The 72,089-nt window shown below is 37.3% G+C and overlaps 1 protein-coding gene and 4 non-coding genes across 5 annotated transcripts in view; 3 read left to right on the top strand and 2 right to left on the bottom strand.

Moving 5' to 3' along the window:
* Nucleotides 1–1,897: 1,897 nt before the first annotated feature.
* Nucleotides 1,898–1,969, bottom strand: TRNAQ-UUG (transfer RNA glutamine (anticodon UUG)). Its single transcript has one exon. It is a non-coding gene; the product is annotated as a tRNA-Gln (tRNA).
* A 1,758-nt stretch (nucleotides 1,970–3,727) lies between these two features.
* SCAND3 (SCAN domain containing 3) lies at nucleotides 3,728–20,813 on the top strand. The gene is made up of 4 exons (XM_058554965.1): nucleotides 3,728–5,426; nucleotides 14,275–14,422; nucleotides 16,344–17,830; nucleotides 18,664–20,813. Exons 1-4 carry the CDS (start codon nucleotides 5,007–5,009, stop codon nucleotides 20,578–20,580), a joined length of 3,972 nt encoding a protein of 1,323 aa, XP_058410948.1. The 5' UTR covers nucleotides 3,728–5,006; the 3' UTR covers nucleotides 20,581–20,813.
* Nucleotides 20,814–36,665: 15,852 nt separating this feature from the next.
* TRNAT-UGU (transfer RNA threonine (anticodon UGU)) lies at nucleotides 36,666–36,739 on the top strand. The gene has a single exon. It is a non-coding gene; the product is annotated as a tRNA-Thr (tRNA).
* A 15,645-nt stretch (nucleotides 36,740–52,384) lies between these two features.
* TRNAR-UCG (transfer RNA arginine (anticodon UCG)) lies at nucleotides 52,385–52,457 on the top strand. Its single transcript has one exon. It is a non-coding gene; the product is annotated as a tRNA-Arg (tRNA).
* A 19,552-nt stretch (nucleotides 52,458–72,009) lies between these two features.
* The window catches only part of TRNAI-UAU (transfer RNA isoleucine (anticodon UAU)), a 94-nt gene continuing 14 nt past the window's right edge, over nucleotides 72,010–72,089 (bottom strand). The window contains exons 1-2 of the tRNA in view: nucleotides 72,066–72,089; nucleotides 72,010–72,045 (exon numbers count right to left, since the gene is read on the bottom strand). The exon at nucleotides 72,066–72,089 is cut by the window's right edge and continues 14 nt beyond it. This is a non-coding gene — a tRNA (tRNA-Ile). The remainder of the gene's footprint in view (nucleotides 72,046–72,065) is intronic.

A 72,089-nucleotide genomic window follows, 5' to 3' on the forward strand; every position in this document is an offset into this window, starting at 1 on the left:
GCCAGGTCTTTTTCGTTACCTTAATTTAGAGCTTTGTAATAAAGTCTAGTTACCAGATTTGAGCTAGGACAAGTGGGTCTTTGATGCTGGATATGATCGTAGTGATCACATCATTAAATTCTTTTTCAATATTTGAGAAGTGGTCTCCCCTTTTGTTACTGTCATTTTATCAAGTTCCAGGAGCATAGTTGGAAATCTGGGGTCTATTTGAGGAGTGGACTGTGTCTGCGTTAGGATGTCAGTGCTGTGGTTGGCTGAGAGAACCACAGACTGGGGGTGGTGGTGGTTGGAAGAAGGACTGCAGTTATAAATTTCCCACACTGAGAAGGCTATAGGCTATTTCAGAAGAGAGAGTATACTTTGGGGGAGACCTCATCATTCTAGCATCAACAAGGTGAAAAGAAGGCAGGACCACACCTGCTAAAGCAACACCCCAAGCAGAAAATGTTATTTCCCTCTGCAATTAGCATCATTACAGACCATACAACCGGAGGTACAATCAATTGTCCACAATGGGAACCAAAATAATCTGTTTTCATGAGCTTAGTAACCTTAATTTGTTACAGATTCTCTGTGTAACCAATGGTTATTCACAATATGAGCTAATGAAATATTTATAGTTTAATGAATTACTGGAATTGGTGAGAGTAGGACTTGATTTGCTTTTTGTTGCATATGAGAAAATTAAAATGTCCAAATAATGAGGAATCGGAAAACACTGTAGATCCCTGGATTTAAAGTTTGCCTCTTATGACAGAGAAGAGATTACTTTGTACAAAACATAGATACCTGTGTTTTCCTAATTTAGTTCCTGGCTTCCTGAAGGAAATACTTCCTCCTTCCAGCTCACGTTTCTCGCGTCATTCTAATGGCAAAATGAATCTCTATCCGAAACTTACTGGACTTGCCAGGTTTGATCAGCTTTATCTCGAACTCGTTCCCTGTGTGCACGCTGAGAGTAATTTCTTGTACCTGAGCCTCGGCTCCGAGGAACTGTTTCCCGGGTACTTCGGATGCAGGTGTTCGGCAGTTTCTGGGGAGGAAGAGGTCAGAGGTTCTCTCCATTCCCCGGGATCCCAGGGGCGGGAGAGACCGGACGCCGGGAGAATGGCGAAGGCAGGCGACGTTCCACCCGCTCTGCCTTCCTCTCTCACACACGTTTAGACTCCTCCCTGGGCCCCTCTGCTGCGTGTAGCCCTTTCTGTGCCCTTTAGTCACAACAAATGCGGGCGATTCGTGATGCACTGAGAGCGCCGGCTCCCGGCGCAGTGGAGCCCGCGACCCGTGGGGAGGTGACTTTTCTCGCCGGCTGGAGAGCGGGCGCCTTGGACCGCAGGAACCGCGCGCTCCGCAGCTGCTGACTTTCGAGGAGTTTCCAGGCTGGATTTGCAGTATGGGTGAGAACGAGACCGAGGATTGAGGAAGACAAAGAGTGAATCGCCTCGGTGAAATGGGGATGTTGAGAAGTGATCCGGGACGTGAGGTTCCCAGCGAGGAAACTGGGCGAGGTTCCCAGCGCCCGGGGCTCCGGGCTCGGCAACTCGGCGCATGTGGTTTAGGCTCAGGGGCGGCGAGGAGGCCTTTGTACTTGGAGATTTGGGGGAGGTGGTGTCTCCATCACAGGAATTGGGCGCTGCTGGAGCTTTTCCGCCCCGGCCCCTGAGAAGTTCCCGAGGTCGCTGGGAGCGGCGATCATTTCTAGTCAGTACCCTTGCAGGTGAAGTTTGTGCGTTTTGAAAGCTGAATTTAAAGAAATCCGTTATTTCCCAGACCAAAGTATTCGGTTCTTATGTGTGAATAGAGTAGGAGAATCAAATACTGCTGCATACGACCACAAATGTGTAAGCAGAGGAAACGTTCAGATGCCATTCCAGGAACTATAAAAGGTTATTCTGAAAGGTCCCACCGAGATTCGAACTCGGATTGCTGGATTCAAAGTCCAGAGTGCTAACCATTACACCATGGGACCTACCGAAAAGACACGCAACCCTCCATAACCGTGATTAAAATATCTCCTCGATAATAACTTCGCAGTAGCTCTAACCTAGAAGCGTTAGGTCAGGTTTCAGTGAGACCGCGCCGGTAATGAAATCTGATGCTTTGTTGTTACTGGAGAAGAGGCAATGAGCAAAATACAATTCAGGGCGATTGGGGCACTCGCTCTTGAGCTTCTGCAGGGAGCGTAAATTAGCTTTCAGAAGATAGCAGAGGCAGATCCAGATTTTGTGAGGTCTGACGTTTACACAATTTAGGGAGTCCTCTTTAAGAAAAGGAATAGACATTATCAACACAAAATTAGATACAGCCACTCTAAGGAGTGTATGACGTATTCGAAGATAAGTTGGAGTAGAAAGAGGAGCAGTCTTAACTAATTTCCATTATAATATACTTTTGCAAGCTTTACAAAAACATGTGTTTCATACAGGGCGACACCTTCCAGGGCCTTAGAAAGAGCTCATGTAAGTGAGGGGTCTTGATGCATTTAATGAGACTCATGATAAATACCCCTCTGAAGAGCAGTTTGGTAATATCTATCAAAATAATCTCTAACTCAGTAATTATTCTTTAAAAAGCCATCCTACAGAAATACAAACATCTAAAGATGCTTATCGTAATACTTTGCAATATCAGAAACTTGAAAATGTACCCACTCACTTAATTGAAATAATATACAGCTACTAAAAAGAACAGCATAGATGTAGGTACCCACGTGTTGGCTTGGCAGTTTCTGGAGAGGATTTAGTTTAAGTTTAAAACAAACAAAACCCAGCAATTTGCTGAATTGTAATATATAGCCTGATCTAATTTTTATAAATCATAATTTGTGAGTTTATATATTCATTTTTAAATAGGTTTAAGGACTATATACCAAACTCTTGGCATGAATTTTTCTGAGAAATAGAATTGGGGATGAAGGAGTTTTTCACTTTTTGCCGTGTTCACTTTTGTGACATATTTTTTTGTTTACAGATGTATATCACTTTAGTAATTAAAAGGGCAAATCTACAAAAAATTCATGTCCTTCAGTAGAGGACTTAGAAGTCATGTTTACTCCATGTTTGACTATCTACTGTGCTCAGCATGGCCGTGATCACGCATGCAGAAAATGAAAGAGGTAGAAGACAGAATCTCTGACTGCAAAAGATTAACATTCGTTAGGGGAAAACCACAAAAGATAAGTGCAACATGTTAATAGCGGCTAGGAAAATGAGTGGGGAAGCTCCATCTGCGTCCTTTGAGGATATGATAACTCTGGCACATAGATAAAAATTTTATATACAATTTCACTGGGTTTAGGGACTCAATCAAGGCCATTTACAGACCTCAAGGGTAAGAATTTTTAATTTAGAGATTTCCCAAAGAAATGTTCTGATTCTTCAAAGCCTCTTGAATCAGAAACACCAAAATGTGAGTAATCAATAGGGACCAAAGTAGTAAGAAAGAGAACGGGGAAAGGGAGCCATTCAGCAATTCAACAAATATTCCTCGGCATCTATTATTTACTGAGCGCTCTTAACAAGACCGTGGTGGCAGGCTGGCTGGGGAGGAGAACGAGGAATCAAGGCTGGCACTTGCGATGATTCCTATGCTTCCAGACCTCTGGCAGAATCCGGTGGCCGAAGCCTTTTCCTCTTGCAACGGCATTTTCTCTTTGGTGAACCGCATCCGCTCTCGCACTGCCAGCTCCGTGCACCTTCAAATACCTTGCCTAGTAGAGCACATGCCTGAATGAACCAGGTGGGAATTTTCTGGTTGCTCCACTACGGTGACTCGCTAGGCTCTGAAGACACATCCAGATTTTGATTGTTAGTTTTCTGGGGCCAGTTTCCCACAACGGTTTACAGCACGGCTCACAGAGCCAAAAGTAGCATAAATAGCTACTGCTGTCATTAGGGGACAGCTCACTTTTCATGGGTCTTGCTTTTCCCATCCATAAAACGGAAAGATGGGACTAGATCTTACAGTACTTTCTCAAGTCTGACTTACGGTGACTGGGAAAGGAGACATCGGCCCCAAACTAATTAGAAACGGCGGGGTGGAGTCTACAAATTCGCTCACTTGGTATTCGCCGCAGGGATGCTCTTCCACGTTTGTTTTAAGACGCCATGGTGAGGACCGTCGTCCGAGTGCCAGCGACGGTTTATCACCGTGACAAGAAAACCCAGAGCGGCCTCTCTACTAGCGCTACTCACACCGTGAAACTGTTCACCAGAGGACAGATAACTAGGTCTCGAGAGTTAAGTCTCTGTGCAGTTTGCAGAGTACTTGCCTCCCCATGTTCACAAATCCGAGTAACTACAACCACAGAGCTGATCGCACCACCTGGAATCCTAGAGCGAACCGGAAGTGAGCGCAGCTCCCTCGGCCTGGCGGGAACGCGCCGGGGTCTGCGGCGGGGGTGCCGGGGAGCTGCGGCCTCGGCCCGGGAGTGTTGATGTCGGCTCTCTTGTCCGGCTTGCCGCCGGAGGGTCTGAGCTTGTCGTAGGTGGAAGCTGCGGCTGAGAGAAGGGAGCGTCTGTGAGGCAACAGTCGGGCTTCCTCCGCAGACACCTCGTGGTTGGGGAGGAGCTCCTCTCCCTTTCTGCCCCGGCCTGGGCTACCAGGAGCTCCGGTTGCGGAGCGACCTTCTCTCTGGTCTCCTTGCCCCGCCTCGTATACCCAGGCTTTATTTAGGGCCAGAGTGTCCTTGATAACCTCAGTTTTCTGTCTCGCAAGTAACCTGCTGCTCAATTTGTGACCCTGCCGCTTTCTTGAGTGGTTTTGTGCTCACTATTTCCGGTCTTGTCAGAGGATGGCTACACTTGCAATGGAATTGCTCGAGGAACTGCCCTGTGTTGTCACGTAAACAAATCCGTTTTAGCTGCATCTGTGATTTTTCTGTTAACACTATTTTCTTATATCGAAAACTTTTCTGACCAAGGATTGCGTGGGGACCTCAAGTAAAATCACCCATCTGCCTAGACCCCAATTGGAGAGAGCGTTCCTCTGAGCTGTCCAAGCTCAGGATGGCGGTAGCCTCCAGGGCCCTCCCAGCCTTAGTTGGCCAGGCTTCAGAGGAACAAGGGGAGATTATCAAAGTAAAGGTTAAAGAAGAAGACCATATTTGGGATCAGGAATCCTGCCTACAGAAGAATTTGTCTCATACCAGGGAACTCTCTCGACGGCGCTTCAGGCAGTTCTGCTATCAGGAGACACCTGGACCCAGGGAGGCTCTGAGCCAACTGCGAGAACTCTGCAGTCAGTGGCTGAGCCCCGAGATTCACACCAAGGAGCAGATCCTGGAGCTGTTGGTGCTGGAGCAGTTCCTGACCATCCTTCCTGAGGAGCTCCAGGCTTGGGTGCGGGAGCATAATCCTGAGAGTGGAGAGGAGGTGGTGACTGTGCTGGAAGATTTGGAGAGAGAGCTTGATGAACCTAGACAGCAGGTGAGAAATTGCAGGTGCCATCTTCTGTGGAGAATTTGAGTGCGTGGGTCCAAGGTGGAGAAAGTTAATCCCACCTCACACTGGTGGCTGCAAATTCTGGTTTGAGGGTATTAGTATTTGATCATTGGGTGTAGATGAATAGATGCATGCTTATGGGATAACGGTTTTTCTGTAAGTGATAGCTGATCCAAATAGGTAGATGATTTAACCAAATGGGAAATCTTGATCTATTGCTTACCTGTAGAAAATATATTTTATTTAGTCACTGTGAGATTAAAGTAGCTATCTCTTCTTATGATGCTCACTACTTTTACCATATATGAAAATAAATCATTATAAGAATATAAGGAATACCTTCTAGGGGAGACAAATAGAAAAGTAGCCTAATTTAATGGAAATATTAGGAAATGGTGAATCATAAGATCTGTGTTCTATGATAGGCTCTGTCACTAATTAGCTGTATACCTTGGACATAACACATCTTCTCTGAACTTTAATGTCTTCGTCTGTATAATGAAGAGATTAATTGCATCTTTTTCTAGATACTTTTCACTACTTGGAGTTGTTAGTATGTGAGGTATATTGAGCCCAATATTCTTTCTTTTACCATTACACTAGAGGTTATTTTTTAAAAAGTATTCTTGCTTTCTATCACAGTAATTGTAGAACATTATGAATCTTGCCAAACACTCTTACATTTCTATAAGGATACTATCAGTACATTTATCTGAACTCTTTTTGAATATAAACGTTTTATGTCTACAGTCTGATCTGTTAAAATAGGTTTTTCTGGAATGCAAAATCTTTCATATGAGATTGGTGAATGGGGAAATGAGTCAGTATTATGCTGAAATTGGACTGGCTCATGCATGAGTTTTCCTAGCAAGGTGGTATTTTGGGCCACCAAGTAAGAGCAGCTGAATGCAAAATATCTGATTATAGCTGAACGCAGCAAGTTGTGAAGACATACACTACTGTACATAATGTCCATTCACTTCCACATCCTTTCTCTTGGCTCTCTTGGCCACAGTCTCTGTTTTGGAAGTGCTTATTTGCATGGTTCCCTCCCATCTTTGTGCATTTTTTGCTAAACTTTTTTGTATTCCAGAAAATGAACAAGCAAAGGGGTTTGCAGTGCCACAGAAGCATGCTGGTGATAAAATTCCTGCTAGTGAGCATAAAAGAAGAATAGCTTTAACAATTGAAGAAAGCTCGAAATTATAAAATGTTTTGAAAGAAATGAAAGAACCTGTGACATTGGTCATGCAACCAGCATTAAAGAATCAACTTTCTGCACAATTAGAGACAATGCTGAGAAAATAAAAGAAAGTTATCTAGCTGGAACAACTGCCAGTGCTACAAAATCTGTTAGAACAAGGCATAAGAAAGTGGAAGAAATGGAACATTTGTTAAGTGTGTGGATTGAATATCAAACAAAGAAGCTATCAAGGGCAACCTTTCTCAAAATTAAAGAGAATGGCTTAGCAATATATGAAGACCTTAAGAAAAAAGCTGAAAATCCTGTAGAAGTGCCTTCATTTAGTGCAAGTAGTGGCTGGCTTAGTGACTTCAAGAACCACTGTGCTTTCCACAATGTTAAGCTTTCTGATGAAGCTGTGAGTGCAGATAAAGAAGCTGCAAAGACATTTCCCCCAGTGTTATGAAATTTGGTTGATGAAGAAGGCCATACCCTGGATCAGATTTTTTATTTTGATGAAACGAGTCTCTGTTGGAAGCAAATGCCCTCAAAGGCCTATATCTCCAAAGGAGGAAATTCAAGCTCCAGGGTTTAGATCAACTGACTGTGATACTAGGTGCAAATTCCAGTGGAGATTTAAAGCTAAAGCCTGTTGTTATTTATCACTCTGCAAACACACAAGCTTTGAAAGGAATTGTAAAGACTAGCCTTGGTGTCTACTATAGGCCTAGCAAGAGAGGCTAGATGACAGGGCAGATATTTACTGATCTTCTAGGTGATGTTTTTGTAGATGATTTTAAAAAATATTGGAAGAGGAAAATTTGTCTTTCAAAATTCTTAAAATTCTCAGTAATGCACGAAGCCATCCTCCAACAGTTGCTGAGCTTTCTTCAAATATTAAAGTTCTCTTTTTACCTCCTTACATAATTTCTTTACTCCAGCCCCTTGATCAGGGTGTGATTGCAGCCTTTAAAGCTTATGGTTTAAGGAGAACATTCAAGATGTGTGTTGCATCTACAGGGGTGACAATGCACACACAGTTTTTGAATTCTGGAATCGATTCAACATTAAACTTGCAATTAATATTATTGTAGAGGCCTAGAATGATGTCACAAAAGCCTGCTTGCATGGGATGTGGCGTATATTCTCCCTGATTTAATGCATGATTCTAAAGGCTTTCAGCCTTCAGAAGAGCACCCCCAAATCATAGCAAGCTGTGTTACTCTTGCAAAGGAGGTTGGATTTGGAGAAATTGAGAGTGAAGGTATTGAGGAGATGCTGCAGTCTCAGGCAGAAGATCTGTCTACACCAGATCTACAACTTGTAGCTAAGGCACAAATGGAAGGTGTAGAAGAAGAAGATGAGGCGGTTCAACAGGCTGTCCCACAAGAGCTTTTCACTTCTCAGTTGTCTTCTGTTTTAAGTATGATAGAGAAGCAGTTGCTGTGGATAGAAGATAATGACTACAAGACAGAACGCAGCAGGATTGCGCTTCGTGGTATAAGGTCCTATTTGGAGGCATGTAAGCAGTTTCTTTATGAAAGAAGTAAAATGTTTAAGTGGCAAAAACTGGATATCTTTTTGTAAGTGAATGTCAAAGAAATAAAAAGAAGATGATGAGCCAGAACCATCATTACATTTCTTGTAATATCACTACTTTTCTTGGGAAGTGTGCAAATCCTTCTCCACCTCAGCTGATGATGCTGTCCCTCTACCCTTGCCTTACCCTTTCCTTTCACCTCTTTCTAACAAGATAGCATCACCTTTCTAAGGTAAAATCCTATACTTAATGTAATATTTCTTTATTTAATATGTCTTTTTGACTATACTTGTATTTTTAATAGAATTTCTATATTTTATTAGTGCTCTGGTGACAAAGTTGTATAGATTTTAAATAATCCACCCTGTAATTTTATTTTCTCCATAAATCCTGTTATTTTTTGTGCAGTTTTGCAGGAAGCATGTTTTTTCATGAGTTCGTATATTATGTTATAGCATAGATGCCTGTACAGGCAATCTCTTACTTCTAGGTAGCACACCTTTTCCTTTTGTTTTGGATAAACAGTATTGTTTTTTTCCCTTAAGATGTGCCTGTTATTTTAGAATTTTCCTCTTCCAGCTTTGCTGGAAATTCTCAGAATTAACCAGGTTCATAAATGCCCACCAGGGAATGAGCTAAGTTTTTGGAAGTTAGATGCAGAACATGGGTAATTAATGCTAAGAACGTATATGGCAGAGCATAGTTTGATTGGGTTTCCATGCTAGGTTCTTATATATTCATGGACTGGATTGTTTTCTTTGTCCTCAAGAATATTTGGCAAGGCAAACTATTGAAATGTTTGGTTTGAGTGCAATATGACTTCTACAAGGCTATTTGCAAGAGAACAGGCTTGGCAGGAATGTGAAGTAGCCAGGCTACTTCCACTGTAAATGGCACACTCAGAGGGGAAATTGGGTGCCACACTCAAAGCCTCCAGTTGAAGAGTCCAGTCCTGTTATTTGTATTCTTTTCACTGTAAGGTATACTAAATAAATATAAATCAGAATTCTGTTGTCAAGGAGATAACACTTTTTTTTTAAGTAACTTTCATTCTTGCTCAGTTTTAGAATTAACCATGGACATGTGATTAATCCTAGAGGCTGATATTCTCTTAAGACAACTTTAGGAAGTTATTGGTTATTGAATACTTTTTTTCATTAATGAATCTATTTTTATTAGATTTCTCAATGGTGGAGATTCAGAATAGAATCTGCCTAACACATCCTTACATCCAAGTTACCAGTTGCTTATATGACTGACAAAGATCCATATGTACGAATGAGTAGGCAGACACACTATTTCAGTGGAAAAAGTTATAGTAAGTTGATAACACAAATACACTGAATGAAATGCCAGACAGGAACATTCAGGGTTAATGCTAACAAGGTGTGCCAAACAGTGAGCTGTTAGCCACTTTCCTGAATTATTACATTTCTCTATTGTCTGCTGACTATCATTTCTAGGCTTAGCACAGTCAGCTATTAGACTGTAACATAGTCCAGGAAAACATACATATTGGATGGTATGACAACTGAATTTGCAGATTCATATTTCACAGAGATTTAGTAAATTAACTTGCACAAAAGATGAAAGAAGGAATACATTAGAGCTTTAAATAGGTTCTTACTTACTGCTAGTGTCCCAAGAAAGTGAAACCTAAACAAACACCAGTGGAACAGTGTCATGTGGATAATTTGGAGGTAAACATGTTTTTATATTAAAGGCAGTGTTTATTCTAAGTCAATGGTAATAAATTTTCTTCTGAATATTCCTGCCAGATAAACCGATTTGTGACCATTAATATCCTCTCCTATTCAACCTTTTCCTTATTTAACCATATCATTGGTAAAATATGAGTCTGTCTTAGTCCGTTCGGGCAGCTGTAACAAAATATTACAGATTGGGTGGCTTATAAACAAACAGAAGCAATGGTTCTGGAGGCTGGAAGTCCAAGATCAGAATGCCAGTATGATTGGGTGAGGGCCCTCTTCCAGGTTGCATATTTCTCATTGTATCCTCACATGGTGGAAGGGGGCTAAGGAGCTCTGTGCAGTCTCTTTTATAAGAGGACTAATCCCATTCAGGAGGTCTCCACCTTCATGACCTAATCACCTCCCAAAGGCCCTACCTCCTAAAACCATCACATTGGGTGTTACAATTTCAACATGTGAATTTGAGGGGGACACAAACTTTCAGACCATAGCAGAGTCCGAGATATATCACCTGCCAATGATAAGTAACAAAGAAGTAAGCAAACAAAATCTAGGGAAGCTGAAGAACACAGCCAACCAGCTAATGTTCATTGAAGTGAATTCTAAGGGGATTACCATATTAGGTAATAATTTAATGAGCTGTTATTATATTATAGGTTCATCTGTAGACAGTGAAGATATTTGTGCTGCCCAAAACTTAAAGACAATAGAAAATAAATTTCTACCCACTGTCTTAGGAAAAACAAAACTAATTGCTTAGTTATGGGAAAAAAAAGAGTTGAAAGACGTGAACTTCTTTCATGTGTGTAAATAAGCATAAAAGCATCTCTAGGAAAAACTTGAGTAAAGAAGAGGGGAATAGTCTTAGTAGGTACTAGCATACCATAAAGCCTCTTTAGGTAGAATTATGGTACTGGTACATGAATAGATGGATCAATGAAACAATAGAAAGTATAAAAGTAGACTTGAGCACATATGAAAATTGAGTGTACAATCCATGTGCCATCTCAAATCACTGCAGGGAAAAATGGACTTTTAAATAAATGTTGTTGGGACAAAGTGATAGCCATTTTGAAAAGAAACACATTAAATTATTACCTCACATCGTATATCAGAATCAGAATGAATTTTAAATGTGTCAGAAATCAATATATAAAATTTTAAACATTCAGGAACTAGGAGAAAACATGAATGACTTCTTTATAATCTATGTAGAATTACTCAAAATCCAGAAATAAAATAAATTTTTCTACATGAAACATTTTTAAAATGCAGGACAAAAAACCCACAAGCAAATCAAAATAATAAATTAGTGAAAATATTTGCAAAATATATCATGGATAAAAGCTAACCTCCTGCACAGAAGTGCAATAAAAACGATCAAGAGACATGAGCAGTTTTTCACAAACAGGTAGCTTTTAATTATATGAAAAGATGCTCAACTTCAATTACAATAAGAGCAAATCAAAACTGCACTGAGGGGGCCCACCCATGGTGGCGTAGTGGTTAAGTTTGTGCGTTCTGCTTTGACAGTGGCCCGGGGTTCGCTGGTTCGGATCCTGGGTGTGGACCTACTCACTGCTCATCAAGCCATGCTAAGGTGGTGTCCCACATAGAAGAACTAGAAGGATATACAACTAGGATATACAACTGTGTACTGGGGCTTTGGGGAGAAAAAAAAAAAGAGGAAAATTGGCAACAGATGTTAACTCAGGGCCAATCTTCCTCAAAAAAAACTACTACACTGAGGTACCATTTGTCACCTATCAGACTGGCAAAAATTCAAAAGCTTGGCAACACAGTCTGTTCTGGGAAAACAGATCCTCTCCTACATTGCTGGTAGAAGCACAAAATGGTACCATCACTACTCGGGGGATTTTGGCACCATATAACACCTATTTATGCATTTACCTTTGACCCAGCAATACTGCTGGGAATTTACTTTGAAAATACATGTCTACAAATAAGAAACAACACAGACATAGTTTTTCATTGCAGCATTATTTGTAAAAGCAAAATATTGTAAACAACTTAAATGCCCATCCATGTAAGAGTGATTGAATACACCATGGTGCATCCATATAATGTAATACTATGTAGACATAAAAAAGAATGAGGAAGATATCTATGAGCTGATATGAAATGATTTCCAGACAATATTTTTATATTAAGTGAAAACAGGAAGATGTGAACTACTATATTTAGTATGAAAAAAATAAGTATACACATGTCTGCATTCAATTTGTATATATGTTATGTATACACACATATATAAGTATATATACACACATATACACACAAACGTGTGTATATATATAATGTTTTTACTTATTTTTGCAAAAATAAACACGGTAAAACATCAACAACAAAAAAATGGTTTCTTATGAGTGGGTGAGAGTGGAATGCAGGCTATATGAATTTGAGCAAGACTTCTCTGAATATATATTTTGATTTTTTTGATATCATGTGAGTGTTTTAAGTATTTTTTAAAAAATTAAATTCAAAATGATTAAACAAACAGAAAAAAGTGAACTCAACTGTATATTAAATTAATAACCTAATAACAGATGACTTGAACACAATATTCTGACTATACTCTTAGTGGGATACTGTCTATGGACATATAAAGCTGCAAAGATATATTGAATTTTACTTAGTAGGTATGTTGTTGGAAGTGTTCTACAACACAAAGCATTGTAATTATGAAACTATTTTGTGTTTATTGTAGGTTAGAGCAAATGAATAAATATATATACATTGTTTTGAACTTTTTTTTTCACTGTGGAATAAGGGAAGTATTTATGTGGAATATGGAAAGATAAGGAAAATCCGATGGTGTTGAAATTGAATTGAATTCATAATATTTTATAAAATGTATTTACCAGCTCTATCCATGAAAGGGCCTAGAGAGGAGGATGCCTCATTAACAATGAGCCTACCTACTGCTCAATCTTTGTTACTAAACACTGTTGCCCTCTAAAATGAATCAAGACTTCTTGGAAAAACAGTTCAAACTAGATCTGGGACAGGGAAAATACAATGTGGTCCTTGTATTGTTTGTTGTTCTAGAAAGCATGGATGTGCTAAAAAAAAAAAACTAGTGGGGTCACGTTGAAACACTGAAGGAGCCAGATCAAAGGAGCTCCCACTGGCCAAATTTGAGACAGTTTGGGCATCAAAATGAATAAGGATGGAATGGATTATAACATTAGTCTATAGTGATACTTAAAAAGAGAGACAGACAGACGATAAAGGTGGAGGGACGTAAAGCTCTTTACAGAAAATTGCTAGCTAATAAATGTAGAATAAATTATAAAAGTAGGAAGTTACCATTTTGCAACCCCCAGTATAAAAATTGATTCAAGCAAAAATCATCAATGAATGCTAAAACCATTGGGGAATAGGATATTTACGTAGTTTAAATTATTATCCCAAAGCTGACATTAATTACAGTGGGAAAAATGTATTTTTCAAATGGATAGATCTGGTGGTCACTACCTTAACTATGTGATCAAATTTAGCATTATCAACAATGAAATAACTTGATAGTTATTTGTGATGTGACACAGTAAGTACACATCACTTATATAGTATTCTTCCAGAAATGTTTAACCAGAATCTATTTGTGAAGAAACAATCAGACAAATCTCTAATGTAGGATATTCTATAAGACAACTGACTCTGATTTTTCAAAATTTAATGTCATAAAAAAGGCAAGAAACTATTTTCGATTAAAAGAAGCAAAAGAGGTATAATAATCAAAAACAATGTATAAATATTGATTGGATCATGGACTTAAAAACAAATGCATTTTGGGGACAATTGGGGAAATTTAATTATAAACCATATGCTAGATGATTAGTGTAAGGAAAAGATAGTGTTTTGTTTTTCACCTAACACAGTTATCCAACTTGATTGGCTTTGTTTTTCCATCCACAGCACACTGGGCTAATGTTTTCCACATTTGGTCTAAAACAAGTGTCAGATTCCTTCCTGGGTTAAATAGTTCATAAGACCCTATTATATAATTTGCATACCTCCTACCCAATATATTTACTTTTAATTGCTCATACTGAAACCCATTTACAATTTTCTTTCAATTATCACAATTTAGGAAAGATTCCTTTAATGTGTTTCCATTGTTGTTCCCCACAACAGAAACCACAGGGATGCATATCAACTCTTGTCCAATGGAGACAGTTTCTGTTGCATGGCTCTGGCTTTATTAGTCCCAGTATTTTTTTATTTCTTTTATTCTATCTTGCACTCCTCTTGAGAATGCAGTGGAGACTTTTTTTCTTCTTACATTCTATTTCAGTAGAAGAATGTTTTGAGGTTTAGCTATGGTTTGTACAGTGATCACTTATATTAATTTCCAATGTACCTATTTGTCCCCAGGTTCCACAGGGCACATACGGGCAGGAAGTTCCTATGGAAGAAATGACTCCTCTGGATACTGCAAAGGAGTCCTTAGGTACCCAGCTCCAGTCCATGGACGACAGAATGGAATGTGAATCTCCAGAGCCACACCCACTTCAAGATAATGGTGAGGATAATTTAGTCTCTGGAAAGAGGATGAGGTTTGGGACAGGAAAGGGTCTAGTCATTGAAAAGTTATCAACCTCATTCCATTGCAGCTTCTACTGAATATAGCTGAATAAAAAGTCAGCCAGTGCAGTGTAATGTTATTAAAGGAGTTGAATTAAGCTGTCAGTTAATAACATAAAAAATAGTCAAAAACAGATTTTCCATGGATATTTTGCAATGAAATTAAGAGCCTGTGGATAAACCAGAGATGCCTCTGTATATAAATGTTGAGCACTTGTCAAAGTAGCCGTAGGTCCCATTTCCAGACCCTCTGCCCCCAATTTTTGTCACATATGACTGTTTAAGACTTGGTAATACTGCTTAGAAATTCTGCTGAAGAAAATGGAATTTCTAAGTCTATGTCCATTAGAGTTCTGAGGACTGTTAATAGTATAATGTGTAGTGGAGACAGGAGCACATGCTGGCCTCGTTCTGGAGCAGCTGTCTTTCCCAGAAGGCTTAAGTATAATTGATATAATGTTTATTTTTTCTCGTATAACCCTAGCAACTCCCTATTCCCTGCTTATCCTAGAGCTACTAATATTTATTCTACTAACTTTTGGACCTCATATTCTCCTCATTCTCATTTACATTGCCCGAATTTCCTTCCCTCCCCAAAATTCATCCTTGTTTACCTTCCTTTTCTGCTCATGGCTCTCTAACATGGCATAAAGTGTATTGGTGTGGAAAGAAATAATAACCATGTAATGGTCTTTTAAGTCACATTTTGAGATAGCTCTTACCATGAGTGTTGTCATCTTCATTATAAAGTTAGTCAACAAATTTTTATCCAATACTTTTCTGTGTAGTAATGTGTTAGATAATGGAAAAAATAAGTGATCCCTGCTTCTTTAGAAACTTAAAATCTTGTTAATCTACGTATGAAACAGTTAAAGAAGAAAGTGCTACAGTGCTAGTTTGTGTTATGAATAAATTATGTTTTTGAAGAAAGGAGAACTCACTGTGAGCTTAAATTAAATGATCAAGGAAGTCTTATGGAACAATTGAGAGTTAAGTGAGACCAAAAACACACAGTAACATTGTTAATGTGAACCTCGTTTCGGAAATATAAACATTTGAGAAGGATTTAAATTTACCAGTTCAATATTTGATATGCAAATTGGTAGTAGAAACAATGTTGACTTGAGAGAAAGTATTTTTTCCAAGCAGCTATAAAACGGTCTAGAGGTAATATGCTAATTCCAAATTATTCTTTTTGATTTTTTTCAAATGGTTTCCTTAAGACTAGTCACGTTTGAATTATTCTAAATGTTTCTATTGTGAATATTCTAAACATTTATTTTAATATGCTATATTAAGTCAGAGATTTTTCACTACTTTAGGCTCATCTGCTACTCTTTCTTTATTAAAATTAGTAATAAGGATATTTATTGGGCTTATAGTTTCACAAGCCCTGAAAGGGAGCTGATATAAATATATGATGTTGAAACTTAAGCCCCAAATGTTACTATAACAGCTAACCTGACTGAATAAAACAAAATGTGGTATAGTCTGGGGCTTTTTAAAAAAATCTATTACTGTATTGCTGAGGCTTCTCTAGCCAAAAAAATTTTCTTGTGTAGTTAATGAATAAATAAACAATAATAACATCAACCTACTTCCTGTTTTACATAAAATAGTGCTTTACTTTAAGGCTTACCCCGGATACTACTATATCAGAACTTTTTGTTCCTGGCTAGAGCTCCTCATTTACTTCTCTTTATTCCTCCGAGACTGGACCCCTAACCAAAATTCTATCCCCCTCTTGTGTGTCCATAGCCTCTACTTCTACCCCAAGCTCTACTGGCTACTTGGACAATATATGTATTTTAAATTATATTCCCAAATATTCTAATTGACTTTTTTTCTTTATATTTTAGGGTCATTTTTATGGCTTTCCATGATGTCTCAAAGCATGGGTGATGATAACCTCAGTAGCTTAGATACTAATGAAGCAGAAATTGAACCAGAAAACATGAGAGAAAAGTTCTTCAGAAGCTTAGCAGTGTTACTGGAAAACAAAAGTAATAATACTAAGATATTTTCTAAAGCAAAGTACTGTCAATTAATAAGGGAAGTGAAAGAGGCTAAAGCTAAGGCAAAAAAGGAATCAGTTGACTACCGTCGCTTGGCTAGATTTGATGTGATCCTTGTACAAGGAAATGAGAAGCTGATTGAGGCTATAAATGGGGAAACAGATAAAATACGGTATTATTTACACAGTGAGGACTTATTTGACATTCTGCATGATACACATCTCAGCATTGGACATGGCGGACGTACCCGCATGGAAAAAGAGTTACAAGCAAAATACAAGAACATCACAAAAGAAGTTATAATGCTATACTTGACACTCTGCAAACCATGCCAGCAGAAAAATTCAAAACTCAAGAAAGTTCTAACATCAAAGCCAATTAAGGAAGTTAATTCAAGATGCCAAGTGGATCTTATAGACATGCAATTGAATCCTGATGGGGAGTATAAATATATTATGCATTATCAAGACCTTCGTACAAAGTTGAGTTTTTTGCGGTCATTAAAATCTAGAAGGCCTAAAGAAGTTGCACATGCTCTTCTAGATATTTTTACAATTATTGGGGCACCCAGTGTCCTACAATCTGACAATGGGAGGGAATTTTCAAGCCAGATTGTCAGCGAACTCAGTAATATTTGGCCAGAATTGAAAATTGTCCATGGGAAGCCTCAACCCTGCCAAAGCCAAAGTTCTGTGAATCAAATTAATGAGGATATCCAAAATAGGATTATCTCCTGGATGCAAACTAACAATTCATCACACTGGGCTGAATTTTTGTGGTTCATTCAAATGATCCAAAATCAACCCTATCACAGAGGCATGCAACAGACTCCATATGAAGGCACATTTAGCTCTGAAGCTAAGCTTCATTGTCAGTTAACTGAAGAACTTGTTGCCAGCCTGAACACAGAAAATGAATTAGAACAGGCTGACAAAGAATTAGAAAATACTCTAAGAGCCCAGTTTGAAGAAAATATTGAGACTGGAACAGATAGTAGTGATATTGAAGAGAATCTTTCTGTCACTCCTAAGGTGGCCCATAAAACCCCTCCTGAAAGCAGACTAAAATTTTTATCCTGTGTAGTTTGTGAAAAAGAATGCACTGGTGCTCATAGTTGTATATCATGTGATAGAAATGTCCATGCCCTCTGTGGAGTGCGCTCTCAGCATGAGACTGAGGGCTATCGTCACAGAAGAACGTGTAGTCTTTGCTATGAGACCACTACAATGAAAAGGAAACATGATGGGATTCAAACAAGTTTGACTGTTCAACCTTCCAAAATGTTAAAGCCATTAGAGCCACCGTTTTCATCAGACAAAGTAGGAGACTGGGTAAGAATTTGAGTATCTGCTATAGACCAAAGCATGGGAATGACCTCATTACACTTTACTGTGATGATAATGAGTGAGCATTTTTTTGATGTGGTATACTAAAGCACAATTATGGCCATCTTGGATATATTTTCTCCAAAGAAAGTCCTATTATTTTTAATGCCCACCCCTGTCCCTGCTGCATTTCTTATTTCAAGTTGGAAGTTATAACCTTGAATGCTTCCTTTTTTGTTCTTCTGGGGAGATGAACAGTATCTCTTTTACTCCTTTCTGATGTCAGGCATTTCTTGAGAGAATGAGAAACCTACAATCCAGGGGATAAATGGTGGGTATGATGGTATGTTTCTACAGAAGGATGAATTCGGGAACAGATGAATTTAATGTTACTTTGTTTTAATTGTACGTGAGTTTCGGTCTGGAGGTAAGCTAAGACAGGGCATCTTAGGTCAAGTGAAGAAATATTTAGGAAGGACAGGGGATGATAAGTTTGGTTGGGAGATATTGGTTTGTGTTTGGAAAGAGCAATTTTTGGATTTAAATGGAAAGCATGAGATAAGGCCAAAGAGATTTCAAATCAGTAAGTTTTATAAAGTAGAGTTATAAAGTAGAGTTATATAGCTCAAGGTGGGTCACATGTGGTGGGAGCTTTGTCAGCTGTAACCCAAAAGTATATAAAACTCTGAGAAAATGTAAGCATTTATTACTCTTTATAGCTTAATTTTAAAATCATTTTTAATTTTTAATCAAGCCTAGTTTTTAATTTATCGTTTAACATTATTAGATAAAGGAGGAAAGTAAAATTTGTATTATTTATTTTTAATCCTAATTTGCAGATGGCAAAACAAGCTTCACTGGACTTTTTTGTCAAGAAAAGACACACCTTTTCGGAATACGGCAGTAGTGGTAAAAAAAATGGTAACAATGGAAGTCATCTCAAAGAAGTGAAAACCAAAAGAGTTCATACTAGTTTTACTCGAAAGTATGATCCCTCATATATTGAGTTTGGTTTTGTAGCTGTAATTGATGGTGAAGTGCTAAAACCACAATGTATTATTTGTGGAGATGTACTGGCTAATGAAGCAATGAAACCGTCAAAACTTAAGCGGCATTTATATTCAAAACATAAAGAAATAAGTTCACAACCAAAAGAATTCTTTGAAAGAAAGAGTAGTGAATTAAAAAGCCAACCAAAGCAAGTGTTCAATGTTTCTCACATAAACATTAGTGCTTTGCGGGCTTCTTATAAAGTAGCACTTCCGGTTGCTAAGTCTAAAACACCGTACACAATTGCCGAGACACTAGTGAAAGACTGCATCAAAGAAGTTTGCTTGGAAATGTTGGGTGAATCTGCAGCAAAGAAGGTAGCTCAAGTACCACTTTCCAATGACACCATAGCTCGACGTATTCAGGAACTGGCTAATGATATGGAAGACCAACTCATAGAACAAATAAAACTAGCAAAGTATTTTTCATTACAACTTGATGAATGCAGAGATATTGCTAACATGATAATTCTTTTAGTATATGTGAGATTTGAACATGATGATGATATAAAGGAAGAATTCTTTTTTTCAGCCTCTTTACCGACAAACACAACTAGCTCAGAACTATATGAAGCAATAAAGAATTATGTTGTCAACAAATGCGGTTTAGAATTTAAGTTTTGTGTAGGAATATGTTCTGATGGTGCAGCTTCAATGACAGGAAAACATTCAGAAGTGGTTACCCAGATTAAGGAACTTGCGCCAGAATGTAAAATAACACATTGCTTCATTCATCGAGAAAGTCTTGCTATGAGAAAAATATCAGCTGAACTAAATAGTGTGCTTACTGACATAGTAAAAATTGTGAATTATGTAAAATCTAATGCATTAAATTCAAGATTGTTCTCTTTATTATGTGATAATATGGAAACTGATCATAAGCAACTGTTATTGCATGCTGAGATCCGGTGGTTATCACGGGGAAAAGTTCTATCAAGGATGTTTGAAATACGAAATGAACTCTTAGTATTTCTGCAAAGCAAGAAACCAGTTTGGTCCCAACTTTTCAAAGATGTGAATTGGATAGCCAGACTTGCTTATTTATCTGATATCTTCAGTATTTTTAATGATCTTAACGTTTCCATGCAAGGAAAGAATGCAACATGTTTTTCAATGGCAGATAAGATTGAAGGACAAAAACAAAAGTTAGCAGCTTGGAAAAATAGAGTTTCTACAGATTGTTATGACATGTTCCATAATTTAACAACAATTATCAATGAAGTAGGTAATGATCTTGATATTACACATCTGCGAAAAGTTATCAACGAACACCTTACAAATTTGTTAGATTGTTTTGAATTGTATTTTCCATCAAAAGAAGATCCACGCATAGGAAATTCATGGATCCAAAATCCATTTCTTTCATCAAAAGATAATTTAAATTTAACTATAACTCTACAGGATAAGTTGTTGAAGCTGGCTACTGATGAAGGATTGAAAATGAATTTTGAAAATACTGCATCACTTGCTTCATTTTGGGTAAAAGTTAAAAATGAATATCCTGAGCTTGTTGAGATTGCTTTAAAAACTCTCCTTCTATTCCCCTCAACATACCTCTGTGAGACTGGGTTCTCTACTTTAAGCGTTATTAAAACAAAACATAGAAACAGTTTAAATATACATTATCCGCTGAGAGTAGCATTGTCATCAATCCAACCTAGATTAGACAAATTAACAAGCAAGAAACAAGCTCATTTATCACATTAAAAACTTTAAATGTTGATATATAAGGTGTTCGCTCAGAGTATGCATATAGGCATTATGGAAATATGAAAAATTGTGATTAAAATAGCAATTCTCTATATAAATTGCCTATATGTATACTTTCAGTTAAGAAAGTGTACAGTTTTTATAATTCTTTTTTCCTGTTATATTTGTTATATTTATTAAGATGTAATTTTAAAACTGTTGGTACTAATATTAAAAAATTTGGCCTTGTATTTTGTATGTCTTTTTATTATTGTATTTCATTAGGATATTATGATTGTAGGATGACTTCAGAATGGGGAATGATTTCTTTGAAATGGCAGACTAGATCAGTGAAGGGAAGTGAATTCAAGGGGTGGAATTAGAATTTGAATGCATGGGAGAAGGTCAGTAAATTAAGATTGTTAAACTGATCCTGGTTAGGTTGGAAGGTGATATAAAGTTCGTTTTCTAGGTGCATGTTTAGACACAGTGTTTAAGTGGATGAGGTGGGGGAGAAACACTTATCTTGTAATGGTGTTATGGCTTTGGATTCATACTGATAAATTGTGATTTCATAATGGTGGGGGATTGAGCCATAGTGACAAGATTATGTTAGGTAAAAGTTTTTAGACTTTGCTTGAGCTGATTGCCTTTAAGGTTCTCTGGGACAAAGTCAGGTATCATTGGCACCTCAAGTAAACTTAATAACGTCTCTTATTGTCTGGAGATGATTCAGAAAAATGCCACACATATCTGCTCTTCTGTCTGTGTACTCGCTCAGAATTACTGAAAACAAACTATTAGCACAAGGCAAGATCTTTAGGGCAAAACATGCCAGGATCCTTGAAGGAAATGTCTTTTCCTAGACAGGGAAGCAACTTACAGTAAGTTCTTTTCAAAGAAATGTAACATTGAAAGTTGAAGAAAGAAAAGTTATTTAGTTATATAAATGTCACTAACAATTTAGCCTTTTGATTGAAAAGAGTTTCAAGGGACTGGATCCCAAAAACTTTAGAAAGTGGAGGAAACGTTTTTCACATTCAGTTCTGAAACATTAGTAGGGTTATGTTTTATTGTGTGTGTCTTAATAAAATCTTACAGCTTCTCAAAAAAGCTGATAGTAGTGGATAGATTTAGAAGTCAGTGGTTTAATTGTGCTCACCTACATCTTATGTGTCTTCTCTCCTAGCTGAGTATATTTTGGAACTAACGGATTTACATTTTTTAAATTTTACTGTTTGCTTTATTGATTGAATAAAGTATTGTGCTTCCAATTTTTAATTTTAAAAAGCAATATATGTGGTGATTTCACATTGCTTTCTATAAATACCTACAGTGGTCTGGGAGAAAATAAACTGAGAGGGACATAAAGAGTACACTTTAAAAGAGAACTAAATTTCCTTATTTTCTCTCTGACAAATATAAAGCATTGGATATCTGAGAACAGAATTGGAATCATCTGGACAAGATTTTTGGTGTGAAGCACTCTCAGATATTTGAATTAGATGCCTGCCTATTTTTTCCTCCAAATGACTCAGTACCAAGAGGCTGAATTGCTTTACCTTCACCTTCTTAAGACATAGGAATATTTATCTTTCTTCCCTTCCCTCCTGCCTGTTTGTTTTATTGTTTTATTGTACATTTTTTTCATTCAACAGTTTTATTGAAATACAGTTTTTATACAATGAAATCTTAACATGAACTTGATGACTAGTGATTCTGTAGATCACCTGATGCTTTCCTTCCTATTTTCTGCTTTTTTTGCAGTGAGTTCACATGTCTGTAGACATGTGGTATTTGCATACACTGCAAAGGTAATTGCAGTTAGTTTAGGCAGCAGACTTCCTGATCTGCTCCCTGATTACCTGAGCAGGAATAAAAAAACTTAGAGGGAGGTGATTAGCCCTGCAGTAGATCAGCCTGCCTTCCCATAATTTGGTGTGGCAAAGAAATGCAAGTTTCCTGTGGGTTGACACCAAGAAATGTAAGTCTGAGCCCTCAGCTAATGTCCCACTCAGGAAAACTGTCCCCCAACCAGGAGAACTATCCAACAGAGGTTGTTGACACTTGTAGCTGTTGGGTGCTGAAGGAAGTAAAAGAGGTAAGCTGAAAGTTAAGCTATCTATCTAGCTAGCTAGCTAGCTATTTTTCTATACATATATTTGTGGGCAAGTCCCCCACAAATGTCCTGAAAAATTCTCACATGTTCCCCATGAAAAAGCCAGAATTCTAGGGCTCAGTCAGAGGGCAAGTTACCAGTTTACACTTCCAGTGTGTGTACATATTTTGGAGTCTTTATTCCAATCCTGGCCTCTTAGCAATGTTTATTGTCATGAATAGGTCTGAGTTTGGGGGAAGCAGGATAGAAGAGGGAGTTGCAGTTGAGGGCCATGTGGCCTGCTCAACTTTATTCCCATGGGTCCTCCACAGGGCCCCAGCCCAGACTTGCCTGGATCAGAGGACCTCTTCCCCCTCAGCTCTGGTGGCGAGAAGCTTGGGAAAGAACCAGAGTGAGGCGGAAAAGCAGGGTGGGGTTTTGTTGCAGGGAGAGGAGTGTTGAAAGGGAGTACTTGAATGGTGTTCGTGGTGCAATCAAACCCTGGGCCTTTGGAGACCTCTATTCTGGGTTGGCTGGCTCCTTGGGTTATTTCAGACAAAAGGATCTTGTGTCAGGTGCTAGAGAGATTCCTGTTAGGAGGAGCCCCCTTCCCTGATGTGGCTGTGTACTTTCTGCAGTGAATCTGTTAGGAACCTTGAAAATTGGAGGAGGAAACTAGCCCAGTCTGTACCCTTTCTGGGCTCTCCTAAATAATAACTTCCAGAATGTCTTTTCTGTTCTTCACCAGGATAGAAAGAATATTATGAAAGTTCCAAATATACAATTAGAAATTATGAATATGAAATAAAACATTTATTTACTGGTTCAAAGAACATACTATGTCATTTGTATTCTGATATACTTGTGTTAAATTGAATTTACAGTTTGTCACTATGATTGGTACAATTATGGTTTTAGTTAATTAAACCTTGGACTCATTCAAAAATGTAAAAAGGAAATGAGCATGAGGCTGTTATGGATTGTATGACTTTTAAGAGTGTGATTATGATTATGGTGTGCTTTATCTTACTATTTAAATGCAAATTAATTCCTAACTGAAATCTCTTTTGCATCTTTAGGAGGGCAAATTTTCCAAATTACTGTTTTCCTATCTGAAAAATCTTCTCTCTTAGTTAATTTGAGGAACCAGAAGTGAACTCAGAGTGACAGGAGCACAAAGGAATGCAGGGTGCTATAGCTTGCAAAAAGATGGCCGGAGGTGAGGATGCACAAGCGAATAGAAGCCATTTTTTAAACATGAACCATGTTGAGTTTGGCCTTGATCCTGGAGGCATTAGGAAGTCAGTAACGGGATGATAAGGAGAAGGTTACTTGAATTACATTTTTAGGAAGATTTTTCTGGCTACCACATGGAAAATAAATTGAAGTCCTAGAGGCAAGGAGACCAAGAAGAATTTTGTAATGAAATAGATGAATGATAATTGCGTGAATTGCGGAAATTGTAGGAGGGATGAAAGAAAATGGGTATATTTGAAAGGCTCGATATTCTAAAGGTGCCAGTTTACAATTCTATGGAATATACCAATAAAGGTTTCATGCAGTCTAACAACTATCTAAAATTTATATACAAGAGCAAAGAGTCAGACTTGATAAGGAATATTAAAAAAAAAAAGAATGAGAAAACTTGTTTATTCTCACCTCGAACATCAAGACTTATTATAAACCTACAGTATGTAAGAAGGGTGGTATTAAGAGAGCAATAGACAAATAAACCGTTGGAGTAGAATAGGGATCCCAGAAACAATCCCATGGTATACGGAAACTTGACATGACAGAACTATTCCTGCTCAGTGGAGAAAAGAAAAAATTGACTATTCATTTGGGAGACAATGAAATTGGATCTCTGCATTTTAAATATATTACAGACTTAAATGTGAAAGGCAAAGCTATGAAACTTGTTTTATAAGTTATTATCTAGTAAAGTTGAAGATGTACATGCCCTACAGTCTTCAAATCCACCCTTAGTCATATCTAGTGCATCTGGAGGAGACACGTATTTGAGTGTTTGTAACATCAATGCTTATAAAAGCTCAAATGAGAAACAACCCAAATGTCCATTCACAGAAGAAAATATGGAAGAATCTGTTTTTGAACTTGAAGAAGGAAATAATTTCTTAAGCTGCAAAAATACAAAGCATAAAAAACAAATTTAGCTATATTAAAATTATTAGTTCTGTTTATCTTAAGACACCATAAAATGTGAAATCATTAAACAAAACTGGGAGTGTATATCTGCAACACATATACTTGACAAAAGATTATTATGCAAACAAAGGATTATTGTCCAAAATATAAAGAATTATGGCAAATCAATGAGAAAAAGACAAGTAACCAAATAGAAAAATTAGCAAAATAAGCACTTCAAAGAAGAGAGAAACTGGCCAACAGACATAAAAAGATACTTAAAATCATTTGTAATCATGGAAATGCATGTTTAAATTACAATGAAATATCATTTTTTACTCACCAGATTGGCCCAAATTAAAGTATCAAGTGTTGGAAAGAAAGTGTATCAGCTAAAGCTCCTAGACTGTGGATTTTAAGTACATGTTGGTACAGCCACTTTGGGAAACAATTTGACATTACCTAGTAAAGTTGAAGATGGGCATGCCCTACAGTCTTACAAATCCACTCTTAGTTATATGTCAAGCGCTTGGAGGAGCCATATATTTGAATGTTTATAACATCACTACTCATAAAAGTCCAAATGGGAAACAACCCAAATGTCCATTCACAGAATATGTACTACGTTTATTCAACAACTAGAATACAGCAGTAAAAATGGGTCATCACTGAGAGAATTTTGGGCGGTAATAAAATGTTCTATATCTTGATCATGGTGGTGTTTACATATGTATATATATGTCTATATATATATACTTGTCAAAACTCGTCAAAGTATATAATTGTAATATATATATATATAAATTAAAATTGGTGTATTTTATTGTAGGTAAATTATACCTTAATAAAGTTGACTTTAAAAATGAGTGGCCTACAGTTACACACATCAACATAGATTAAATTTAAGACTATAATATTGAAAGAAAAAGCCAAGTTGCAGAAGAACACTCAAGTATTATTCCACTTATATAAAAAACTTTATAAAAAGTTTTGAAAGTTTGAAAACCTAAACAGCATAAATTAGAGATATTATGTGGTAAAAACATATAAGAGAAAGCCCACAAACTACGAACACAGAATTTTGGACAGAGGTTACTTATGTTGAGTGACAGAAGGAAGGAGGGGGTTGTGAATTTGGTAGAGCCAGTCGGGTTATATTCTGTTTCTTAACATGGGTGGAAGGTACAAGGGTGTTCAACTTATTGGGTGTTTTTTAATGCCATGTACATATGTTATAAATACTCTTTGATGTCTTTTCAAAGTTTAAAATATAAAATAATTAGTTAAATAGAATATAAATCTGACAAAAATTATGCTGAAGACAGAATAAAAAGATTAAAAAAAAGAAAATTACGAAAGAACTGACATGAAGAAGAGAGTAAGAGGTTCCAACATCTGTTAATAACAAGAGAATAGAGAGAATGGGCAATGAGTAATCTTTGAAGAGATAAAGCATAAGAATATTCTAGAATTGATAAAAGGCCTGAGCCCTCAAATTCAACAAAACCAGCCCAAAGCAAGACAAATAAAACTAAATTGACTCATAGATCCATCGGGGTGGGAAAAAAAGATATTAAAAGCAACTGGGAATAAAAGAAATAACAAATAAATAAAATTGACTTATGGCAGGTTTTTCAACAGCCACAACAGAAGCCAGAAGTTAAAAAATGTTTGCAAAGAGCTGAGAAACCTAATATAGATCAACCCACTGATCACTGTGGTGTTCAAGAATGGCAGAAGAACAAAAATATTTTGAGAAATCTCATGAGAGACTTCATCACCTACAAACTTCCACCAAAAGAACTATTAAGGACGTGATTAAGAAAGAATAAAATTAAACCGTGAAGGAAAAACTGAGCTCAACGAGGAATGATAAGCAAAGAAAATAATGAACTTCTGAGAAGTCTAAATAAACATTTACGCTAAAATAATATTAGTAATAATGTGTAATTATTGGAGGCAAAACACCAAAAAAGAACTTAAAACACTAAACAACAAGAAGTGAGCTGAGCAGAGCAGGGTGATAAGAATTTTTAAAAAAACATAATTTAAACTATAAGGACCAAACCCAATTTTCTTTAACTTATGTCCAACAAATGCATTTTCCTAATGACAAGACATTTCATTGCAAGTCCTAATGGCAATTACTATAAAAATCTTTGAATTTGATAGGAGAGCTTTTTGCTTATCTTAGCAAATAAACTAGCCAAAAATTCAAATTCATGATGACAAGGTGCAGATTATACATGTACTTGACCTAATATGACTTTAACCCCATCTGGTAAATGCTTTTGTACCTATGTAGTAATTGGCACATTAATATATCCCAATCTTTCTTCATAACAAAGAATAATGGCTTTGTATTATCAAAAGTACTGAATCAACCATCATCTTTTCTTTCCAAGATTACTGTATCATTACAATAACTCCTACTGATCTCACTGAACTTGCCCTTGCTCCCCTTCAGTCTGTTCTCAACTCAGCAGCCAGACAGATCCTCTTAAAATATAAATTAAATTATGTCATTCTTCTGCTCAAAACCCTCCAGTGACTTCCCATCTCATTCTAGGTAAAAATCAAAGACCTTACAATAGCTTGGAACGCCATATAGTATCTATCCCTCCTGCTCTGATTTCTTATTCTCCTTCCCTGCTTTATTTTTCTCCAGGAATCCATTTCGTAAATTCTGCTTTCCTACTAGAATATAGTATCCATGGGAGGATGGATTTTTAATCTATTTTATTTATTGCCGTATCCCCATGTCCTAGAAAAATGCCTAGAACATAGGCTCAATAAATGTTTGGTGAATAAATGGATTCAGTTGTCAATGGATTCAGTTGTCAGTTTGGGGACTCAGGGATGTATTAATATGTTTCCATTGTAACAAATGGTGATATTAATTCCACTTATGATAATTGGCCTTATATTTTTCACGCAAAAATTGCCTTCATAAGTCAAGGGAAGATTGTATTATAAAAATGGTATGTCATGGGACCCACCCCATGTTGTAGTGGTTAAGTTTGGTGTGCTCCACTTTGGCAGCCTGGGTTCCTGGGCCCGGATCCCAGGTGCAGACCTACACCACTCATCAAGCCATGCTCTGGCAGAGACCCATGTACAAAATAGAGGAAGATTGGCAGCAGATGTTAGCTCAGGGCCAATCTCACTCACCAAAAAAAAAAAAAAAAAAAAATGGTATTTCAAAAGAATAAGTAAAAATCTCCAGTGGGACAGGAGGCTAACTCTTTGGAACAAATTAAGGTCTTTATTTCACTATGTGGACCAAAATAAATCCTGGATATATTATTGTTTTAATGTACTTTTTAAATATTAGAATAAATTTAGATGCATAGTTACGTAAATAGAGGGAAAAGACAGCAAGTGTTGACTCTCAGGAAAGTTACCATAAAGAAGCAAATTCCTGGATTTAACCCCATTGAAAATTAATAATTCTATATTGAAAAAAGCTATTAATATAAAAATAAAATTAGTAGTTTAGAAAATATTTTGAATGTATAACAGATAAATATACTCTGTCTATTATATTTATATAATATAAATCTGACAGTGATCTTTCAAATAAATAAGGAAAGTGTTGAACAGCCTAAAAGAAAAAAAAATGGATCAAGGATTCCAGTGGCTTAAAGCAACAGACATTTACTTCTCACTTACAGTCCCTGCTTGGCTAGGCCCTGCTGGGCTCAGCTGGGATTGGCTAGGTTTTTGTTGTGTTATCTTTGTCTCTATATGTCTCCTCATTTCAGACCAGCAGCTACCAGCTATGCTCTTCTCATGGAGTAATACAGGAGGCAGGTGGGCTGGAAACCTTTGCTATGACTTTTAAAGCCTCAGCTCAGAACCATACACTCTCCTTTCACCCACATTCCATTGGTCAAATCAAGTCATATTGCTAAACCCAATGTCAGTGGGTTGAGGAACTGTACTTCACCCATATGGAATATAGAGCAGGAGAGAGAAGGAGAAATTGTGCAAAATGATAATATCTAACACAGATAAGAACAGATATACTCTTCTGGGAAATAACTACAAAAAAACAACAAATACATGGAAAAAATTCCAATTGAGGAAATGCCACCAGAAACAATGATTAAATGATACATTTTGCTAGTCAGATTAGCAAAGACTGAAAAAATATAAATTCATTAAAATGTACTTGACAACAAAAAACAACATTCAACTAAAAGTTGTTTAAATCATAAACACATTTTTTATGTAACAAGATAAAGTGATCTCACATAAATCCACTGACCTGACCAGAGTTGATTGATCCATGTTGCCCACCTAATATAACTAGGTTCCTGACTGCCTTTTCAAGGATTTTTGGACAGGAGAGGAAATAAAAGGATCAGGACACATTCTGTCTGTTGGGTCAAGCCCAGACAAAACTTGAGACCTTCTCCTCTTTGCTTAAGCTAGTTTTAATAGGATTTCTGACATTTGCCACCAAAAAAATTAATCCAATTCCTTAATTTTGTAAAAACAGGTCATTGATTACTTTCTTCATAGTGGTTTCAGTGGAGTAGTAGAAATGGGAAAAAATTACAGGGAGTTGATTCATTAAGACAAGGAAACTGACAAGAAACTATTTACAGCGATACATACAAGAGTATGGCTCAGAAAGGAAAGAGAGAGAATGACTGGGGAAGAGGTTTGAAACAGAGGATGGGGCTCACTGATGGAGCTAGATTCCAAGGAGGCAAGTCAGAATATAGTCAAAGTCACAAGTGGAGGGATTTACCCAGAAGTGGAAGAAGGACTTTCCTTTGACAAAGGAGGGATACTTGGAATCTACTGGGGATCACTTTAGACATCAAATTCTCTGCATGTAGTTGCTGGAAAAATTAATCCTACTTTTATGTCTTACAAAATGGCTGTTCCTCTTCCAAAATAATCAGACCATCCTGGCTCCTGTGAGCACTTCTACCTGTGTAGCTTGCCTACTTATATGCAAAGGGAAGGAGAGAGCAGGAAACAAATATTTCCTAATATACCAATACTGGAAATGAGGAATATAACTTCTTCTTATCCATATGAAGGTACTGTCTCAGTAAGAGCAGACTCTATCCTACTTCCCTCTACTGTGTCATTTTTGTAGCAACACCATTCAGTTAGAACTCAACAAAAATTTAAATAATATGTGTTAAACGAGTGCCCCTTTCCAGAAATCCTTGTCTTTGCTGCCAACTTCCTATCCAGATATTAGAGCTCAAATATCTGTGTGGAGATGAGTTTGAGACCAGGGATTGGGTGTTATGACAGGTTTGGGGATTTGACTGGAGATGTAAAAAAAACTTTTTACTCTAAGCAAATGGACTGAAGGTATATTTTATTATATAGAGGATAGTAAAGGCGATAGTCTGCAAACAGATTTGAATAGGTCAAATAATAAAAGGGAAAAAACACTAGCTCGACTGGAAAGGGAAAACATTTATATTGGCTGAGATAGCAGCAGATTTGAATAGGTCATATAATAAGAGGGAAAAATATCAGATCAATCGGAAAGGGAAACACTAGGTTGACTGAAGGGAAATGACATAAATTAACTGGAAAGAGACATATTAGGTTGACTGAAAAGAGAACATATTAGATTAATTATTTTATAATAAATTAATTATTTACAATATTTGCGCCCCACTGTCGGGAGAGTCTTGTCAATCAACATGGCTGGGCGGGAATCACATATTTTGGGCAAGGTGTCCCTTTCACAGGTGGAACTCTTACTCGGGCTTAGTTTTTAGTAGTTTTTATACTATTAGTAATTTTTAGAGTAAGCAGTTACAGAGCTTTTTTTTAGAGCAAGCATTTAGTGTTTTTATGCACAAATGGTTATCAGTGGCGTACGTGCACTGAGGCCCCTGGCTATCGTCTCAGCCCAGTAGTTGTGTACGTGCATTGTTTATCTTGCTTATTGTCTCAGCCCGGCATAGATGGCCAGTCTGTCTCAAGGCGCCCAAAGGGCCTTGAAATTTTTATATATTGTAACTATCTTTATGGGAGAAGGGCCAGTTTTTACGACGCAGAAAGCAGCTTTTATATTTTTTGTGCTGGTGGTTGTAGGTCAATGGAGTGGCCAAACATGGCTGTACTCATGTCAAGACATTTTTGGTCGTGGCCTTCTTTATTAATTATAAGACATTATATGTATAGACAATGAACTTTGTATACAAGTATATGAGGCATATTTAAGAATTTAAAATCTAATGATTATAATACTTATAAAATTTTTTGTAATAAAGGACGAACTCTAAGGTAACTAATTAAATAATTTTTTAGAATATGAAATATTATTAATTTGATTTTGTAAATTATGTACAGTATTAAAGATAACATTAGACAAGATAACATTTAGGCCTAACAAATTAGCTTGTAGAAGTCTAGACCAGCCACCATCACGGAGGGTAGCAGAAGGCAGGGTAATCGAGAAATTATTTTGTATTGAGAAGTTGCTTGATGTTTTTGAGATTAAACATTTTGGCTATTTATAGTCTAGGTTACAGGTCCCGGTGGTGTCGAGCAGTTGCTCTAGCAGTGCAGGGTCAAAGGTTGTCTTATAGAGATATTAGTTGATGTGTAGGTCTGCAGTAGACATGGAGTTGTCGCATAGCATAGCGAACACAGCAGGAATATTTATTTACGCAAAGAAACAGAATTTTTAGGAACATGATATAATTGTTTATTTTTTGGATATATGACTATGAGTGTTGTAGGGGGCCCTTGGGCCACTACTTCTGCGGCACGGGGAGCCGCATTGGGTGGATGTGTCACTCACGTTTTGCTCTAGGTTTTTATTTATCTGTAAACCCAAATTTTTGCCTTCCTCTTTTAGTTAATTTAGTTGGAGTTTGTCTTTGTGACATACTTGGAGTCAGGAGGGGAAGTATCAATAATTGTTTTATTTGTTTTTTACATTTTATAGTTAATATTGTGTTTTTATCATTATATAATATAAATTTTATTTTTTTTTGGTAATTTGAACTAATGACTCCTCCTAGTATATCAATACCTTTTGTTGCCAGTCTAGAGTGTCTTTTTAACAAGTCAAAAGTGTTTTTGGGGAATTGTATCTCTATCTCAGTATGGACTATAGATTGCTTCTCAGGGGACAATTGAATGGAATAAACAGTAGATAAATTTAATCCAGCCGCTTTGGCCGTGGCACGAAAAGGCGGTTTAGCAGATTGAGTCAAGGGCCAACAGGTTAAGGTCGTAAACTCATGGGTGGCAGCTGCCACTTTTGTAATCTTTGTTGGTAATAACCTTGACAGAGGAGCAGTACTTAGATGGTTGTGCCACTCCTTTAATGAGCTATGACCGAGTTTTTTTAATTGTTGTTTAAGCAATTTATTTATTTGTTTTATGAGACCTGCAGCTTGGGGTAGTAAGGTATATGATAAATTTATTTTATACGATTTTTTTTTTGTATAAGTTTGAATCAACTTACCTGTAAAGTGGGAACTGTTGTCACTCTGAATCTGCTTTGGTGTTTTATAGAATTTTATGGCACTCTGTTGGGTGGCTGCTTTAGCCGGCATAGCTAATAAATAACCAGAATATATATCAACAGCAGTGCAGGCATAAATATATCTACAAGAATTTGGCAATGGTCTAATAAAATTTATTTGCCAGGTATGGGCGGGAAATAATGTTTTTTGAATATGACTTTGATAGGGGTGTGGAACTCCCCGTTTATTTAACTGTTGGCATAATTGGCATTGTTGTACTGCAGTGGCAATATTATCATGGGTGATAAGGATTCTCCTTTGTTGTGCCCACCTGTATGAAGTTTGTTTTCTCAAGTGTCTACTTTTTTCGTGGACCCATCGTGCTAAGCCTGGGTTGTGTGCTGCATGACTTTGCACCAGCTGATCAGCATAAGAGTTATACTTTTGTTTTGTAGAAATTAAAGAACTGTGAGCATTAACATGAAATATAGTAATAATTGTATTTTGACATTATAACTATATGTTTTTTTATAATTTTTTAAGTTAAAAAACTTTAATTTTGGCAGAAGTTTATCAAAAATATTAAAAGATTTTAAAACGTTTGGTCAAATAGGAAACAGTGCCTAGTTATTTATTAAATCAAGTTGACAACAGAAATAGTGAAAGGCAAACAGAGAGTTAAAACAGTCAAAAAAGAAAAATAAAAAACTTAATAGAGAGACTTTAGTCTTTTTGAACATAGGAAATTATTTTAACAAAACATAGATGTTTTGTCTTTTATATAGATTTATTTAAAAGAATATCTTTAATTTTTATATAAAGAGTAGACTAAAAGTTTAAGAAAATTACTTTTATAAGAGAGAAAGTCAAATCTTAATTTTTTATTAGCCTATTTTAGTCAACTTGATCATGTACAAAACTCTTCAAGGCTTTATTTTTACAAATCTTTTGTCACTTATTTTTTATATTTAGAATTTGTTTTATGTTTTGTTTTTTTTTTAGTATTTTAGGATAAATTTATTTTTTTAATAAAATAAATAAAAATTTTTTATTTTTTATATTTTTTATAGATAATATATATTTTGGTTTTTTTGTATATAGACTTTTTAGAAATGTGTACTTTCTCACAGAAAATTTTTTTAACATGTACAGAATATGTTTATCAATAAACGCAAGTATCTTTCAGTGTCTCTGAGATAAGAAACTAAAGGAAGACAAATCTATGCTTAGTAACTAATTTTTAATGTTTTATTTTATGCGGAAATGACTCAGAGATTTAATAAATTTTTATTAACTTAATTTAGCAAAACTCTAAAGCTTTAAGTTACCAAAAAGATTTTGGAAGCTGTTTTTGAAATAACTTTGTCTTTTAGAAGTCTCTGTGTATTAATTAAAGATTGTATTTTATTGTGAGAGGTTTTGAATTTTTTCTTTTCAGGGTGACCCTTAAGGTGAACTTATCTGAAACAGAAGTTTTTTAGAATAGTCATCACAATTTTAAATTACTTTAAAAGTTTACTTATTTTTACTTGCTTAATTTTAGATCAGGAATTTCCGGGGAGTTGAAGCAGGGAAGCTCAGCAAGAGAGGGGAGAGGAGCAGCAGATTCAGCTTCAGCTGCTGGCATGTTTAATTTCTTAATTATTTTTTCTTAAAGAGGCAGTACAATATTTTTGATTTTATTTAAAAATTTTAAAAGATTAAAATAGGCTTCCCACTAGTTGTTTAACTTTTTAGCTGGCTTTTTTTAATTGCATAAGCAAATATATGAGTTTTGGTAAATTGAAATTGCCCCATCTTGGCCACTTTTTCTCTGGAATCTATGGAATATTGTGGCCATGTGGTGTTACAAGAAAAAACTATCTTCTTCTTGGACATGGGCTCCTAGCTGAAGTCAGCCATTTAGCCAAGAGGTGGCCCAGAGGGCTTTTCTTGGGGACAGATGGAGTTTCGCCTGCTTTAAAATTACACACATACAGAACAGACAGTCAAATGGATCCCAAACAGAACAGATAGATGCATCTAACAGATTCCGGGTAAAAGTCTTACAACTATTCCCACTTCAGTAGGGATAGCCCTGCCTCTTAAAGAGACAGGACTCTAGATGGAAGGGAAGGGAGTTCTTGGAGTAAGCAAAAACAGACAAACAAACAAATAATTCTAGAGCCTGTTTCCCTGTCATAAGAAAAATGTGCCCAGGGTCAGCGGTGCCAGGTCAGATGGAAAGCACTGGGAGCAGTCCCTAGGGGCAAATCACCTAGGCAGCTGCTGGACTGTTTCCCAGGACATCCCACCCAGCCCAGGGCCCCCGAGCCACAGACAAAGAGCCTCCCAGCTGGCTCGCCAAATTATTATTGGATATATATTTAGAGTCTCTATCTGTCACATAAGAGGGGCCAAATAAAACTAGAATGCCAGGGTCATGGCAAGGAAAGAGTTCTTATTTTGGGTGACATCAGCCGGGACTGTAAATCTGAAACTTCTTTTTTCAAAAGCACCTTCTCCCTTGTATTTTATCCTTATCTTCTATAGCCTGATGATAAGCAGTCAATAAACACCAACCTCGCTGTGCCAGAAAAGAAACATCATCTCTTTCTTTTTTTTTCCCCACTGTCTGCAAAGATTTGGTCACATACAATGATTCATATCTCGAAGACGAACACCCCAAGATTCACATAATCTTGACCTATGAGCCCACTCCCCAGCCAGAGTGCAAGAGGGAGGGTCCTCCCATCGTGGAATTTCTTCTGCCTTGGCCTCAGTTACCTTTTGTTTGAAAAGGAAAGCCATCTCCTTAATCGAATCCTGCTCACAGCGCCAATTATGTTATGAGAGGTTTGGGGATTTGATCGGAGATGTAAAAAAAACTTTTTACTCTAAGCAAATGGACTGAAGGTATATTTTATTATATAGAGGATAGTAAAGGCGATAGTCTGCAAACAGATCCGAATGGGTCAAATAATAAGAGGGAAAAAACACCAGCTTGACTGGAAAGGGAAAACATCTACATCGGCTGAGATAGCAGCAGATTTGAATAGGTCATATAATAAGAGGGAAAAACATCAGATCGATCGGAAAGGGAAACACCAGATAGACTGAAGGGAAATGACATAAATCAACGGGAAAGAGAAACACCAGGTTGACCGAAAAGAGAACACATCAGATTAATTACTTTATAATAAATTAATTATTTACAACATTTACGCCCCACTGCCGGGAGACGCTTGTCAATCGACACGGCTGGGCGGGAATCACATATCTTGGGCAAGGCGTCTCTTTCACAGGTGGAACTCTTACTCAGGCTCAGTTTTTATACCATCAGTAATTTTTAGAGTAAGCAGTTACAGAGCTTTTTTTTAGAGGAAGCATCTAGTGTTTCCATGCACAAATGATTATCAGTGGCCTACGTGCACTGAGCCCCCTGGCTATCGTCTCAGCCCAGTAGTTGTGTACGTGCATTGTTTACCGTCCCAGCCCAGCACAGATGGCCAGTCTGTCGCGGGCTGAGGCGCCCAAAGGGCCTTGAAATTTTTACACATTGCAACTATCTCTATGGGAGAAGGGTCATCCACCACGCAGAAAGCAGCTTTTATATTTCTTTTTGTGCTGGTGGCTGTAGGTCAATGGAGCGGCCAAACATGGCTGTACTCATGTCAAGATATTGGAGTAGAAAGGATCACGAGCATGCTATATGCTATAGGACAGTGGTTCTCAAAGTGGGGTCCCAACAGCATCAGCATCACACGGGAATTCATTAGAAATGCAAATTCTTGGGCCCCACACCAGGACCTACTAAATCAGAAATTACAATGTGTTTTAACAAGCCCTCCAGGTAATCCTGAGGCACACTGAAGTTTAAGAACCACTGTTCTAGGGCAGTGCTTCTTAACTATAATGCGCATATGAATCATCTGGGAGTTGTTAAAATGCAGATTCTGATTCTGCTGATCTGGATGAGGTTGGAGATTTTTCATTTCTAACAAGCTCCTAAACGGTTCCTTGCCCACAAACCATGCTTTGAGTAGCAAGACTCTAGGATCTGGAGGTCGGGAGGGCAGTGTTGGGAGGCCAGAGCTAGGGACAAAGACTGCTGCTCAACACTGAGGCAACTATTCACCATATGCAAAGTTGTCAATCACGGTCTCAGATGAGGGTGTATCTGGGTGCACAGAGGACTACTGTCAGGAACTGGGAGTAAACCTGAACCTTAGCTCCTGTGTTGCTGTGAGCCATAGTGATCACCACACTGTCAAGCCCTTTGTTCAGCCGCTGAAAAGCGCACGTTCAAACTACCTATATATAAATGAAACGGGAAAAGATCTTGTTGATGTTTCTCAAAATAAAAAGAAAAATGATTAATTAAATAAAAGTTACCTTTTGAAACACTTTGCTTGTTTGGCTCCATGGCTTAGTTGGTTAAAGCGCCTGTCTTGTAAACAGGAGATCCTGGGTTCGAATCCCAGTGGGGCCTGCTTTGGTGTGCTCACTTTTAGCGAGCATTCCTTTAACCCTGAGAAGGGATGAAGAAACGGTCCTGACCACAGTACCACAGCATCTTCTGCCTCCTTTCCTCTCCCAGAAAAGGCAGAATTCTAAGAAATAAGCTTAAACCTTCGGGACTCGCTAGAGGGTCTTGTTCTGGGGAATTTAACCTGCTTCTATCTCCTTTGTGGTAAGGTTGTCCTGGGAGGAGCGCAGGTAGGTGTCGAGCACGTGGCCCGCCGGCGCTCCTCTGCGAGTTCCGACTCTGTCCAGGGCGGGGGGATGGAGCTGGCAGAACCTTCCCAAATTATAACCCTCTGGTTGCTGCTGCAGCCAGGGACTGATTGAATCGTTGCTTCAAACTGCAGCCCATGCTTAAGAACAAGTAAGGACTATTACTATTTCTGAGGTTTTTCTGGAGCTAAGATTTATGACTCAAGCAGAGATTCAATAAACTCATAAACCAACAATTGATTGTTACAGGCACAGTGTTTGGAGATAATCCTAGCGCGTCTGTGTTGATGCAAGAGCGCAGTCTACATCCTGCCTAGGACGTACTGACGCTTTTCTTCTCCCGTCCGGGTCCTCGAAGACGCCCATAGACACAATATCGTGGTTTGATTGTGCCTTGCGCAAGCGAAGTTCTGTGCAGTGTTTGTTGAATGAATAAATGGATGCTTGAATGAACGAACGAACGATGAATCAGATTAGGGCCATGTGTCCACGTTCCCTATAGGATCCGAAGGGACTCTCTCTCCTTCTACCTCCTCCTAGCCCTTCTCATTTCTCTCCTTCTGCCTCCCCCTTTCTTCCTCCTCTCCTCCTTCTCCCTCCTCTCCTCCCTCTCTCTCTCTGATTGGTGGTTTAGTCTCTGCTTCCATCATACATAATTACTGAATGACGAGTTGGAGACTCCTGGAAGAGTATGGCCCAAATCTAGGGGCGCAGAGTGAGGGTAAGGCGAAAACTATACGAAATTCAACAAGGGGTCGAAAACTCCACCCTCAGAAATTGGCTTTCACTCGGAAAGCTGAGGCCCACACTTCCTTCGGCATCAGCGAGCTAACTCCTGCCGCCCATCCTCTCCGCTTTCCATTGGTTCCCACTGCCCAGAGGATGAGAGGGTGCACGGGTGTCAGCAGAGTTGCTACTCGTTTAAATAATGGGAGTTTCCCTTGAAATAATAATAATTCATTTAAAAAACAGCAATAACAATATTATAGTAACAACAAAGTATAATATTTCCTTATTTCTCAATATAACATTGAATGAAAAACAGCAACTCAGAATAATTACTCCAGTATAATTTCATTTCTGGACATTTAAAAACACAAAACTATCTATTGTTTGTGGATGTGCATATGTTTAGTAAAGCAGAAAATATGAACAAAAAGGATACAAACAATTATAGGGTACTGGCTTCTTTTGCAGAACGAGATGAGGGCTATGTCTTAATGTCCCCATTTCTTAAGGAAAATTTGAACAAAAATATAGTACTGTGAGTCTTTTCCCCTGCAATGTAAACAGTTAAGAATTCCTGACATAATTTTTCCCATTGAAACGTCACAACTTATTTTCTTTGATTTTTCTACCAAAAGACCCAATTTCTGGCCTGTAACCAGGCATCTATAGTCAAGTATGAGAAGATCAGAAACCTGTTGATGATAGACTCAATGACTGTAATTAATTTATTCTGGTAACTAACAATATTTGAATGGAGCAGAATAGAATCCTCTAGTGGGAAACAAAAGCAAATGGTCTTGTCCATAACCAAGCAACAAGGTCTCAATTGATGATCAATTTGAAGGGAAGGACATATTATGGACAATATGAATTTCCAGTGTATTGCAATCCATCCTGATGGCACCTGACACCACTGATGCCAAGTGACAAAAGCATTTTAAAATTAAAGATAAAATCTTTACATGCCCATGTACAACTTCAACTGATCTGAAAATGGGATGTACATGAGTAAAAGTATACTTCTACTGAAGCTGAAATGGGATATGGTCACTGAAAAATATATATATCAATGACACTTTTCCTTTTCTTTATAAGTATTCCCCATGCTCTGAGCTCAGTAAACAGGGCAGCCAATATAATATTGTTGAATTAATTAAGAAATATGGAACATTCCAATTTTTCTAGCATCTCGCATTGTTTTTGAGCGCCATGTTGTGGATTAGAAGAAGAGAGAGCAATACTGTGGTGTTACCAACTGTCTGTCTAGGTAGCACCCAAGGTGGTATGGTGTGAAAGACACTTATTGGCCTCTGAAGTTTTGGCCTGATCTTGGAGAAAGCAGCCTGAGAAAAAGATGTTTGATAAGAGCACAAGTGCCTAAGAACAAAAATTATGTTAGCCTTATCTGTGTCATTAATGAAAATGTCCATACTTTTATATTGGAAGATAACATAACGAATCTCAGGGTTTTTAGCTTCTCTAAGTGTGAGGAACCCCATATTACTCTATTTATTTACAACATCTATGGTTATAAAATGCACAAAGCAGCACAAGAACGTGGAAGTGACTGTCCCTTTTGAGAGAGAGTACACATTCAGATCAGATGAGACCAGAATCTTGGCATGTATGGAAGAGCAGAAAGCAATACTCAATTGCCACTCCAGCCCTCTCTCTTTCTTATACACAAGATTCTTTTATAAAATGTTGTGTGATATACCTTGATTTCTATGTATTTTTTATATATACACATAAGATAATATTAAATAACAATAGATAAAATTACATAGGCTTTAAACTTTACCTTTTGAAATATAATTAATCCTATCAAGCATATTATAAGACTGAATTTTTACTACATACTTTGATTTTACTATCAATTTGAATGACATGAAGAACAAGTGATTTACATATAGACAAGAGTACATCAAGAAAAAAAATTTAGTGGAGAAGCTCTCTTTTTTAAATTAAGACAATTTTTTAGAGCAGTTTTAGATTCACAGAAGAACTGATGGGAAGGTACAGAGATTCCTCATATATCCCTTACCCACACCTAATGTATAGCTTCCCCAATTATCAACATCTCCCACCAGAGTAACACGTTTGTTTCAATTGATGAACCTACATTGACACAACATTCTTACCCAAAGTCCATAGATTACATTATAATTCACTCTTGGTTTTGTACATTCTATGGGTTTGGACGAATGTATGACATGTATCAATCATTATGGTATCATGCAGAGTATTTTCACTGCCCTAAACATCCTTGGTGCTTTGCTTATTCATCCCTCCACTCTACCATGAAAGCCTGGCAACCACTGAACTCTTTACTGTCTCTATAGTTTTGCCTTTTCCGAAATGTCGTATAGTTGGAATCATACAGCATGTAACCTTTTCAGTTTGGCTTCGTTCACTTTGTAATATGCACTTAAGGTTCCTGGATGTCTTTTCATGGCTTGATAGTTCATTTCTTTTTAGTACCGAATAATATTCCATTGTCTGGATGTACCACAGTTTATTTATCCATTTACCTATTGAGGGACATCTTGGTTGCTTCCCAGTTTTGGTAATTATGAATAAAGCTGCTATCTACATCCATGTGCAGGTTTTTGTGTGGACATAAGTTTTCAACTCTTTGGGTAAATACTAAAGATTGTGATTGCTGGATTGTATGGCGAGAGCATGCTTAGTTTTGTAAGAAACCAACAAACTGTCTTCTAAAGTGACTGTACCATTTTGCATTCTAACCAGCAATGTATGAGAGTTCCTGTTGCTCCACATCCTCTCCAGCATTTGGTGTTGTCAGTGTTCTGGATTTTGGCCATTCTAATTGGTATATAGTGATATCTCATTGTTGTTTTAATTTGCATTTACCTGATGACATATGATGTGGAGCATCTTTTCATATGTTTATTTGCCATTTGTATATCTTCTTTGGTAAGGTGTCTGATCCATTTTTTAATTAAGTTGTTTTCTTATTGTTGAGTTTTAAGAGTTCCTTGTGTAGTTTGGATACCAGTCCTTTATAAGATATGTGTTTTGCAAATATTTTCTCCCAGTTTATGGCTTATCTCCACATTCTCTCGACATTGTCTTTCACAGAGCAGAAGTTTTTAATTTTAATAAAATCCAGGTTATCAATTATTTCTTTCATGGATTGTGCCTTTGGTGTTGTATCTAAAAAGACATCACCGTACTCAAGGTCATGTAGGTTTTCTCCTATGTTATCTACTAGGAGTTTTATGGTTTTGCATTTTATATTTGGGTCTGTGATACATTTTGGGTTAATTTTTGTGAAGGGTGTAAGGTCTGTGTCTAGATTCATTTTTTTGGCATGTGGATGTCTAGTTGTTCCAGCACCATTTGTCAAAAAGACTATTTCTGCTCCATTATATTGCCTTTGCTCCTTTGTCAAAGATCAGTTGACTATATTTATGTGGGTCTATTTCTGGGCTTTCTATTCTGTTCCACTGATCTATTTGTCTATTCTTTTACCATTACCACACTGTCTTGATTACTGTAGCTTTATGATAAGTCTTGAAGTCAGGTGTCAGTCCTCTAACTTTGTTCTTCTCCTTCAATACTGTGTTGGCTATTCCGAGTCTTTTGCCTCTCCATATAAACTTTAGAATCAGTGTGTTGACATCCACAAAATAATTTTCTGGGATTTTGGTTGAGATTGCATTGAATATATAGATCACGTTAGGAAGAACTGACATCTTGACAATATTGAGTTTTCCTATCCATGAACATGGAATATCTCTTCATTTATTTAATTTTTTGTTTAAAATTCTATATTCATTAGAATTTTATAGTTTTTCTTGTATAGATCTAGTACATATTTTTTAGAATTATACCTCAGTATTTTTGGGGGTGCCAAAAAGTGGTATTGTGTTTTTAGTTTCAGATTCCACTTTCATTGCTGGTATATAGGAAAGTAATTGACTTTTGTAAATTAACCTTGTATCCTGCAACCTTGCTATAATTGCTTATTAATTCCAGGAGTTTTTGTCAATTCTTTTGGATTTTCTACACAGATGATCATGTTATCTGCGAACAAAGACAGTTCTATTTTTCCTTCCCAATCTGTATACCTTTTATTACTTTTACTTATCTTATTGCATTAGCTAGAATTTCCAGTACAACGTCAAAAAAGAGTAGTGAGAGGGGACATCCTTACCTTGTACCTGATCATAGTGGGAAAGCTTCATGTTTCTCACCATTAGAATGATGCTAGCTGTAGGTTTCTTATAGATATTCCTTACCAAGTTGAGAAAGCTCTCCTCTATTTATAGTTTACTGAGTGTTTTTATCATGAATGGCTGTCGTATTTTGTCAAAGGCTTTTCTGCATCTATTGACATGATCATATAATTTTTCTTTTTTAGCCTATTGATGTGATGGATTACATTAATTGATTTTCGAATGTTGAACCAGCCTTGCATACCTGGGATAAATCCCACTTGGTCATGGTGTATAATTCTTTTGTACATTGTTGGATTCAATTTGCTAATATTTTGTTGAGGATTTTTTCATCTATGTTCAAGAGAGATATTGGTCTGTAGTTTTCTTTTCTTGTAGTGTCTCTGTCTAGTTTTGGTATTAGGGTAATGCTGGCTTCGTAGAATAAGTTAGGAAGTACTCCCTCAGCTTTTATCCTCTGAAAGAGATTGTAGAGAATTGGTATAATTTCTTCCTTAAATGTTTGGTAGAATTCACCAGTGAACTCATTTGGTCTTGTTGTTTTGGAAGGTTGTTAATTATTAATTCAATTTCTTTACTAGATGTAGGCCTATTCAGATTGTCTATTTCTTTTTGTGTGAGTTTTAGCAGAATGTGTCTTTCAAAAAATTGCTCCATTTCTGGGGCCGGCCCAGTGGCGCAAGCGGTTAAGTGCTCACACTCCGCTGCGGCGGCCTGAGGTCCGCCAGTTCGGATCCCAAGCACACACCAACATGCTGCTTGTCGAGCCATGCTGTGGCGGTGTCCCATATAAAGTAGAGGAAGATGGGCACAGATGTTAGTTCAGGGCCAGTCTTCCTCAGAAATAAAAGAAGAGGGTTGGCATCAGATGTTAGCTCAGGGCTGATCTTCCTCCACCCCCCCCCAAAAAAAAATTGGTCCATTTCATCTAGGTTATCCAATATGTGGGTAGAGAATTATTCATAATATTTATTTATTACCCTTTTAATGTCCTTAGGATCAATAGTGATGCCCCCCCTTTCACTTCTGATATTAGTAATTTTTGTTCTCTTTTTTTCTTAGTTAGCCTAGCAAAAGGCTTATTAATTTTATTGATCTTTTCAAAGAACCAGATTTTTGGTTTCATTAACTTTCTCCATTGATTTCCTGTTTTCAAGTTTATTGATTTCTGCATGAATTCTTATTATTTCTTCTGCTTACTTTGGATTTAATTTGAACATCTTTTTCTCATTTCCTAAGGTGGAAACAGATGTTTGATTTTAGATCTTTCTTCTTTTCTAATATATGCATTCACTGCTATAAATTTCCCTCTAAGCACTGTTGTCACTGTATCCCACAAATTTTGATAAGATATATCATTTTCATTTAGTTCAAAACATTACTTAATTTCTCTTGAGATTTCTTGTTTGACCCATGTGTCATTTGACCCATTTGTGTTGTTTAATCTCCACGTTTTGTGATTTTCCAGTTATCTTTGTTATTGATTTCTAGTTTCATTCCATTGTGGTCTGAGGGAAGATATTGTATGATTTCTATTCTTTAAAAATTTTTAAGGTGTCTTTTATGGTCCAGGAAGTGGTCTGTCTTGGTGAGTGTTCCATGTGGGCTTGAGAAGAATGTGTATTCTGCTATTATTGGATGAAGTATTTTATAGATGTCCGTTATATCCAGTTGATTGATGGTGTTGTTCAGTTCAACTATGTCCTTACCGATTTTCTGCCTGCTGTATCTGTCCATTTCTGATAGAGGAGTGTTGAAATACCGAACTACAATAGTGGATTCATCTATCTCTCCTTGTAGTTCTATCAGTTTTTACCTCACGTATTTTGACACTTTGTTGGTAGGTGCATTCAGGTTAAGCGTTGTATATCTTCTTGGAGAATTGACCCCTTTTTTCTCATGCAATGCCCTTTTTTATCCCTGATAACTTTCCTTACTTTAAAGTCTTCTGTGTCTGAAATTAATATAGCTACTCCTGCTTTCTTTCAACTAGTGTTAGCCTGGTATAATTTTCTCCATCCATTTACTTTTAATCTATATGTGTTTTATGTTTAAAGTGGGTTTCTTATAGACAATATACAGTTGGATAATGTTTTTTGATCCACTCTGACAATCTTTGTGTGTTAATTGGTGCATTTAGATCATTGATACTCAAAATGATCGTTGATATTATTGGATTAATATCTAACACATTGTTACTGTTTTCTATTTGTTGCTCTTGTTCTTTGTTCCTAATTTTGTCTTCCACTCTTTCTCTGCCTTTTGTGGCTTTAATTGGGCATTTTATATGATTCCATTTTCTCTCATTTCTTAGCAGATTGGTTATACTTCCTTTTTTTTTTTTTTAACTATTTTAGTGGTTGCCGCAGAGTTTGCAATATGTATATTTACAGCTAATCCAAGTCCATTTTCAAATAATACAATACCACTTCATGGGTAATGTGAGTACCTTATAATAACAGAATAATCTTAATACCTTTCTCCCATCCCATGTATCATTGCTGTCATTCATTTCACTTATGAATAAGCATACACAAGCATATATATAAGGTATATACATAAGCATACGTAATCAAATACATTGTAGCTATTATTATTTTGAGCAAATTGTTATCTGTTAGATTGATTAAGAATAAGAAAAACAAAAGTTTTTATTTTACCTTCGCTTATTCCTTCTTGGATGCTCTTCCTTTTTTCATGTAGATTTGAGTTTCTGACCTATATTATTTTCCTTCTCTCTAAAAAGCTTCTTTTAACAATTCTTGCTACTGCCATAAATTTGCTTAATTTTTGTTTGTCTGAGAAACTCTTTATTTTTCCTTCACTTTTGAAGGATAGTTTTGTAGGGTACAGAATTCTAGGCTGGTGGGGTTTTTCTCTCAACACTTTTAAGTATTTCACTTCACTCTGTTCTTGTTTGTATAGTTTCTGTGGAAAAATTTGATGCAATTTTTATCTTTGTTCCTCTATAGGTAAAATGGTTTTCTTCTCTAGCTTCTTTCAGGATTTTTTCTTTAGCATTTTTTTTTCTTTCTAGAGTTTTAACATAATACATCTAGGTGTAGTTCTTCAGAAATTTTTCCTGCTTGGTGTTCTCTAAGCTTCCTGGATCTGTGGTTTGGTGTCTGACATTAACTTGGGGAAATTCTCAGTCATTATTATTTCAAATATTTCTTCTATTCTTTCTCTCGTTCTTTTCCTTTCTTGTATTCCCATTTTGTGCATGTTGCACCTTTTGTAATTGTTCCTCAGCGCTTGGATATTGTAGTCTGGTTTTTTTCAGTCATTGTTCTGTTTGCTTTTTGGTTTTTGAGGATCTAGTAATATATCCTCTGGCTCAGATATTCTTTCCTCAGCCATGTCCAGTCTACTAATAAGCCCATGAAAGGCATTCTGCCTTTCTGTTTCAGTGTTTTTTATCTCTAGCATTTATTTTTGTTTCTTTCTTAAGATTTCTATCTCTCTGCTTACATTGACTATTTGGTCTGGCATGCTGTCTATGTTATCCATTCAAACACTTAGTATATTAATCATAGTTGTTTTAAATTCCCAGTATGATAATTTCAGCATCCCTGCTATGTCTGGTTTTCATGCTTGCTGTGTCTCTTCAAATTGTGTTTTCTGCCTTTTGGTATGCCTTGTAATTTTTTTCTTCTTAGTTGGACACGATGTACCAGGTAAAAAGAAATGATGGAAATAGACCATTAGTAATGTGGTGATGAGGTATGGGGGAGGGGAAACATTCTATAGTCCTATGGCTAGGTTTCAGTCTTTTAGTGAGCCCATGTCTCTGGACTGTGAATTTCACATGTGTTTCTAAGTTTTTCCCCCCCTTTTCTGTGGGACAGGATGGCTAGTGATGGACATGATGCAGAACTAGAAACCCCATACAGAGTTTAGGGAAAACAAAAAAAAAGGATGTTCTTATGCTCAGGTTTAGTAACAGCAAGGAACTGTCCGGGGGACCAAAGGAAGGAGTGCTGCCTGGTGAGGGCTGCTTGACAAGAGCTATAACATTAGGCAGAGGGACACAGCCAATTATCATGATCTGACCTGCTCATGCCGCTCTTTCGCATAACCCAACAGGAAGCCAGAGGGCAAGGACTCCCATGCGTGCAGCCCTGAAGGCTCAGCCTCCCATGAGACAGAGCAAGAGGAGAAGGACAGAAATAGCTATCCTTTTGATTTGTTTTCTAATTATTTAATTAGTATTAATTTAACCTCTTTAAATAAATTTTAAGCTTCTAGTGTTACTCATCTTAAATCCTCCTGAAGATCTAGTTTAGAATTTGACACAGAGCTCAGAAAATTTTATTACAGATTCCCAGTCTAAAATATACCTTAAAGAAAGGTCGATTAATCAAACTCTTCTATGTGATGCTTAAATCTCTTTAGTTTGCCTCCTTACAACTTCCATTCAATAGTATTTATTGTGTTTTCTTATACAGAAAGGAAAGTCTCAATCTTTTTTTTGTATGTCCTACTTTCAGAGATTTGAAAATACCAATAAAATATTCAACTCTAATTAATGATATGAGATATGATATATGCAACTTACTTTGTAATGTACCAGTAAATAAGACAGATTAATGGATGGATGAGTGGATTGGTAGATATGTGATAAAGCACATATGGAAAAATGTTAGTTTGAGTTTAGGTGGTGGTGAGTTTATGGGTGTTCTCTGTATAATCCCTTCAACTTTTCTCTATGTTTAAAATTTTTCATCATAAAATATTTGAAGAAAAGAAAAGAAGTAACCTTCCCAGTGAGAATTTCTCTATCCACTTAGCTAACTTTTAACGATCCCAACATAGTTTAACCCCCTCTCTGGCCTTTTTTCCTTGGTATTATCATTATTTAAAACAATACAATTTACTTATTTATCTGCCTTATCATGTCTCTCCAACTAGCATCCCCATGAGGGCAGGGATTTCTTTTCTTTGTCCTTCTTTTTACTTTTTTTATCCTTAGTGAGTAGAGCAGTGACTCTCAAACTAGCATGCATCAGAATCACCTGGAGGGCTTATTAAAACACATATTGCTGGGTCTAACCCCAGAGTTTAATTCTCTAAGACTAGGGTTGGACCCAAGAATTTGCATTTTTAATGCCTTTCCAGGTGATGGTGATGCTGGTGCTGCTGGTGCTAGGATGAAGATTTGAGAGTTGCTGGTCTAGAGCAATGCGTGGCATGTAGTTGGTGCATAGTTAACATTTGTTGCTGAATGAATTAACATATTAAATAAATAAAAGTAACACACAGAGCTTTGAAGAGTAAACAGTGAAGAAACAATATATACCATTTTCATGTGTATGCATAAAATTGTCCTGAAAGTATACACATTAAACTGATACCAGTGGTTACCCGAGGGATGTAATGGGAGGTAGGGCTTGGGTAGAGACTTTCCCTGAAATTTTTTTTTTTGTACTTTTTGAATTCTGAACTACGTGACTGTATTATGTATTCAAAATATTAAAATAAAGAACTAAACAATACAAAATAGAATTCTGTCCCTTTGGACCAGGCGTATTGTCCTTTGATATGAGGGAGAGAAAGAGATTAATTTTTTTTCCTCTTCAAACTTGACCATAATTACCAAGCAATTACTGTATAAATTTTTTTCTGAAAGACTTTCAGCAACTTCATTAAAATGCTTATCTACTTAGCTATTTTACTTATGTTAAGAATGCTGTACCACTTAAGCCAATTACCTCAAATTGAATTCCCTCTGTCTTCTTAAAAGATCAATTTTTTCCTGAGAAATTAATTCCCTTAATTACACAAAATGGGCAAGAATATTGATAGCAGCAGGATTCAAACTGATATCCTAAAACAGACTAGAGCCTTAATCCAGAGCCTTAGGTCATTTGGCCACACTACCATGTTGGAAAAGTATTTGCAAATAGTTTTACTTTTTAGAAGATGCAAGAGTATATTTTGCATGAATGCAGGGTTGGCAACCCAGTACTTTTTTGCCTCCTGTCTATAGACACTGGTCAGGGGTTTCAGTTCTTTCAAACTGGGAAAATTAATTGGAGTATGCATTCAGACTGTCCACTTAATTCCTACCTATGAAAAGTCACTTTCTCCATCCTTCCAAATCAATCACCAGATAAAGAGTTTTCTCGACACTTGTTTTGGACCAGGCTTCTGTTTCAAACTGTTTCTGTGAGTTTTGTCACCCATGCTTTCTGTGCTAAGAAACCAAGTGGAAAGGGATTGGACTTAAAAAGGAAAAATCATTCCATTGTAAGAAAATCAGTCCTTGAGCAAATGATTTAAAATTCTGTTGGCTTAAGTGACACAGGCATTTCCACAGTGTTGAAATAGAATCTCGTGTTTTTAACAGCTGATTTTGTTGGGCTATGGAGAACTGTTTTTATTTTTTTTATTTATTTATTTTTTGTGAGGAAGATCAGCCCTGAGCTAACATCCATGCTAATCCTCCTCTTTTTATTCTTTTTGCTGAGGAAGACCGGCTTTGAGCTAACATCTATTGCCAATCCTCCTCCTTTTTTTTCCCCAAAGCCCCAGTAGATAGTTGTATGTCATAGTTGCACACCGTTCTACTTGCTGTATGTGGGACGCTGCCTCAGCATGGCTGGAGAAGTGGTGCATCGGTGCACGCCTGGGATCCGAACCCGGGCCGCCAGTAGCAGAGCGCGCGCACTTAACCACTAAGCCATAGGGCTGGCCCAGGAGAACTGTTTTTAATCTATCTTTTTAACTAGTTTGTCATATTTCATTTTTTTCCATTTTTAGTTTGTCCATTTCTTTTATATGTAATTACAGATCTATGAAAACCACATATGATGCTTGCAAAAGTGTTTGTAGTAGACTTAAGTATTCTTGCTGTGACTCAGTTAAGTCCATTCCAAAGTATACATCTATCTTGTAATCATTCAGCTAAAATGAAATTGTCCCTCCGCTCAAATTTTGTTCAAATGGCAAGACTGATCATGCTACACATGGACCGAGAAGATAAGTAAATGTTTATTACTCACATAATGAGGCTTTCTGGGGAGAGCAGAGAAGGCTCCTAAGCAAGTCCAAAAATGGCTTGAGAGAGCAAGGAGGAGTGATTGGCTTTGGCTATTATTTGGTTAGAGGGCAGGGCTGGGGTGAAGGTTCCTGAGTGAAAGCCAGGGCTAGTGTTGTTTGACCTTCCCACTGGTACCAAGAGAGGGAGCTTGTGCACTTTCTTATGGGCTGCCTTAGATGTGACTAAGAGATAGTGATGGGTCTTGAAAGCTGTCAGAGTCACCCCTTAATTACAATAGAAATTACCCAATAAAAATTTGTGCACAAGTCCACAAAGAAGCATATGCAAGAGTGTTCCTAACAGCCTTATTCATGGTATCCCCAAACTAGAAACAATCCATATGTCCATCAGCAGTAGAATAAACAAATGAATTATGGCATATTCACACAATGGGATATATATATAGCAACAAAAAATAACATGGTTAAAAGCAACAACATAGATGAATCTCACATATTACTTCACAAAATAAGCCAAGCATAAAACAGTACATATTGTATAATTCTATTTATATAAGTTATTAAAATGTACAAAACTAATAGATGAATTCAGAAGTCAAAAGAGTGGTCACCTTATGACAAAAGTGATTAGCAGGCACATGAGGGGGCTTCTGGTAGGCTGGTAATGTTCTTTTTATTGACACAGATAGCCCAAGTGACAAAACTTAGCTCTGGATCCCTTTTGATGGAAACAGCAGCGATAAATTGGAACAAAAGGTCTGGGTGAGGGTTCATAGATATGTTCTCTCTTTAAATATTCAGTGATCTATATAGATTTATGTTTGGGCACTTTTCTGAATGTTTGCTATACTTCAATTTAAAAAGTTTACTTTAAAAAGAAAAACAATCCACCAATTAAGAAAAGAGAACATTGCCATTATTTTAGAAGTTCCATGTGCCCCACTTCATTTTACATCTCTCTCTCTCACTCTGAGATAACCACTATAATAATACTTGTGATAAATATTCTCTTGCTTTTATTTATTAGGTTTCCTACTTACATGTGCACCCATAGAACAACAGATTATTTAGTATGCTTAGTTTGTAGTTTTTATAAATGAAACCGTGCTATATTTGTTTTGGCATATTTTCTTGTTATTGAAATATTATTATGTTAATATCCCATTTTCTGTGATTTCTAGATTTTTCTTTATTGCATGTAATTGCTTTTGTAATGTTTTATAACTGTCAGGAAAATGTGTTAAAACTGTTTTACAGTTGCAATTTATTTTTGTTTGTTTAGTTGATCTTTGTACACAAGCATCCAATCTGTTTTAGAAAAAAAGAGTTCTGTTTCTTCCTTTCTAGTCATTACACCTTTTTTACTTTCCTTTTTTCTGGTAGGGATTGGAAGTGTCAATTCCTGGTATACTCTATGTGTTTCCAATTTCAAACAGAATGTTTCGAATTTTTCACCTTTGAGTATTATGTTTATTGCAGATTATTTTTGTATGTGAAAAATCAGGTTAAAGAAATTTCCTTCTATTTCCAGACTGTCGTATCATGAGTGGACATTGAAATTTATTAAATGCTTTTTCTGCATGTACTTAGATGAACATAAATTTTCCTTTAATTTCTTGATATGCTGAATCATAACTGTTTTTTAATGTTAAATTTGACATTCCATTTTTGGTAAAAACCCAAGTTTGTCACAATTTTTAAACATTGTTGGATCCAGTTTGCCTTTTTTTTAAAGATATTTGCATTTATGTACATGAATGAGATTGGCCTATGATTTTCCTTTCTCACACTCTCTTTGCTGGTTTTGATATTAGGATGAAGTCAGGCTGGTAAAATGAGATGGAGAGGCTTCCCTCTGTTACTATATTTGGAAACGTTTGTGTCCAGTTGAAATTATTTTCCCTGGAATGCTTTGTAGAACTTGCAGATGAAACTATCTGGGTTTAGAGTTTTCTCTGTGGGAAAATTTTTGACTATTCAATTTATTTAACAGTTGAGGACTATTTATATTTGCTATTTCTTCTTTAGTCAAATTTATTAATTGATTTTTTTGCAGAATTTGTTGTTTCATTTAGGTTTTCAAACTAATTGGACAAAATACTTCACACCATTGCACATTCTGATCCACCTTCTATATATACTCTTCTTTTCCTCTTTTTTTTGGCTAACCTTTTCTCATCTTTTAAGTCTCAGTTTAAGTTTGCTTCCTGGAATGTTTACTGAAGGCTGGGTTGAGCACAGACCCAGGCAGTCAGACGCTTTGACCCTGTGTGGCCGAGAGAACCAGGGCGGTTCTCTGAGAGGCAAGAGAAAGACTGCAACCTCCTCAGGCGTAGTCGCTGATCAGAAGAGCTTTTGAGAAAATACTGTTTCTCCAGCACCTCTAAAATGTGAAAAATCTGTGTAAGTGACTTTGGGGGGCGGGGATGTAGGAGCCAGGATGTGCTGAAAAGGTAGGTTCGATAAAGACCAAAATTCGGTCCTCAGGGTTCCCGATTACGGGGAATGACGCCCCCCAGGTGCCTCGGATTCCAGCCCTGTTGCTTTCGCCACGCCCACCACACCCACTGGAGGAGGCTCCACAGCAGGCGGTGAGCGTGAGGGGATCAGACCTCGCGCGCGCCTTCCCATCATCCGCGCGCTTTCCCCGCGGGCACCGTCACTAGTGGGAGGTCAAGATCCGATGAGATGAGGGTGGCTGGGGAGAATGATGAGCTAGAAAGAAAATACACAACCACCACAAATCAACTCGGACCCCAACTCTCCTAACCGGAAATGCAGCTCCTTCCCTCTGAGCCACATAATACTACAACCAAATTGGCTGCACAAGAGGAAGGACACTTTCTAACTGTTCACTAGGTGGCTGGTCCATTCCTGGGCTTTTTTACAGAGGTCTCACTGGAGGGTATTCAGCGGCATCTATTCTTCACGGTTTCTAGACAGGGCCAGGCCTGGGAAGACGCCCTCGATTCCATCCTCAATTCAATTAAGCCGCCTTCGCAGGATTGGACTCTTAGCTGAGAGGGTCGCAGGATCTTTCTCATCCACCTCGTGGTGACTTTCATTTACTCCCAAAGGGTCTCAATTCTGACTTTGTCTTCATTCTGAAGATAAACTGGGAATTTATAGCCTTGATTACAAAAAGACGTTCATTCTTTTTCTCCTGTTTCTTTATATTTTAACGCAACCACTGAGAGAGGCATCGCAGCACCAGTTTAAAATCCTGTTCAGAATGGAAATTTGGTATCAAGCTAAGGGCAAGAGTTTGGAGAAAATCGTAATTCCCATTTCGCCTTAGCCTATTACCTTGTAAAGTTACTTAACTTTTTTGAGTATCGATGACACTATATTTGGAATGAGATTAATAGCGAAGGTAATGTCATTTTGTTAGGATTACACAAAATAATAGAGAGGAATAGTCCAGAGTTTCACCAGTTGTTGTATTTTTTCGCAGTTTCGAAGTGTCAGACCACGTGGCCTAATGGATAAGGCGTCTGACTTCGGATCAGAAGATTGAGGGTTCGAATCCCTTCGTGGTTGCGTCTGGCTTTTTCGCACTCCCCTCTCAGACTTCACCGTCCCAGCTCGCAGATTCCAAATCACAGCATCCGCGCACTTTCGAAAAGAGAACTCAAATTCTCTGCAGCTCTTTCCAGTGGTAAATGGGATGACGCATCTCAGTAGATCTTCCCTGGGACCTGACTGACTGCGCAGAGGGAGCAGGCGCGAGCCCTCACCTTCCAGCCGTTGGTACTTTGGAAGAAGCTCCGGGCCCGGCAAGCACACTGGCGCATGGAGATTGGGAAGAGCGCAAGCTCCCGTCTTGCGGACGCAGCGGTGGGAGCGGCAGGGCGCGAAGGTCGAGATCTAGTCGCCTGGTCCAGCAGTGCCAAGAGGTCTCGGTTATCTTAGCCTGCGAGGACCCTCATTTTTCTATTGGTTTACAATTGGCTCTCGGTAATTTAACAGTGAAAAAAGTGTGTATTGACAGATTTGTCTTTTTGAAGTCAGTTTAAATGTCGCCCCCTTTTGAAAGGGAAACTTCCCACATTTTAGAGGAGCTAGAGAAACCACGTAACCCACTCCTGATTCAGGTGGATGCCTCCCGCGACGGGCGCCGTCTTTCTCCTGGTCTCTGCTGAGACCCGCTCCGGGTCCTCCTGCGCGTCGCAGGGTGAATTAGTTGGACTTTCGGCAATCTGAGGAACCAAGGTTTAAACAGAGACCTGAAACCATGAGAAGAGGCGAGCCAGGCAAATTAAGATGAAGAGGGAGCCGCTTCTGCAAAAGCGGAAAGAATCTGGCCAAATACATTTGAATATTTAGATGACATGGACAAATTATTAGAACAAAATGTATCAAATTGGATTCAGAAGGAATGGCAATTATGAATAGTCTTAAACTATGAAATAATTTGAACTAGTTGTTAAAAATTTTCTTATTGAGAAAAATCCCATCTCCCGTCGTTTGCTGGGAACGGCTTTGAAACATTCAGAGAAGAAATAAATCTAATCAGACACATCTTTTCCGCAGTATAGAAAGAAAAGAGGAGAGAGAAAGAGAAGACCCACAACTACTCTTACAGAATGCCATACTGAGTTTTTTCCACTTAATGTGTCTTTTAAACAGCTTTATTGAGGCATAATTTTCTTAAAAATAAACTGCATATATTTAAATATGTTTGCCATGTGGATAAGTCCTGAAACGATCACCACGTAAAGATAATGAACATAAACATTACCCCAAAAGTTTCCTCATGCCCTTTTGTAATCTCCATCCCCCTCCCACAACCACTGCTTTCTGTCATTATATGTTTGTAGCTTTGTGAAACGTTATATACTTGTAGATTTTAGAATTTTCTATAAATGAGATCATAGAGTATAAACTCATTTTTTATTCTTTCACTCAGCATTATTATTTTGAGATTCATCCATGTTACTTGTATCAATAGTTTATTTCTTTTTATTGCTAAATTGTATTCTGTTATATGGATATACCACAATTTGTGTATCCATTCACCCGTTGATTAATATTAGAGTTATTTCCAGTTATAAATAAAGCTACTATGAACATTTTTGTATAAGCCTTTGAATGGACATATGCTTTCATTTCTCTTGGGTAAATATCTAGGAGTGGAATGTCTGGGTCAGATGGTAGGTCTACATTTAATTTTTTATAACAGAAACTACCAAACTGAGGCTAGTATTACCTTCATACATAACCTGATAGGAACATTATGAGAAAGGACAATCATAGGCCAATCTCACTCTTCGACATAAACGCAAATTATCCTGAAAGTTAAGGAACTGAACACAGTCATATATAAATGAATTAAAAGTCATTTTGGTCTTGAGTTTATACCAAGGTTGCAAGGTTAGCTTATCATTAGAAAATAAATCATTCTAATTCTCACATTAGGAATGAAAAAAAAACATGTAATCATCTCAGTAGAGACAGAAAAAGTATTTGATAAAACTTAGCATTCAATGGTGATCAAAACTCTAAGCAACCAAGCAATAGAAGATAATTTCTTTAACCTGGCAAATTACATCATTGAAAAACTAGAGTAAACATCAATCTTAAAGGTGAAATATTTAATATTTATATGCAGAATATTGAAAAATTCTGTTTGAGATTGGTAACAAATTGGGGATGCCAGCTCTCACCATTCCTACTAAAGATTATAGACTCCTGTGTGCCTCCATTGTTGCCTTGTACAGTCATGCTCAAAAAAGGAAATAAAAGGTAAAATGATTGGAAAGGAAGAAACAGGACTGTCATTCTCAGATGACTAGATTGTATACAGAGAGAAGTTATTAGATTATATAGATCTATTATAATTTAATAGATTGTAAGGTCTAATAGATTGTAATATATTAAGCCTAAATAAATGAAGGGATAAACCATATAGCATATGTTACCTGTATATGTATATGTGTGTATATGTATATGTGTATAAATACAATATGTAATTGTATGCATATATTACATACAATTAGAAAATGGGGAAATTAGAGAATAGAGTCCCAACTATTTTTACATACAATAAGCCCTTTTATTTTTTATTCCACATAAGCCCCAGAGTGTGATAAACAAAAACTTTATTTATTAAACAGTTTGCATTTTTTATTTTAATTAATCACTGACAAATTTCATTCGAGGGTCTGACAAGCATGTAATATAATCCAAAACCAAAAGCAGCTGAAATTCTCCTGCTCCTGCCCCGAGTGCCTTTCTGTTCCAGTCTCCTCCATCCATCCTGTCTCTTCCAGATCCTCCCCGGAACTGAACTTCAGGTAGAGTTGATTCCTGGCCTGAGCCGGGGCTGGTGGATTATGAGGCTTTGAGAGCTTCTTTTGAAGATAGAAACCCACTTGTTTCACTAGAGTTCTGAGCTCTTCTCAGGGCTTCTAATCCATGCACAATAATCTGAGGACACTGAATCGTGCCTCAAAAACCCTCAAAGCCCTTTAGAGCAGCCATGCAAGAGGCTTCCTCTACTATCACTCTCGAGATTACAGAATTCAATCCCACACGCTTAATTGAAATGATGTCAATAACCAGGTATGATTCTGCTATGACTGTCCCATATCATTAACTATGATCTTTGTGTGTATGTGCGTTAAAATCAGTTTATAGCAGAAAGAAACAAGGAAGAGATAAACCTACTGTAGCAGGAAAAGGGTGTAATATTACCTTTGACAGAAGAAAGCAGTATTACTTAACACTCATTTTGTTTCTGTCTTTTCCATCAAGGAAAATAATATTTAAAGTGGAAAAAGACAAGGATTAAGAAGGAATGCGAGGCTAAAACTGTGAGAGGATAATAGGAGAGCTTTTACCTATTTAGAGTATTTAAGGCTATATACCTATAGAAATAGTATCTCAAGATATTAAAAAACATTATTAATCAGTTGTAATTCTGTAATTATATTCTGAAAGAAGTTCTAGAGTTATAAAAATATCCTGAATTTATAAAGAAGCTAAACGAAATTTTAAGGTCTAAAAGGCAAACTTAATTTACAGATTCTGTGATTTTATACACTTAGTTTTTAGTAGAATGCACTGTGAAGGCCTGTGGAGTGTGGTGATCACTAGGTGAAGGCTTAGATTTACAAAGGACAACTCACAAGACAAACACATAACTCAAGCTGAAGTGGAATTCTAGCTCTGGGATCTAGGACATGTTTGGACCTGTCTTGCTACTTTTGAACTGATTTGGTGGAAGATATAATATGCGAGCTGATTAAATTTGTATATGACTTATAGCTGGTTATGATCAATGACAGACTTGAAGTCCCAAAATTGCTATTGACCAGAAGGATGCATTAAACTTGGAAAAAATCAATTACCTAGCACAATATTGGAGATTGACAACAACTTTTAAAAAAAGGTTCATGTGTTTTAGTTGACCGTAAGCCACACTTATTTTTAAGTAATTCCAAAAATAAAAGAAGATTTGACAAATAATTCATATCCAGAATATTTAAAGAATTCCTACAAATAAATGAAAAACCAAACAAACCAAGAAAAAAATGGGGAAAAATCTTGAGTAGGCACTTCACAAAAATGATATCCAAAAGGCCAGTAAATACACATTGAGGTAATATTCAATCATTAAGATAGATGATGGTATAGAAATATATTTATTAAAAATGAGAAATCCCCTAATACATGTTTAAAGGAGAAAAACAAGTTACAAGATGTTATATGGCCTCTTTTACATAGATAACAGATCGATAACAGAAAGACTGGTTGATAGATTAAATTATCTCCTTCCTGCTTATCCACAAGTTTTCTATCCTTCTGGAATTGTACTTCTCTTGAGACTCTCAAGAGAACACAACAGCAGAATCTAGTTTCTTGTTCCCTAACCCCTCCCCAAGGATGCCCTTCTCCAGCTCATTTGGATAAAGATATTTACCATGTGATTGTGCCCTCTTCACCACCTTCTCCCACCTCCCTATGCTTCTGCTGGATCCCTCAGGCTTATAGGGAAAAATATATTTGTGAACCTGGGGTAGAGAAGAACTTCATAAACAACAATAAAGAAAAAGATCAACAAATTTGACAACATGAAAAAAATTTCAATTAGCTAACCAACCATGAGAGAAATACGACATTAAGAATACTGTTGGTTGTGGGGTTTTTTTCACAGATGTTCTTCGTCAGGTTGAGGAGGTTCCTTTCTACTCTTGGTTTTTTGAGTTTTCATCATGAAGAGTGTTGGAGTTTTTAAAATGCTTTTTTTTTTTTGATGAGGAAGATTAGCCTTGAGCTAACATCCATTGCCAATCCTCCTCTTTTTGCTGAGGAAGACTGGCCCTGAGCTAACATCTGTGTCCATCTTCCTCTATTTTTTTATATGTGGGATGCCTGCCACAGCATGGCTTGATAAGCAGTGCATGTGTCCTTGCCCCAGGTCTGTACCTGTGAACCCTGGGTCACTGAAGCGGAGCATATTAACTTAACCACTATGCCATCAGGCCGGCCCCTAAAATGCCTTTTTTCCATTTATTAAGATGCTCATGTGATTTTTGTTTTTTATTTTATTGGTGGGATGTATTACATTAATTGGTTTTTTTAATATTAAACTTACAACCTTGCATTCCTGGGATAAATCTCACTTGGTCATGGTGTATAATTCATTTTATATATTGCTGTATGTTTTTTGTTAGTATTTTGCTGAGGATTTTTGCATCTGTGTTCATGAGAGATTTTGGCCTGTAGTTTTCTTTTCTTGTTGATGTCTTTTTCTGGTTTTGGCAGCAGGGTAATGATGGCTTCATAAAATCGGGAAATGTTCACTCCTTTTCTATTTTTTAAAAGTTTGTGAAGAGTTGATAGTAATTCTTCTTTAAATGTTTTGTAAAATTCAGCAGTGAAGCCATTAGGTGTGAGCTTTGCTTTGTGGGCAGTTTTTATTTGGTTACTTAATTCAATTTGGTTGCTTGTTATAAGTCTATTTATATCATCTAATTTTTTTTAGTTAGTTTCAGTAGTTTGTATTTTTCTAGAAATTTGTCTACTTCATCTAAGTTATCTAATGTGTTGATGTACAATTATTCATAATATTCTTTTATAATTCTTTTTATTTCTGTAAACTCAGTAGTAATGACCCCTCTTTCATTTTTGATTCTTGTAGTTTCAGTCTTCTCTTTTTTTTCTTGGACAATCTACCTAAAGTTTTGTCAATCTTGTTGATCTTTTCAAATGATCTGCTTTTGGTTTCATTGATTTTTCTCCATTGTTTTTCTGTTCCCTATTTCATTAATTTCCAATCTCATATTTATTATTTCCTTCCTTCTGCTTGCTTAGGTTTAGTGTGCTCTTCTTTTCTAGAATCTTAAGATGGAAGGTCAGGTTATTAATTGGAGATTGTTTTTCTTTTTTAACATAAGAGTTTACAGATATAAATTTTCCTCTAAACCTGCTTTAGCTGCATCACATAAGATTTGGTATGTTGAGTCTTCATTTTCATTCATCTTAAAGTATTTTCCATTCCCTTTTGATTTTCTCATTGACCCACTTGATATTTAAGAGTGTGTTATTTCATTTTTATTTCATTTTGTGAGTTCTATCAATTTCTTTGTGTTATTAATTTCTAATTTCATACATTGTGGTTAGTGAGCATACTTTGTATTATTTTTATCCTTAAATTCATCAAGTTTTGTTTTATAGCTGAGTATACGGTCTATGCTGGAGAACCTACCATGTGCACTTGGGATGAATGTATATTTTGGTGTTATTAGGTGGAGCATTCCATAGATGTCTGTTAGGTCTAGTTAGTTTATAGTGTTGTTCATGTCTTCTATTTCATTGTTGATCTTCTGCCTAGTTGTTATATCTATTATTGAAAATCGAATATTGAAATCTCCAACTATTATTGTTGAATTGTCTATTTCTCCCTTTATTTCTTTATGTTTTTGCTTCATGTGGTGCTCTTTCATTGGGTTCATACATGTTTATAATTGCTGTACCTTCCTGATGGATTGATCCTTTAATCATTATGAAATGTCACTCTTTATCTCTAATAACGTTATTTTTGTTTTAAAGTCTATTTTGCATAATATTTGTATAGACACTCCAGCTTTCTTGTGTTGCTATCTGTATGATAAATCTTTTTTCTACCCTTCATTTTCAGTCTATTATATCTTCAAATCTAAAGTGTGTCTCCCGTAGACAGCATATAGTTGGATCTTGTTTTTGTTTTTTAATCCAGTGTGGCAATTTCTGCATTTTGTTTGGGTTGTTTAATCCATTCACAATTAATGTTATTATTGATATAGTAGGATTTATATCTGCCATTTTGCTTTTTGTTTTCTCTGTCTCATGTATTTTTTGTTCCTCTATTTCTCCATTATTGCTTTCTTTTGCATTAGTGAGTATTTTCTAAAGTAGTACTTTAATTTCTTTTTTATTTTTTTTGGTTTTAACAAAAGATTTTATTGAGATATGATTAACATATAAAAATCTATAATATTTAATGTACACAACTTGATGAGTTTGCAGATAGGTATACACCCCTGAAACCATCACCACAATCTATACCATAAACATATCTATCACCTCCAAGAGTTTCCTTCCACCCTCTTTATTATTAATGTTATACTTTTTTGTGATAAGAACACTTAAGATATTCTACGGCCTCCCTGGTTTAATAACTAACACTCTCAGGGGCTGTGCAACACTCAGTTTAACAAAAAAGGCACTTCTGATCTTAATGTATATTTTAATTTCTTTAATGATTTTTTCACTATATTTTTTGAATATTTTTTGCCTTAAGGCTTACCATATACATCTTAACTGATCAGATTGGGCTTCAGATTACTACTAACTTAATTCCAGTGAGATATAAAAATATTACTCCTACATACCTCTATTTCTTTTCTGCCTTTCTATGATATTGTTATTATACATATTACATCTCTATAGGTTACAGACCTACAATGCATTGTTATAGTTATTACTTTATATAATTTTATGACTTTTAAAGAAGCTGAGAGAATAAAGGAGAGAAAAAATATATATGGATATATCTTTTGTTATATTAACCTTTTTATTTTTCATTTCTGGCTTTCTTATTTTGTCTTTGTGTATTTGAGTTACCATCTGCAGTGATTTCCTTAGCCCAATATAGCTTTGCTGCCATATACCTCCTTTGTGCTATTATTGGCAAATATATTACATTTCTATATGTTATAGGTCCAACAATACACTATAAACATATTGGGTTTTTTTTCTAATTTTTTGTTTATTGCAGTAACATTGGTTTATGACATTGTAAAAATTTCAGGTGTACATCATTGTACTTCTATTTCTGCATAGATTACATCATGTTCACCACCAAAATACTAATTACAACCCATCACCACACACATGTACCGAATTATCCCTTTCACTCTCCTCCCTCCCCCCTTCCCCTCTGGTAACCACCAATCCAATCTCTGTCTCTATGTGTTTGTTTATTGTTGTTATTATCTACTACTTAATGAAGGAAATCATGCGGTATTTGACCTTCTCCCTCTGACTTATTTCACTTTGCATTATACCCTCAATGTCCATCCATGTTGTCACAAATGGCTGGATTTCATCGTTTCTTATGGCTGAGTAGTATTCCATTGTGTATATATACCACAGCTTCTTTATCCATTCGTCCCTTGATGGGCACTTAGGTTGCTTCCAAGTCTTGGCTATTGTGAATAACGCTGCAATGAACACAGGGGTGCATGTACCTTTACAAATTGGTGTTTTCAAGTTCTTTGGATAAATACCCAACAGTGGAATAGCTGAATCATGTGGTAGTTCTACCCTTCATTTTTTGAGGAATCTCCATACTGTTTTCCATAGTGGCTGCACCAGTTTGCACTCCCACCAGCAGTATATGAGAGTTCCCTTCTCTCCACATCCTCTCCAACACATGTTGTTTCCTGTCTTGTTAATTATAGCCATTCTGACGGGCGTGAGGTGATATCTCATTGTAGTTTTGATTTGCATTTCCCTGATAGTTAGTGATTTTGAACATTTTTTCATGTGTCTGTTGGCCATCTGTATATCTTCTTTGGAGAAATGTCTGTTCAGGTCTTTTGCCCATTTTTCAATTGGGTTGGTAGTTTTTTTGTTGTTGAGATGCATGAGTTCTTTATATATTTTGGAGATTAAGCCCTTATCAGAAGTATGGTTTGCAAATATCTTCTCCCAATTGTTAGGTTGTCTTTTCATTTTGTTGATGGTTTCCTTTGCTGTGCAGAAGCTTTTTAGTTTGATGTAGTCCCATTTGTTTATTTTTTCTATTGTTTCTCTTGCCCAGTCAGACGTGGTGTTTGAAAAGATGTTGCTAAGACTGATGTCGAAGAGCGTACTGCCTATGTTTTCTTCTAGAAGTTTCACAGTTTCAGGTCTTACATTCAAGTCTTTAATCCATTTGGAGTTAATTTTTGTGCATGGTGCAAGGTAAAGGTCTACTTTCATTTTTTTGCATATAGCTATCCAGTTTTCCCAACACCATTTATTGAAGAGACTTTCTTTTCCCCATTGTATGTTCTTGGCTCCGTTGTTAAAGATTAGCTGTCCATAGATGTGTGGGTTTATTTCTGGGCTTTCGATTCTATTCCATTGATCTGTGTGTCTGTTTTTGTGCCAGTACCATGCTGTTTTGGTTACTATAGCTTTGTAGTATATTTTGAAATCAGGGAGTGTGATACCTCCAGCTTTGTTCTTTTTTCTCAGGATTCCTTTAGCTATTCGGGGTCTTTTGTTGTTCCATATAAATTTTAGGATTCTTTGTTCTATTTCTGTGAAAAATGTTGTTGGAACTTTGATAGGGATTGCATTGAATCTATAGATGGCTTTAGGAAGTATGGACATCTTAACTATGTTAATTCTTCCAATCCAAGAGCACGGAATATCTTTTCATTTCTTTGTGTCTTCTTCCATTTCTTTCAGAAATGTTTTATAGTTTTCGGTGTACAGATCTTTCACCTCTTTGGTTAAGTTTATTCCTAGGTATTTTATTCTTTTTGTTGCAATTGTAAATGGGATGGTATTCTTAATTTCTCTTTCTGCTACTTCGTTGTTAGTGTACAGAAATGCAACTGATTTTTGTATGTTGATTTTGTATCCTGCAACTTTACCATATTCGTTTATTACTTGTAAAAGTTTTCTGGTGGATTCTTTAGGGTTTTCTATATATAAAATCATGTCATCTGCAAATAGTGACAGTTTCACTTCTTCCTTTCCAATTTGGATCCCTTTTATTTCTTTCTCTTGCCTGATTGCTCTGGCTAGGACTTCCAGTACTATGTTAAATAGGAGTGGTGACAGTGGGCATCCTTGTCTGGTTCCTGTTCTTAGAGGGATGGCTTTCAGTTTTTCACCATTGAGGATGATATTAGCTGTGGGTTTCTCATATATGGTCTTTATTATGTTGAGATACTTTCCTTCTATACCCATTTTATTCAGAGTTTTTATCATAAATGGATGCTGTATCTTGTCAAATGCTTTCTCCACATCTATTGAGATGATCATGTGATTTTTATTCTTCATTTTATTAATGTGGTGTATTACGTTGATTGATTTGCGAATGTTAAACCATCCCTGCATCCCTGGAATAAATCCCACTTGATCATGGTGTATAATCTTTTTAATGTATTGTTGTATGCGATTTGCTAGTATTTTGTTGAGGATTTTTGCATCGATGTTCATCAGTGATATTGGCCTGTAATTTTCTTTTTTTTGTGTTGTCCTTGTCTGGTTTTGGTATCAGGGTAATGTCAGCTTCGTAGAATGAGTTAGGGAGCTTCCCCCCTCCTCAATTTTTTGGAAGAGTTTGAGAAGGATAGGTATTAAGTCTTCTTTGAATGTTTGGTAGAATTCCCCAGGGAAGCCATCTGGTCCTGGACTTTTATTTATGGGGAGGTTTGTGATTACTGTTTTGATCTCCTTACTGGTGATTGGTCTATTCAAATTCTCTACTTCTTCTTGATCCAGTTTTGGAAGGTTGTATGATTCTAAGAATTTATCCATTTCTTCCAGATTGTCGAATTGGTTGGCATATAGCTTTTCATAGTATTCTCTTATAATCTTTTGTATTTCCGAGGTGTCTGTTGTAACCTCTCCTCTTTCATTTCTGATTTTACTTATTTGTGCCTTCTCTCTTTTTTTCTTGGTGAGTCTAGCTAAAGATTTGTCAATTTTGTTGATCTTTTCAAAGAATCAGCTCTTGGTTTTATTAATTTTTTCTATTGTTTTTTTGGTCTCTATTTCATTTATTTCTGCTCTGATTTTTATTATTTCCCTTCTTCTACTGATTTGGGGCTTGGTTTGTTCTTCTTTCTCCAGTTCCTTTAGGTGCATTGTTAGATTGTTTATTTGAGATTTTTCTTGTTTGTTGAGATAGGCCTGTATCCCTATAAACTTCCCTCTTAGAACCGCTTTTGCTGTATCCCATAAATTCTGGCATGTCGTATTTTCATTTTCATTTGTCTCCAGGTATTTTTTGATTTCTTCTTTGATTTCTTCGTTAACCCAGTCATTGTTCAGTAGCATTTTGTTTAATCTCCACGTATTTGTGGCTTTTCTGATTTTCTTCCTATAGTTGATTTCTAGTTTCATACCGTTGTGGTCAGAAAAGATGCTTGGTATTATTTCAATCTTCTTAAATTTATGGAGACTTGTTTTGTGGCCTAATATGTGATCAATCCTGGAGAATGTTCCATGTGCATTTGAAAAGAACGTGTATTCTTCGGTTTTTGGATGGAATGCTCCGTATATATCTACTAGGTCCATCTGTTCTAGTGTGTCGTTTAAGGCCGATGTTTCCTTATTGATCTTCTGTTTGGATGATCTATCCGTTGGTGTAAGTGGAGTGTTAAAGTCCCCTACTATTATTGTGTTACTGTCTATTTCGGTTTTTATGTCTGTTAATAATTGCTTTATATATTTAGGTGCACCTACATTGGGTGCGTAGATATTTACAAGTGTTATATCCTCTTGTTGGATTGTTCCCTTGATCATTATGTAATGCCCTTCTTTGTCTCTTTTTACAGTTTTTGTTTTAAAGTCTATTTTGTCTGATATGAGTACTGCTACCCCAGCTTTCTTTTCATTGCCATTTGCGTGGAGTATCTTTTTCCATCCCTTCACTTTCAGTTTGTGAGTGTCTTTAGGTCTGAAGTGTGTCTCTTGTATGCAGCATATATATGGGTCTTGTTTTTTTATCCAGTCAGCCACCCTATGCCTTTTAATTGGAGCATTTAGTCCATTGACGTTTAAAGTAGCTATTGATAAGTATGTACTTACTGCCATTTTTTAAGTTTTTTTTTTCTCTCAGTGTTTTAGTAGTCCTTCTCTGTTCCTTTCTTCTTCTATACAGAATTGATGGTCACTTTAGTTTGACCTCTGTCTGAAAGCTGTACTCTTAACTCCCCTCCTCCCTCCTTTTATGTTTTTGATATCATATCTAACCCCTTTTTTGTGTATTTGTATCCATTACGTTCTAATCATGGAAATAGATAATTTTTCCTATTTGTGGTCTTCTCTTTTCCCCTTAAATCAGTCCCTTTAACATTTCTTGTAGCACTGGTTTCTTGGTGACAAACTCCTTTAATTTTTGCTTATCTGGGAAAATTTTGATCTCTCCTTCCATTTTGAATGATAACCTTGCTGGGTAGAGTATTCTTGGCTGTAAGTTTTTTCCTTTTAGCACTTTAAATATATCATGCCATTCTCTTCTAGCCTGTAAGGTTTCTGCTGAGAAGTCAGCTGATAGCCTTATGGAGTTTCCTTTGTATGTAACTTGACATTCTCTTGCGGCTTTTAGGATTCTCTCTTTATCTTTAATTCTGGACATTTTGATTATGATGTGTCTTGGTGTGGGCCTCTTTGGGTTTATCTTGTTTGGGGTTCTCTGTGCTTCCTGTACCTGGATGTCTGTTTCCTTCCTTAGGTTAGGGAAGGTTTCATCTATTATTTCTTGAAATAGATTCTCTGCCCCCTTGTCTCGCTCTTCTCCTTCCGGGACACCTATAACACGGATGTTAGTGCGCTTGATGTTGTCCCAGAGGTCCCTTAGACTATCCTCATTCTTTTTAATTCTTTTCTCTTTTACCTGTTCACCTTGGGTAATTTCTTCTAGTCTTTCGTCCAGCTCACAGATCCGTCCTTCTGTATCCTCTACTCTGCTTTTGAGTCCCTCTACTGAATTTTTCATTTCCAGTATTGTATTCTTCATTTCTGATTGGTTCTTTTTTATATCTTCCATTTCTTTGTTGACATTCTCACTGAGTTCATCTATTCTTCTCCCCAGATCAGTGAGCATCCTTAACACTCTTAGTTTGAACTCTCTGTCGGGTAGGTTGCTCATTTCTGTTTCACTTAGTTCCTTTTCTGGGGTTTTGTCCTGTTCCCTTACTTGGCATGTATTCTTTTGCCTCCTCATTTTGCCTCTTTCCCTGTGCTTGTGTCTACGTATTAGGTAGGTCAGCTACGTCTCCTGCTCTTGGATAGGTGACCTTATATAAGTGATGCCTTTGGAAGCCTCCAGTGTGCTTCCCTCAGTTCTCAATGTTCCAGGGATGACCCCTATGTGGGCTACATGTGTCCTTCTGTTGTGGCCTGTTTGCTCTCCCTGTAGGCACCCAGGGAGGCTGAGTTATGCTCCTGGCCAGCTGCTTGTAGTTGTTGTGGGCCCTTCAGTCTCTTTATGAGGTGTGGGGAGCCCCAGTACTGTTGGCTGCAAGTTCTAATACCACATTTGTGTTGCAGCATTTCTTTTAAGTGAGTATGCCCCCTAGTGTGGCAGGTTGTTAGGCTCAGGGCCTTACAATTGCTGTAAGCCTCTAGCCTATTAGGTCTCTTGTCAGCTCTCTGAGGATTGCAGCTGGGTGGGGCTGGCCTCAGGCACAGGAGCACCCAATCGTTTCAGGCTTTGGAAGGTGGGGCAAACCTCCTATGTGTGTCTTTGAGAAGCACAAGTCTTCTGCAGCTGACAAACCCTGCCGCCCACAGGTCCACGCACATAGTCAACACAGTCCTGCCCCGTGTGAACGCCCCAACCTCCCGAAGCGGACCCAGTCTCTCCATGGCGGGAGCCCCACACACTCTGCCACCGCCCCACACTCTCCACCCGCTCCTTGTGCACACCCTGCCCCACTCAAGTTTCCTCAGTTGCCAGGCTGCAGAGAATCCAGTCACCAATCTATGCAGGCCCACAAGTTGCTTGAGGGCTTGTTGTTGGGTGGGGCCAGTCTCTAGGGTGGGCTGCCTGCCCTGGCTGAGCTGGATTAAATCGGTGCTCTAGCGGGTGGGGCAGACCCTGGGCTAGCAGGCCTCAGGGAGAACGCCAATGGCTTCTGTGTCAGCACGCTCACACCAGGCCACAACAATGGCCACCGCCATTGTCCCAGTCCCTGGAGAGGTCTCACCCCTCACCGAGATGCACTCAGGGCCTATTAGGTGAGTCTCTTTTTACCACAGCACTGTGCACCTTTCTTTCTGGTGATTTTTGGATGCTTTCTGAAACGGGTGAGTTTGCGTGTGGGTCCTTTAAGAGCCAGTTTTAGTTTCTTTGTGAACCGGGTTTTCTGGGGGTACTCCCCAGTGTTTTAGTAGCAGGCAAAGTCAGATATTATGCCACTGGTCTCGATTGTGCTGGGTCCACAAAATGCCCACAGCGGAGGTGCTCCCCGGCTCAGGGCCCAGCTCCTCCAGGGAGGCTGCGTACCTGTGAGCTGCTCCCGGCGGCCGTGAAGCTGGTGGCTTGTGAAGGCGGCGTTTTTCCTCTCCAGAAGGGAGTCTCTGCCTCTTCTACCTCAGTTAGGATTGTCCGTTGTTGCAGGAGTTCCTCTTACGCAGTTTTCAGTTCTGTCTCAGGGGTAATTTTTCCATGAGTAGTTGTAAATTGGCTGTGTCCATGGTAGGAGGTGAGTTCCGAGTCTGCTTATGCTGCCATCTTGACTCAGCCCCCCATACACATATTGTTTTATACAATTGCTTTCTAAATAAGTTGAAAGAACAAAGGAGAAGAAATATACATTTATACTGTCTTGTATAATTACATAATTAACTTTATTGGTGCTTTTTGTGTGTGTGTGTGTGGCATCAAATTACTCTCTGGGGTCACTTGCATTCAGCCTGAAGAATTTTCTTTAGAATTTCTTGTAAGATGGCTCCTCAAGCAGCAATTTATCTCAGTTTTTGTTTATCTGGGAATGTTATTGCCTTGATTTAGAATACTAGTTTTGCTGGATATAGGATTCTTGGTTGACAGATTTTTTCTTTGAGCATTTTGTTTATATTATCCCACTTCCTTCTGGCCTCCATTGTTTCTGTTGAGAAGTCAGCCTTTAATCTTATTCAGGTTCCCTTGTAAGTGATGAGTCATTTTTCTCTTGCTGCTTTCAAGATTTCCTTCTTGTCTTTGACTTTCAAAACTTTTACTATGATGTATCTGTTTGTAGATCTCTTTGTATTTATCTTACTTGGAGTTGGTTTAGCTTCCTGGATATTTAGATTAATGTAATTCAGGGAGTTTTTAGCAATTATTTCTTTGAATATTTTTTCTGTTCTTTTCTCTCTCTCTCTTGTCCTTGTGATACTACTGTTATGAATATGTTGCTGTGCCTAATGGTGTCCCACATTTCTCTGAAGTTCTGTTCATTTGTCTTTATTCTTTTTTCTCTCTGCTCTGCATACTGCGTAGTGTTTATTGATTTATCTTCAAGTTGCTGATTCATTTTTCTGCCAGGTCGAATCTACTGTTGACCTCCTTTAGTGAATTTTTTTATTTCAATTATTATACTTGTCAATCCAGAGTTTCCATTTGATTCTTTTTTCACAATTTCTGACTCTTTATTGATGTTCTTTATTTGATGTGACACTGTCATCATACTTTATTTCTTTAACCATACATTCTTTTGGTTGTTCAAACATATTTATAACAGCTACTTTGAAATCTTTATCTGTTAAATCTGACATCTGGTTGCTCTCACAGGAGGTTTCTGCCGCATGCTTTTTTCTCCCAGTGGATGGGTCATACTCTACCCTTTGCATGTCTTATAATTTTCTGTTGGAAACTGGACATTGTAGATAATATATTATAGCAACTCTGGGTACTGATCACCTTCTCCAGGGCTTGTTCTTGTTATCTGCTTGATTATTTGTTTAATGACTGGCTGAATTATTTGAATGAAACCTTTTCCCCTCTCCTCTGCATTGTTAAGCCTCTGATGTTGCTCTTCAGGGGTCACAGCCTTGGATATGCAGTCACCTAGAATAACAGTGGTTTTGGCAGGGCTCTCTTTGACCACCTCATTTTCTGAACACATTTAGCTGTTTAACTCCACTAACTGCTGACTGATTGTTCTATTGTTTTCAACAATATCTTGGGGCATAGATTGCTCTACAGACCAATCCAATCAAATTCTGGCTCCTTTGAAGGAAGAATTCTTGAGGTAAATGTTTGATATTTGTTCTGACTGTGGGAGGACTCCTGCTCATTGACTCACTCCCTGATTCTCTCTTGCAAAACAGCTGGCCTACAGATTAGCATATGTTTCCAATGAATTTACTAATCTTCTCCTAATCACCTTTTACCACAACCTTCACTGTTTTTGAGATCACTCTTAGGTTTGAACTTATCCATTCTCTATTGCAAAAACAGTGACTCCTTTGGGAAGACATTAGGATCTATCTGTTTTATGGCCTGCTTCTCCTCTCAGGCCAAATCTCTGAGCCACTGCTCTGAAGCTGGGGGATTGGGACAACACATGCTTTTCTCTGAGTGACACTTTTGCTTTAGAAGGTGAGCCCTAGGTAGGAGGTCTTCTCAGATTATCTCTGCCAGCATGAAACCACTGCCTTCACAATGTTGCCACACCCAACATAGAGCCTCCATACCATGAGAGGAGGTTGGGCAGAAAAATGGTGACCTCACCTCTCAGTCACACTCAGAGGAGCCTCAGCAACCAGTAGCTGGGGGTAAGATGAAGAATTCTGACAATCTACCTCTCTTAGGAAGATAGCTCTCAGGCTAGGAGCTGTGGAGTGAAGGAGTCCTGTGTTCTTCACCATCTGCAGTGGAGTTTCTATCTCACTAAGCTGGGAAGGGAGAAGGGAGGAGGCAGTTTTGGTTTAAATACCACAGACTCTTGCTATTCTTATAGAATTTTAGTAGATTTTCTTGAATAGATGTTTCTTCATTTTCTGTATGCCCTTAGGACCATTTCCAGAGACCTTAAGTGGTTGATTTTTTATAATTTTCACCAGTTTCACTTGAGAACGGGTCTACGGATCTCCTTGCATTGTCATGCTGGAAGTAGATATCTGGAGGCACCTCTCTCAATTACTCATCCTTCCAACCACATTTCCCCTGCCTCATCTTCCCTACTTAATTTCATCATAATTTTATATTCAGGATTTATTGGCTATAAAAAAAATTGTTCACAGCTGAGCCATGCAGTACTATGATTATATTTCCTTGCATACCTTTTAGTTTTCTGCAAAGTTATTAATTGCCTTGTACTTTTTCTTTATTTTCTATGATTCTATAACCAATTCCTTCTCAATTGATTTTCCAGAACTTTAAGCAACTCTCAGTACGGTGAAACACCTCAAAGAACCCATCAATTTTAATATTTTTCTTAGTGGCAAACTCTCTGGAACCCTTGTCCTCCTGCTTTGGTCTGGACTAGTAGCTCTCTAGGCATGCTGCACAGGTGTCTTCCTGGGGCTTTTCTTCCGTCAACCTGGGGATGTGCTTTACCTTCTTCCTGTTATGGGTCTCCATGTCTTCCTCTTAGTTTTGTATCAATTTAATGGAGAACCTCCAGGAATTTTCTGAGAAGATACCTCTCTCTGTAAATAGCTTTATAACATACTCACTTTTGATTGATAGTTTGTCTAGGTATAGAAACCTAGATAGAAAATCCTTTCCCTCATACTTTATAAAGCATTATTCTATTGTCACTTTTAACTGTTAGGTCTTTTAAACTCAACATTTCTAAATAAAAAACATATGCTGCTTTCTGTTCAGATTTTGTTTAGAACCTAAAGCAAAAAATGGCCTAGTCCTGGTGTTGTGGTGGGCACCTAGTGGGGAGGTCCCCAAGAGTATCTGGAAAAAGGACTGTATACCCAACTTCCAGCCACCATGGCAACAAGAATGCTATGCATAAGAATGTTCTTTATGGAATTTCTTCAGAAACATATTAGGCAAGCTGGCAATAAGCTACCAGACGTGACTGCCTGGTATCTCTAAACTACTTAGATTAAAACTATAAATACTTGTCAATGTAGATATCAATCCCTTCTCTCCCTGTCATGAGTGACAAGACAAACAAGACTTACCAAAAGGACAGCCAGCACTGGGAAGATGCAGCTAGAGAGGACTGTGGATCCTGTAGGCTGGTTTGTTTGCAAAATCAGGCAAGGAATGTGGACAATACCTACTCATTCATACCTCTACTCTGAGATCTGGAAAATCTGGGTCTTTCACAGCAGGAACTCTGAGCTTTGTGCAAGGATCCAAGGAGTGAGAAGCTTACTCCAGGGGTAAATTTAAATAGCCCAGGGTCCTGAGTGATTTTGAAGTCTCCCGGCTGTGGCAAGAACAGAGAGGACCCAATGGTTGGGGCAATGAGTAGATCCCCCAGAGTAATAAACTGCTAACTTATCTTAGACTCTTACTCTGTGCTAAATGCTTTTGTCAATCATCTATATCTATGTAACAAGACTCATGCAAATTTAGTGGCTTAAAACAATAATTGCTTCTCTTGTTTGCAATTCTGCAGCTCAACAATTTGGGCTGCACTTAGCTGGGCAATTCTTTTGCTGGTTTTGCCTGTGGTCACTCATGTGTGATTGCAGTCATCTGGCAGCTTGACTGGGACTGAAGATCCAAGATGGTCCTACTCACGTGTCTGGGGTGTCAGCTGGAATGGCTGGGATGACTGGATTTCTCTCCATGTGATCTACCATCATTGAGGAAGCTAGATGAGATTTCTTCACGTTGTGGTCTCAGGGTCCCAAGAGGGCAAAAGGGGAAGTTGCAAGGCTACTTGAGGCCTAATAGTGGAACTTCCACACAATCACTTCCACAACACTATTTCCACAGCATTCTATTGGTCAAAGCAAATCACAAAGTCAGCTTACATACGGGGGGAGGGAAATAGACTCTAACTCTTGATGGAAGCTGCTGCAGAATCACATTGCAAAGGGACATGTATACAGAGATGAGAAGAATTTGTGGCCATTAATCAATCAATGATTTATTATCTCATTTAACACTACAAACAGCACCATGAATAGCCCCTATTGGTATGTCCATTGTACAACTTGGTAAGTAAATTATCCACTATCACGTCTTTACAAGTGTTCATCTAAATTGGTCTGGAGGCCTTATTTTCAACCCACATTGACATGGTGGGCAGCTCGGGGTGGGGCCAGCGATAATGTAAACACTCCACAATATAGCAGCAGCTGGAAAAGAACAGGTAGTGCTGGGCATTTGTACATGGGCGATTATAAATCTTCTGTAAAGCTGGAGGGCTCAATGTCTACGTCCTCCGGGATGTTTCTGATGATGTTTAAGATCCAGAGGGTGAGATTATGTGGCCCACACACAGGCTTCCCGCTCTACTAGGAGGCTGTAAATACAGGATTAGTTCGTTTTCTGAGACAGAATATCAGTGTCTTCGTCATAACTACAGGCATCATGGACTTACTAAGAGTGATAAAAATCCCAGAGGAGTGGAAAAACTGTGGTAAGGAAAGCAGGTTCAAGGACAGAAAGATTTCCACCAGAATACTTACAAAAACCAAGATCGTCGACATTTCATGGAGTTAACAAATCAGACATAGAATTATTTTGCACTAATTTTTATACACACCTGAATTCCTAGCCTGAGACTCTGATGATCCGTTTCTTACTGAATTGAATACTGTGAACAGTTGTCTTGGCAACTGTCAAACTCCAGTAGCCGAAGCCTTGAGCAGAGACTTTTAAGACAAATCAGCAGCAAGCTCTGAGTAAGATGTAAATCACATCCTCCTTCAAAACCCTTCGAATCTATAAGGGCCAGAGAGTAGTAAAAGCTGCTCCAGGTGAGGCTCGAACTCACAACCTCGGCATTGCTCACAAGTGTACTGCTTTATAAGTACCGCGCGCTAACCGGT

Source organism: Diceros bicornis, chromosome 14, assembly GCF_020826845.1.
Source record: "Diceros bicornis minor isolate mBicDic1 chromosome 14, mDicBic1.mat.cur, whole genome shotgun sequence".
Taxonomy (NCBI): Eukaryota; Metazoa; Chordata; class Mammalia; order Perissodactyla; family Rhinocerotidae; genus Diceros; species Diceros bicornis.

Coding starts and splice junctions, on each gene's coding strand:
- SCAND3 (XM_058554965.1), top strand. CDS start 5,007: ATGGCGGTAGCCTCCAGGGCCCTCCCAGCCTTAGTTGGCCAGGCTTCA. Junction 5,427..14,274: donor TTGATGAACCTAGACAGCAG/GTGAGAAATTGC, acceptor ATTTGTCCCCAG/GTTCCACAGGGCACATACGG. Junction 14,423..16,343: donor ACACCCACTTCAAGATAATG/GTGAGGATAATT, acceptor TTTATATTTTAG/GGTCATTTTTATGGCTTTCC.